We start from the raw sequence: 72,089 nt of genomic DNA on the forward strand, positions 1-72,089 counted from the left end.
TGCAGCACAGTGCAGCACCCAGGATCCACTTTGACAGTGGGGGGGGGGATTTAACAACCGGTTCACCAGAACTGGTGCGAACTGGCTGAATCCCACTACTGGTTGATTGGGGTGTTGATGGTTGACTATTAAGTCATTGAGTGTTGTTTCTTATGCTGCCAAGTCCTTGGCTCCTAAGTATCTAAGTCATGTCTCTGGAAATCTTCATGGTCTAAAATGGTATTTGAAATGCCGGAATTTATTATATGTTGTTGCTTGGCTATTGTGATAGGTGCCTTTGAGGGGGAATATTTTATTTTATTTTATTTATTAGACTTGTTCGCCACTCATCTCACCAAGAGGTGAATTGAGAATTATTTTCTAATACGTTAATGAATTGGTTATTTAAAAACATTATTATTGGGAGTTGCCTTAGAAACAGACTGGATTTTTTTTTGCATCATTTCCAACATTATTCCAATTATTTCACCTGATTCCCTCCTTATACACATGTTCCAAAGATTGTTTTTCCTAATAACCAGCAATGGCAGATATTCATTTTTCGATACCATTGATGAAATCACATTCTAAGAGTTCTTTTCTGCTGTGTACTCACGGCAAACTTATAAATTTTGCTGGCTAAAACTATGGATTCAATAGAAAACCTTGTACCAAAGTATGGGGGAATATTTAAGAAGCTTTGATCTTAAAGTCACCATATTTCAACCAAAGGGCTTCAAAAGAAAGTTCTAGAGTAACACCTGAGAGGAACAGTCAAAGCAGCCTATTTTTAGCCTGTATGGGTTTCATTCATCAATCCATTGTTCACATGGGTTGCTAGCTAAAATTTAAATTTAAGTATTTAAAATTGAACTTATTTCCTTATTTATTTACGTTTTTGAGATTAACATTCTCTTAACATTCTTAATATAAAACCTGAAGCATCAGTCTGCACATTGCCTGCAACCCAAGAGGTTGATCAAGTCTGCTGGCTAAACAAATCCCTGATTATCCCTAAATGCTGATTTAATAATGTATTTGATTGCATCTATCAAATTCAAGCTAAAAGTAAGAATGAGGACATTTTCCATACTAGAGGAATTGTTCATTTCTGCTATTAGCATACAAGTTAGATAGCATTGACTAAGGTTTCTTTTTGTATACATATAGAAATGAGATAGCCCTTGCATTTTTAGTGCCTTTAATCCATATTTTTTTTTAATTTTTTATTGTGTATGCAGCAGTTTATAAACATTTCCTTCCTTTGCATATAGTAGAATGCTATAAATAAACTGGGAATAACCCTTCATGCATCTAATAAAGTACAAGGCTCAGTCTTCCTAGGATGACAGTTATCAGCAGACTAATACGGGAAACCTTCTGAAAAGTGTCAGGTAAAATTATAATAAAAATGCATATATTTTAATATCTTACTAGCCTATTTAAAGATTCATGTTTTGTAATAATATACTAGGTAAATGTATAAGACACAAATATCTGTGTCTTAGATTAAAGGTTGATTTAGGCGGGAAGATAGAGAGAAGGTTATTCTGAAGTAAAAAAAAAAATACATGGCACATGCATCTAATGTGCCATAATCCTTTCACCTAGGCAAAATGATTTCTGCTTTATTCTTATATTTTGGATCAGTTTCCGGAATATTCCGCTGAACATACTATAACACAGCATTATTCTTCTCAAACCAGATGTGCATTCTAGGGCTAATTAGCCTCGGTTTCACATGTCATGATTTTCTAAAGCCTTTGTCAGCTAATCATTTTCCTTTCTAGTTTTCCTTAGTCGTAAACTTTTGCTTGAATTGCCTGTGTGTGCGTCTTTGCATTTCTATCATTTCCCTCTGAGAGCTGTGACTAAGAATGCATTATGACTGTTGAGCAATATTATTTCCAAGAAATATCTAGTTGTATTTTTTAGTCTTCTGCTCCCATTATTTCTTTAAAAGAAATGTGCTTTGGACTTTTTAATCTGTGTTTTCTGTGTTCATTTAATTTGTACAAGACAATTGACTGTAGCAAAATACCTAATACTAATAATAATCATTGACAACAATAAATGAACATTAGTAAGAGATAAAAGTTCAGAGTTAATAATCTCCTACTTTGCAACCAATATCAACAAATGTTGTTGCCTTCAACCACTTCTTGGCCTTCAAAATAGGGTGGTGCCTAGAAGCATTCTGGGAAAATTCAAAGGGCAGGTCCTAATACTTTGCTGTACAGGTCCTTGAACTGGTCTCATAAAAAATTATGAAGAGCTGTGAAGAATGAAAGGAGAAGGTGTAAGTGAAATAAGTGTAGTTTTTTCTGGATGGAATTCATAACAAGGAAAGAAGTGGCATGTGGAGGAATCTTAAGGAGGTGGCCAAGAGATTGAAAGCACCTAATCCAGGATCTCCAGAGATCTGGTCCTAGTATTTTTGAGAAGAGCGTCCTATTTATTTATTTTATTTTGTTTATTTTATTTTAAATTTATATACCGCCCTTCTCCCTGAGGACTCAGGGCGGTGTACAGCCAAAATTAAAAAACATAAAATACAAATATTAAAAAACAGTTAAAATATATATAAATTTGGCCCAAAATTAAAAATACAAACCAATTAAAACATTTAAAATTTCTTCTTAAGCCAGCCCGGCTTGCTGGAAAAAGTGGGTTTTAAGGGCACGGCGGAAGGCACTAAGGTCTTGGATTCTCCTTATCTCTGGGGGCAACTGATTCCAGAGGGTAGGTGCCCCCACAGAGAAGGCCCTCCCCCTGGGGGTCACCAGCCTACATTGATTGCTGATGGCACCCTGAGGAGGCCCTCTCTGTGGGAGCGCACGGGACGATGGGAGGTCGTCAGTAGCAGCAGGCGGTCTCAAAGATAGCTAGGCCCGATGCCATGGAGCGCTTTAAAGGTGATAACCAGCACCTTGAAGCGCACCCGGAAGACCACTGGGAGCCAGTGCAGCTCGCGCAGGAGCGGTGTTACATGGGAGCGCCATGCTGCTCCCATCACTACCTGCGCTGCTGCATTCTGGACCAGTTGGAGCCTCCGGGTGCTCTTCAAGGGGAGCCCCATGTAGAGAGCGTTGCAGTAGTCAAGGCGAGAGGTGACGAGGGCATGAGTGACTGTGCACAGGGAATCCCGATCAAGAAAGGGCCGCAACTGGCGAATCAGGCGAACCTGACAAAAGGTCCCCCTGGTTACAGCTGTCAGATGTTCCTCCAAGGACAGCTGCCTATCCAGGAGGACTCCCAGATTGCGAGCCCTTTCTGTGGGGGCCAAAGACTCACCCCCAATAGTCAGTGATGGAGTCAACTGACTATATCGGGATGCCGGGAGCCACAGCCACTCAGTCTTGGAAGGGTTGAGCTTGAGCCTGTTCCTCCCCATCCAGATCCGCACAGCCTCCAGGCACTGGGACATCACTTCAAGGGCATCATTGGGGTGGCCTGGGGTGGAGATGTACAGCTGGGTGTCATCAGCGTACTGGTGGTATCTCACCCCGAAGCCACGGATGATCTCGCCCAGCGGCTTTACATAAATGTTGAACAGAAGGGGCGAGAGGACCAATCCCTGCAGCACTCCACAGATGAGAGGCCTCGAGGTCGACCTCTGCCCCCCTGCCAACACAAACTGTGACCGGTCGGAGAGAAAGGAGGAGAACCACCGCAACACGGCGCCTCCCACCCCCAACTCTTCCAGCCGGTGCAGCATGATACCATGGTTGATGGTATCAAAAGCCGCTGAGAGATCTAACAGGACCAGAACAGAGGAGCAACCCCTGTCCCGAGCCCTCCAGAGATCATCAACCAACATGACCAATGCCGTTTCCGTGCTGTGCCCAGACCTGAAACCCAACTGGAACGGATCTAGATAAGATGTTTCCTCCAGGAATTGTGGGAACTGTCGCGCGACCACACTCTCAACAACCTTCGCCATGAAGCGAAGGTTGGAGACAGGACGATAGTTGGCCAATATTGCCGGATCCAGGGACGGCTTCTTGAGGAGAGGCCTCACCACCGCCTCTTTCAAGGCAGCGGGGAAGTGGCCCTCACTCAGCAAAGCGTTGATAACACCCTGGAGCCAGCCTCATGTAACCTCCCGGGAAGCCAGTACCAACCAGGAGGGATACGGGTCCAGTAAACATGTGGCCGCACTAAGTCTCCCCAAAATCCTGTCCACATCATCGGGAGTCACAGCGTCAAACTCCTCCCAGATAACATTCTCAGACTATTTATCTGTTTGGGTCATTGCTTTGGAAAACAAGAGGAGTTTCCAAACCTGATAATAATAATACTACAGATAGTTCACAACTTACAACTGTGATAGAACCTACCAATTATGGTCATAAGTCATGACAGGTATAAAGCGGGTCAACACAACTTGGGTTTTATGACCTGTTTACAGTGGTTGTTAAGCAAATGCTGTGGTTGTTAACAGAATGCTGTGATCATTAAAAAAAACATTGCAGTTATTAAATGAATCCATTGTTTTATTTGCCAAAAAATAAAATGAATGCCAGTTTTAGGCAAAAAACATAAGTCACGTGACTACAGGACACTACAAATAATGTACTGTACAAATAAATGCAGGCCAGTTGCTAACTGCCAAAATACAGTCCTGTGACTACAAGTGAGGAGGAGTGGAGGCGCCATTGGAAAGTTGGAACTGAGTCTCGTCATAACTCAAGGACTACCTGTATGTTCTGACCCAGCCTTAGCAGAAACAAGAAACAGACTCCTTGTCACGAAAAAACCCTCTTTATTTTCCTCTTGTGAATTAATTGCATTCACCCACTGAAAAGTCCATGCATTAGTCCTTCAAGGAGTTAACTGCAATACAGATCTTATCAGTTCCTTGCAATAGTTTCAAGGCCATGAGCTCCCAGATGAAAGGCTGCAAAGTAAGTTCTGGCAAGTAGTCTTCGTGACACAAAATGCAATGAGCTAAAATCTTCAGAACTACGAACTGTTGTCACCTACGACCACCACTCCCCTTTCCTTCTATTTATTCTCCAGCCAGGGAGGGGCCATTCAGCGTCCATGTGTGCCTTGCTTCCCGAATCAACTCCTTGTCCTCAGTTGTTCTAATCTCCTAACAGCTCTGCACATACACGCACATACACGAAACAGGCCCCAGCTGTTCTTCCTTCCCACTTATCTCAGCCTCTAAAGGCAGTGGCTGGGAAATGTCAGACAGCCCTGGCTCTATCTCTGCATCCGACGCAGAGCATCCATCAGAGTCTTCCCCAGACTCCAGAGCTGGCCCAAGTTCCTCTCCAACCTCCTCATTGTCCGAGTCTGCCACCAGCTCCACTGACAGCTGGCGGCCACAACACTGTATTACCTGTACTGTATCTCACCACTAACAGATGTCAAAATACGATAGGTACATTGGGTTCAGAATTAATATTAATATAAATAATGAAAAAACTATGGATGCTTTGGCTGACTATCAAGGATGACAATAGCAACTTCTGCATGTGTGAGACCAACACATTTTGATCATCAAAATAAATGCTGCATTTTCAGTCCACTTGCACAGGAGACAAAGTGAGAAAGGCAAAACGAGAAGGAAGAAGGACACCCAGAGCTTGTGGAACATACATGAATGTGCCAGGTTATTAAAATGTATAAATAAGCCATTTTTACAGCAGCTTGCTGATAGGAAACCAAAATGTATTCGTTTAACAGATCTTTGCTGAATAAAAAAATTCAAAATCAATTAAATTTATTTTAAATTTCAAAATATTTTAAATTTTAAAATTAAAATTTAGGAAGACTAAACACACATCATTTTAATCTTGCAACACCATCCAACTACTACCCTTAGTTTCTGTATGTGTAAATTTAACTGGATGCCAGTTTGTTTACACACACTGGAATTATATTTGAAATTTCCCTTCCAATCCAGCTGCTGGAAATTGGATTGCAGGCACACGGGCCTGTTTTAAAAAATAAGAATGACAGTGCTTGAGGGCTTGGAAGAAGGAAGGAACTCAAGGGCCCACTCCTGCCTCCCTGACAAACAATTGTTGTTTCTGATTTCAGGCAGGACGAAGAGCCCAGCAACTTCTCAGAGATAGCCACAGGGCAAGGGAAAGTCAAAGATGAAAGCAGTTTTGCCCTGATACAATGCAAGCTCCACCCCTTTTCTACATGCATCATGACATTTCACACATATGAAAAAGAGGTATATTAGAATGGTACAACACTTCTTTTGCCATTTTAACAAAAGAGCTGGATCGTAAGGGCACCTCAGCTGCTACTAATGCACAGAATTGGTAGTAACTTGGGGATGGGATAGGATAGGATAGGATAGGATAGGATAGGATAGGATAGGATAGGATAGGATAGGATAGGATAGGATAGGATAGGATAGGATAAGATTGGAATGGAATGGAATGGAATGGAATGGAATGGAATGGAATAGAATAGAATAGAATAGAATAGAATAGAATAGAATAGAATAGAATAGAATAGAATAGAATAGAATAGAATAGAATAGAATAGAATAGAATATGGCATCATCACTACTCTGGCTGTTAAGAGATGCCATTAATGCCTTAAACTAGTATCTGGAGGCTGTTAAGACTGAATAGAATGAAACAGTTGCGTCCCAGCAAGATCAAGTTGCTGTTTGTACATAACAGTACTCTCGTGTTTCTGGTATTGTCTTTTGATGAGATGGCATTATCCCTGAAGAAAAAGATCTGCAATTTGAAAGTTTTTCTGACTATTGATATCTGAGTAGACGGAGGGTCAGTTGCTGTCCTACCAGGAATGAGAGGATGTTACAATAGTAATTCTTATTTTCAGTACTACATACTTGGATTGCTGCTATACAGTCACCAAGTGATTGACTCTGAAGACCAGCTGAAAGGTTCAGTTAGTCCAGAATGCAGTGGCTGAATTGCTAGCAGATGCTTATCAACACAAGCACTTTACATTAGTGGTTGTTTTAAGCCCTGAAGATCTATATGGCTGAAACTTCCAAGACCTTCTTCTCCAGTCAAAATCAAGTCACCCCAATCTGTTAGTGCCAGGAGAAATTACTTAGGGAACTTTACTATTGCAAAGTGAGGAGGAGTGAGCCATAGAATCACTACTTTTCAGTGGCTGTCTAGGCCTCTGTTTCCAACCCTGGCAAATTCAAGATGTGTGGATTTCAATTCCCAAAATTCCCAAGACAGCATGCCTGAAGAATTCTGACAGTTGAAGTCCAGGCATCTTAAATTTGCCAACTTGAGAAACACTGCCTAGGCTGTAGATCTGAGTCTTCCTTTTACACTTCCTACTTCTGACCTTCTGAAAAACCAAACTGTCCCAGAGATCCTCTGGTGAGTGAGATTACTGCTCTGGAGAAGTTATTGATTTATGCATTTTTCTATTTAATTTAAAATTATTTTCCCTGTTTTCCATTATAGATGTTTCACTGAATGTTATTATATATGTAGAAGTAAACCTCTGAGATTCCAGTTGATTGAGGCATAGAATAAGTTAAACACATATTAATAGTCAACATTTACATTTATTTTTGTTACTGAATTTCTGTTTAATCAATCATTAAGGTCCTCAAAGCTGCTTATGACAAAAAAAGGCAAAGCATAAGATTAAAGATATGAATACAACTCAAATCAAAATCATCAACTGAAATAATTAACACTGAAAAGGTTGCTGAAAGAGACAAACAGCATTCTTTTTTCTATTTTCCCAAATACTGGGAGATTGGAAGTTACGCACACTTCCTTAACCCCTTTCCTAAGTACCCAACAGTCAAGCTTCTGGCAAATGGACATCTTCTTCAGAAGATACTTTCCTGCCAATATAAATAACTGGACCTGTTAAGAGTGGGAGAGGTAGTTGTGCAGATAATCAGGTCCTACCAGTTTTAAAAATGAACACAAGGTACCTTCAGTCATGCCCAGGGGGCAACCATTAGTCTTTGCTGATCCTTCAGTTCAGGCATCATGAACTTTGCCCCAGGCAGCCTCTGCTACAGTTTTGTACAATTTGGAATTTGAGGGGACCTTGGTGCTCTCTGAGCTTGGTTCTTATCTTGCAGACTTTTCATTACCCAAACTAGGTAACATCCTCAGTGCTAGTAATTTGGAATGTCCAGTTATTTTTCAATGTAGTCCACATAAAGCACACCATAGTAGCTGAGATGAACTAAAAATAAGACTGTTGTTAAGCTGAGCAGCCTAGGAAGTGTTGCAATTAATGCCTTATCTGTAATTCTATAAATAATCTCCTAGTTATACCTGCCACCTACAAAGACTGTGAGAACTGGGGTCAAGAAGATTGCCGAACTGCAAATTGGCTCTTTCTGGGATAGTGGAACCAAATCCAGAACAAGCTTCAGCTCAGTCCCAGAATCCTTTTGTTTCATTGTTAACAGTCTTTCTGCCTTATCTGGATTTAATTTCAGTGTATTCTTCCTTATCTAATCAATTATTAATAATAGACACATTTAGGGATACTAACCATGGATTTAGAGTTAGAAGAAAGGGGGCATTAGGATTTCAATAGTTTCTCCAACCTACAAGATATATCCCTATACTGTCCCAACCCTCCATAATCAGCAGAAGACCTTCAAAATTGTCAGACTGTTGAATGGAGCTTCCAGTTAGTAAGATTAATTCTTATAAATAAATATCAAGTCCCTCTCTTCATTATTAGGCTACTGCATCACAGGAATTCTGGTGGACAGAGCATGGAAGGGCAGAATGCATGCTCCCTCTGAGCAAGGTGTTTGCAATATATGCCAAGTCAATATTTTCCACAAGGATAAATTCAAGGTAATAAATGTTTTATGAGCATCTGACCTGGCTTTAAAAACCAGGTCCTTTAAGTTGGAAGATGAACCACTAGGGGCTTTTTAGACTTCTATCAAGCGCAGGAAATCAAGAATCAAAATGGTTCAAATGAATACAAGTTTATTGCATGCTAGCACTCGCTGTAAGAATCTGAACCACTAATAGTCAAAGCAAATTGGCAGTAGTTAAGAGTCAACAGAATTCAATTCAGGGCTGGGCTTAGATGTCTTGTGGGCACAAAGAGATTTGAGTTGGATGACACACTTGACCCTTCCCTTGGGCTCAAGCTGGCCATGTCCTACAACTTCATTGGTTAGACTGTAACCTGAAAACCCACCAAACTGCCCTCCTTTCCTAAGAAGGGCCAACTCTCTTACCCTTAGCACTACTTTATTATTTGCCCCCAAGGCAAACTCTATTCCATACTCTCTGGAAAGGGAGATTTATTTATTTATTTATTTAATCTATTGGAGGATTGGTACTTCTCAATACAAGTTCCAGAATAACATGAACCAGAAGATACTATTGTGCTCACCTTTACTTCTGAGTTCCCTATTATTAGGTGGCCAACAACTCCATCCTTGCTCCAACAAGGATCATGATATATTCTATAGCTTAGAGACTAGAGTGCATATTTTTTGTGCGAATGTCTCAAATTTAGTTCTTAGCATTATCAAGTAATCTAGGCTTCGAAAAGACTCTTACAAGATGTGTCTAGTTCTGTTTCCAAGGACTGAACTAGATAAATGATGGAATGAAGTGATTTTCCCATAGCTTCATAAAGAGGTAAAGGTAATGAAAGTGGGATAAATCAAGAATAGAAATGAGTATGTTCTTTCAGGGGGGGCAGGGAGGGAGAGAGGAGCAGCTGTGGAGGTCATTTTGTGTCCTTTGAAGACTATGGGCATAATTTTTAATGCTAAAATCAAAAGGGTTATGAACCCCACTGGGAAATGACCTCTTTCAAAAGGAGATTTCTTTAAGCATGGCTTGCTGAACATTACAGAGATCTTGGAAATGGCCAGAAACCTCTTTTTATATATATTTTACCTCCTTGTCCTCTCTTCTTTTCCTGTAATTGTCTTTTTTGAACTCTGTAAGTCTACTATTACTTTTTGTTTATTTCCTTTATAATACTTCCCTGAGCATATGCTATAATTTTCCTCTCTTTTCTTTATCTCCTTGTTCATACAAGCTGCCTTGAATAAAGAAGTCATTATCAGCAAGCCCACAATGAGACCAGACATCCACTTTCAAGATGTTGTATAGATGATATATTGATCGGTCCTCAATGAGTAATCATGTTCTAATGAAAAGAGTTTACAAGAGTTAATGTATCTGCTCATGCAAACCACAAACGAAGCTTTCACTGGTACAAAAGATCTGGATGTGTGAATTATAATTACTCTATATAACAGTAAAAGTCAGGAATGGTTTTATTTATTTACTGCAGCCAGTGCTGGTTGATGGCCTTTGTGCTGATTTTTTTTTAAAAAAACAACAACCTAGTTTTCAAATTGTTTCCTTGCTTTTGGTTTTTCCATGCTGAGAATTAACTTTGAAACCGCCATCACTCCCAGCAGGACATTGGAATTACAAACAATGAGGAGCAGTTGTCATTCTACACACTCATAGTCTCCTTCACAATGTCAATTCAGCAGAAGGTCTGATGTGATGTCATCCTGTTGTGTGCCGCCTCATTTTTACCAGATCTCAGTGATGCGTAAATGTAAGATAAATCACAGTGCAGCATCAACCAGGGCATTAACCCAAATCTTGTGAGAAACAACTGGGAGGAAAGCACAGAAAAAATGATAACTGCATGACTCGTTCTATGACATTGCTAATTAACCTTTCCTATGCTAATTTTTCTATATGCGATCATTGTTTATGTCCAACCGAAAATGAAACTAAACATGTCATTTTCCACTGCAAAATTTTACAGAAATCATGAAACTAACTTCTGCTTAGTTTATCAATGCTTACATTTGAGAAGAGATACATAGGAGTAGGTTTATCGTCTTGGCTCTGGAAATGTACACTCCAAGCCAACTTGCTTAACTCCTCCAATAAGAATACCAATATCTGGGCTGCAATAACTCTGACAACTGGTAAAGGACAGGAAAAAGTTAAAACAGTTAACTGTGGCTCTTTGCTGACCTCTAGTAGCCACCTGGAATTCTGCAGCCTAGATCTCCCAGAGTTATCAGATAAATAGGATGGGGCTACACAAATATCATAAACTATTTTCAATTTACAACCAATATACAGTATCTTTGCATACTTTGGGGTAGAGGCTTTCTGATTCTCTTTCAGTCAGCAATGAACAAGCAAGGAAGCATATCTTTCACTGATAACATGAAAGTTTATCAATCTGGGAATCAACTATTACATGTATTTATTATTAGATTTTTGTCTCACCTACTTGTCTATATAAACTATTCATGTTTCAAATGCATATTTTCCCATGTTTTGATAATATTTCTTTGTTGCTTTTGGATATGCATTGGTTTTGTATCTGTGGGTTGCATGCATTTATCAGACTTCTCCAATCTGGCCCCAAGTTATAGTTTTGAGAACATTTTCCAAACTTTCTCTGCAGCATAAATAGATGATAACGACTGTAACAGTCAGACATAAGAAGCAGGCTAACTAATTATCTTAAGAAAAGAAATTTAAGTTTTGGGGGGGATGCACTTCAGGTTACAAGAAAAGAGCCAAGTGTTGTAGTAGGTAGGACCAAATCATTGTAGGCATTAGGGCTAGAGTTAGGACTAGGATTAGGGTTAGAATCTTGTCAACCAGACAATAATAACATGGATGACCCATTCAAAACAGGAAAGTCTAAACATCTACATACCTAAAATTCTCCTAAAGACTCATGATTTTATGGTCCATTGGAAACCCAATAGGGTGGAACAATGCAGAGGACCAGGGACTAGCAGTTTCAGAGAAAAGGAGGCATCAGACATTGGTAGAAAGACTCAACCATAGGGTCCCTGAAAGTGGCATTTCATTGGAAAAGGGAGGTGTAACATGCCCTCTGTTCTATACTGTCAAATGAGCATATTCAATCAGTAGAAAGTGGCCTTATAGGAAACTTTTTCTTGACTTTAATGCTAAATTTGATAAAAAGGGTTTTTTTTAATTTATTTATTGTTTAACAATATATTTGCCCTAATCCTTATCAGACTTTGAACTGCAAACAAAAGACAAAAAAATTATAAAAGCAAAATTTAAGACCACTAAAAGCAACTATCAAAAATTTCCTTTTGAGCACCTACACTCAAAAAGATCACAGGTAAATTGGAATAGTATAGATACTACTTGTTTGCAAAATGCAAGAAGGGCTGGGAGCACACATATCTCCCAAGGATGTCAGCCCTATAAGGTAGACCAGACTAAGAAATAAATGCCACGTAGGTCTAAAAGTACTTTTATTGTAACAGCTAGAGTAACAGAATCTTGTAAGTCTGAATGTGCTTCCTCCCTCCCCCATCTCTTCTTTATTTTGTGTGAATTAGGGAGGGATCTGTCTAATGCATTTACTCAAATTAGTTTTCTGGAATGGGCATAACCTGCACTGATTTGATGATTGTCTTTGTAATGGCTTTTCTCCCTGTCTTTCAAGGCCGTTCCCTTGACATCTATAGGGGAAGGCTCTTCCAGAGACTGGAGGTTACTATACAGGAGCCTTCACACTAACTCACAATTCATGTACCTTCCCAAAACAGTGGGATTCTCAACAGGCTTTTTTAGATAGATGAACAAGATAGATATCTGGCAATCTGGATATCTTGATTTCTGGCAAGATGTTACCTTTTAGATCAGGGGTCACCAACCTTTCGGACCTCATGGACCATTAAATTCATAATTTTAAATCCCATTAATATGATCTGCCTAATGACCGGCTGGGTGGGTGTGCCTAGGTGGTCATGTGACTGGGTGGGTGTGACCAACTCAATGTCACTCACATCAAGGAGCATCTCGCCAGCTTCTACTCACCCCTCCCCTCCCAGCCATTCCTCGCCTGTCTGCCTGGGCTCCTTAGGGCCCCAATAGGAAGAGGCTGTTGGAGCTAAGCAGCCACCACAAGAAAGAGTTGGCAAAACAGCTGGCTCAGTTCAAATTGGATCTGACCGAAAAGGAGGCTCAGCAGAAGCACCTCACTGAGGACTATGAGCATAGGCTTTTCAAGCAGAGGGAAGACCTGCAGGAGTGCAAGGCCAAGTATAGGCACCTGGAGGCACAGCGGGCTGAGATGGTCATCCAGTTCCAGGCCATGATGCAGTCCCACTGGAACAAGGCCCTTCGGCTCTTTGCCACCAGCAGCACTTCCCTCCAGCCTTTGCCCAAAGCCCCACACCAGGAGGCTGAAGCAGACCCCAAGTCAGAATTTCCTCCCCCTCCGACCCACACAAAAAGACCCCTAAGGGGGAGACTCTGCAGCAACAGAAACGTTCATTGCACGTATCTGTCCTAGGGGCCGTAGTTTGAGAACCCCTGATTTAGTGCAATATAAAAAATGCAAATAATTTTTCTGTGGGCCACCAAAATTTTCTCACAGATCACTAGTGGTCCACGGACCACCAGTTGGTGACCGCTGTTTTAGATCACTCTTATTCAGCAAGTAACACTCTTTTCTTCATTGTTCTCATTGTTGTTATTCATTTGTTGTTGATTTAAATGCTGTAAATTAAGGTATACATGATAACTGTGTCCTAGTCACTGAGGTGAGCAATGCTTTTCATAGGAGGCAACAAAAACAAATTAAAAGGGAAGGTATTAAAAATATATTTTGGATATTACGGATATCAGATAAGGGAAGTGTTTTTGTCAAATCATCTCCTCATGAGATTTCAAAGACTAGACCTTTTTTTCTAAATTAATTTTTAATAATGTGTAATAATCTGAGTGGCACAAGTCTGAGCAGATTAGAATTCTTTTTTGATGGAAAAAGAAATATTTGTGCAGAGTTTTTATGAGCAAAGTTGACCTGAGGCTTCACAAAGCTGATTGAGAAAATACAGTCAATGCAGCTCTTTAACCCCTTCCTTGCTTTATTTTCTCCACATTTCAGAATTCTAGTCATATGTGTACACTAGCTGTTTAAGAAGATAGACACACAGACAATAATTAATTATTTTGTATATGATTATAAGAAATGAATCTATCACTAGTAATTCTGCATGAATAGGAAAGCAATTCACCCACATTTGTTCCTGCTAATTTTTGTGGGTAGTGTTTCAAAGAGTATAAAATAACAGAGTTGGAAGGGACCTTGGAGGTCTTCTAGTCCAACCCCCTGCTTAGGCAGGAAACTCTACACCACTTCAGACAAATGGTTATCTAATCTCTTCTTAAAAACTTCCAGTGTTGGAGCACTCACAACTTCTGGAGGCAAGTCGTTCCACTGATTAATTGTTCTAACTGTCAAGAAATTTCCCCTTAGTTCTAAGTTGCTTCTCTCCTTGATTAGTTTCCACCCATTGCTTCTTGTTCTACCCTCAGGTGCTTTGGAGAATAATTTGACTCCCTCTTCTTTGTAGCAACCCCTGAGATATTGGAACACTGCTATTATGTTACTCCTAGTCCTTCTTTTCATAAGACTAGACATATCCAGTTCCAGCAACCATTCTTTATCCTTGAGTCCCCTAATCATCTTTGTTGCTTTTCTCTGCATTCTTTTAGAGTCTCAACATCTTTTTTACATCGTGGAGACCAAAACTGGATGCAGTATTCCAAGTGTGGCCTTACCAAGCAGGGGGGAAATCCAAAATTTTTCCCTACCGGTTCTGTGGGCGTGGCTTGGTGGGTGTGGCAGGGGAAGGATATTGCAAAATCTCCATTCTCACCCCACTCCAGGGGAAGGATATTGCAAAATCTCCATTTCCTCCCCTCCTAGGGGAAGGATATTGCAAAATCTCCATTCCCACCCAACTCTGGGGCCAGCCAGAGATGGTATTTGCCGGTTCTCTGAACTACTCAAAATTTCCACTACCGGTTCTCCAGAACCTGTTAGAACCTGCTGGATTTCACACCTGTTACCAAGGCATTATAAAGTAGTATTAACACTTCACACGATCTTGATTCTATCCCTCTGTTTATGCAGCCTAGAACTGTGTTGGCTTTTTTGGCAGCTGCAGCACACTGCTGGCTCATATGTAAGTGATCGTCCACTAGGACTCCAAGATCCCTCTCAGTCACTACTATTGAACAAGATACCACATATACAGTACCTGTACATTTTGTTTTTCTTGCCTAAATGTAGAACCTTACTTTTTTCACTATTGAATTTCATTTTGTTAAATAGCCCCAATGTTCAAGTCTGTCAAGATCCTTCTGTATCTTAAGCCTATCTTCCAGAGTGTTGGCTACTCCTGGCTAGCTTGGTGTTGTCCGCAAATTTGAGAAGTTCCTCATCTATCCCCTCATCCAAATCATTGATGAATATGTGGAAGAGTACTAGGCCTAAAACAGAGCCCTTGGGTACCCCACTGCATACCTTCCTCCATCTAGATGCAGTTCCATTGAGGACTATATGTTGAGTGTGGTTGGTCAGCCAGTTACGAATCCATCTGGTGGTGATGCTGTCTAACCCACATTTTTCTATATTATCAAGTAATAGGTTACGGTCTACTTTATCAAATGCCTTACTGAAGTCCAAGTAAATTATATCGACAGCATTCCTCTGGTCCACTAGTTTTGCACTTTGTCAAAGAATGCAATAAGATTAGTCTGGCATGATCTGTTTTTGACAAATCCATGTTGGCTTTTGGTTATTACTTTGTTTACTTCTAGGTGTTCACTGATTCGTTGCTTGATTATCTTTTCCAGAATCTTCCCTGGTATTGAGGTCAGGCTGATGGGTCTGAGTTTCCTGGATCTATTTTTTTTTTCCTTTTTTGAAGATGGGAACAATATCAGCTCTTTTCCAGACCTCTGGCAGTTCCCCGGTGCTCCAGGATATTTGAAAGATATAGTTCAGTGATTCTGAGATCACATCTGCCAGTTCCTTCAGAACCTTGGGGTGTAATCCATTTGGTTCTGGTGATTTGAACTCGTCTAGGGTAGACAGGGGCTCACTTAAACATTTTTCCCTATTTTAACTTGTGTTCCTAATCTGTTTTTTGTGGTGCTGTTTTTGATTGGTTGGACTGTTTTTTTTTCCATTTGTGTAAAGACAGATGCAAAAAATGAGTTAAGTAGTTCTGGTTTCTTCCTGTTGCTTGTCACCTTCTTGCCACTTTCTCTCAGCAATGGACCAATTGTTTCCTTGACTTTTTTCTTGTTTTTAACATATTGGAAGAAGCTTTTTTTTTTAACTTTTGTCGCAAGCCTTTGTTTGTTGTGAGCTTTAGCTTTCCTCACTTCATCTTTGCAGGGTTGAGCTATTTGCTGATATTCTGCCTTAATTATGTGGCCCTCTTTCCACTTTTTATACTTGTCCTTTTTGTCTTTCAATTTGTCAGAGAGTTCTTTATGCAGCCATGCTGGTTTCTTTTGAGATCTGTTATTTTTCTTCTTCATTGGTATTGTGCTAGACTGGGCTTTTATAATCTCACTTTTCAAAATTTCTCAAACTTCTTGAGTTGTTTTTCCCTTGAGGATTCTCATCCATGGAATCCTTCCCAAGCTCTCTCTAAGTTTATTGAAATTAGCTATCTTAAAGTCCAAGACTCTAGTTTGACTTTGTTCTATTGCTTGTGCTTGCATAATGTTAAATTCCAATATTGCATGATCACTCCCCTCAAAGGTTCCTATAGCATCAACACCTTCTATCATTTCATCTCTGTTAGTGAGAATTAAGTCCAGTATGGCTGATCCCCTTCTCTACTTTTTGGGAAACAAAGTTGTCTGCTAGGTTTGTCAGGAACCTGTTTGATCTTCCACTTGGTGCAGAGTTTGTCTCCCAGTTGATGTCAGGTTAGTTAAAATCCCCCATTACTATTGTGGCGTGCTTCTTACATATTTTAATTAACCGACTAGCAAAAAGTTCATCTATTTCCTCTGTTTGATTGGGTGGCCTATAGTATACACCTATGGCAATGTCATTTTTTCCCCTTTAACATTGACCCAAATGCATTCAAGATAATTTTCATCATTGTTGTGCTCTATTTCTGTAGAGATGTAGTTATTTCTTATATATAGTGCAACTCCACCTCCTCTTTTATTTGGTCTATTTCTTTTAAATAATTTAAACCCCTCTAGCTGTACGTTCCATTTGTGTGTTTCATCCCACCAAGTTTCCATAATGGCAACAATATCTGCCCTCATTTACTTGAATTTCTAATTCAAATTCACCCTGTTTATTTCTCATACTCTGTGCATTGGTTATAGACATTTGAATCCATTTTGACTGACCTTGTGTTTACTTTCTACATTACCTGTGTTGTTCCCTACTGCCTTACCACCTGTTTGATTAGTGCACATGGTATGGGACTCGGTATTAAATGCATGTTTTTGCTTGACAGCAAGGTTGATTTCTTACCTGCCTTAACATCGATGTTACATGCACTGATAACCCTATTAATTTTAGATTGCTAGGGACAGAAATGTTCTGTATTAATTAATTCTCTGTCCTAGCTGTTCAGTTTAAATGGACTCTTGCCACCGGGCCACTCCTAGAAAAATAAGTTTTTGTAAAAATAATCTATAAATGGGATGGATTGGTTTTTTCCTGTGTTATTGCTATGATATCTTCTTCCTAATTCTAAAAGAAATTAGCATTTCCTTTTTAAAAAATTAAATGAATGCAAAAGGAGACATTAATTAACAGAATGTATAATTCATCACATCATTAACAATCATTTTAAGAACTAGCAACTCAACTGATCTATGCAAGGGCATCTGATTGTTAGGCAGATTGAGAAGCTATCATGACTATGAGGAACATGAAGCTACTCCTGTTTAAAAGTTGTGGCCCACAGTCTCTGTTGTATAGTTTTAGGGACATGTAGTCTTATATTAGGGATATTTCATTGCTTAGAATGGATGATGATTGTCTGATTAGTGCTGAATAAAATGCATTTGCCTCAGATTTAGGCAAGGAACAAAAGCTCATGAGCTGTTCTGAACTCTTTGTGGTTTAGAGCCCTCCTCACATACAGCTAAGATCAGAGGTATTTAATTTCAGCCTCTTTAATTATCAAATAGAGTGACATCTCTGCATTGTCTCTGACTGCACAATATCAGAGTCAAAATAAGAAAACACAGTTCCACAAGTCCCACAAAAAAATTCATTCTCCTTGCTAAGGCAATTCGTGTAGCTACTGGAGAATGGATATACTGGAAAGGATGGCAACATGTTGGCAAAACGTGAAAGGCAGAATGTAACAAAATGGAACCTTTCTCTGAGCTATATATGCAATTTAATGACCATTAGAACATAAAGTCAGACTTTGCTAAGTCTTTTACTGGTTCTTGTTGCATATTTCCATTAACCTGCAACAACCCATCAGCCTGCAATCTCAGCAGATATTCACTTTGCAAGTGTTTCTCATCTGGTCAATATCTTGGACAAGGACAGGAATTGGCCTCAAAACTTTCCCTAGTTTTCTGCTGTTAATGCTGCTGTTAATGATTTAATTGTTTGCAGTTACTTAAGGAGGATTGTACAAAGACTGTGCTGCATAAAAAGTAAAATGACCAAGGGGACTGAACCTGAGCAGGTAATACTATTAAATCCCAAAGAAAAGTTCAGGCAGGAAAGTTGTAACATTAGCAGCATTGACTTCCTGAAACAGCACTTCTGAAGTTAGACCTAATATCAACATCCTCAATATATTTTAATTAAAATAATTAAATATCTAGAATAATTAAAGACTAAATAACTAAAGAAGCTATTTCCCAAAGAAAATAAAAGTTATGCAAACTCTAACATTATTAGTAATGGATGCTTATTTGCAGTTTGTAGAGTTCTGCAAATCAACTTTATACTGACAGTTACTCAATTGTCCTTTAAATGCCCTTATACTAGCCTGCATAATGTTCACTAATTTTATTTTGTATATCTGTATTAATGGGAAATCACAGGTCGTTTCTGAAAGGTTCAGTTGAGAACATACCAAGAATTAATAAGGTATAGAGCAGAAACTTCAGTTTAAACATTAGCATTCTGATCTGACTGGTGATGATGATGCTATTCATTCAATTTGTATTTGATTTTTGGTGATTCTGTGAACCAGCTCTCCACATTTTCTGATCTTCTGCAATGTATTTCAGTTGTTTTATGCTCCAGCTGATGTTGGTTTGATGCTCTCTAGCCACCATGAATTTTGGCGGCCTTGTTTCCTTTTACAGCTTTTCTCACTAAAGGTGTTTTCAAGTTTGACAGGAAGTCATGTCCAAGTCCATTTTAAAGGCCATAGGCAATCAGCAACAGTTAGCAAAAAGACTAAACAAGCACATAGATCAATAGGAAGCAAGAATGTTGGGGTGTATGAAAGTATGATTGCCAACTCTTACCCCTAACTATCCTTGAGTCATTTCATTAGGGGGGAAAAAGCAATTCAAATAACTCAACCACAGATTGGGATAAGGAATACATCACCACACGTCTCCCACAATACACTTTCATGGAGGGAGGAGGAAGAGGAAGAGGGAGGAGGAGGAGGAGGAGGAGGAGGAGGAGGAGGAGGAGGAGGAGGATTGAAGCTAGTGTACCATGAAGTGCTAGAGAAACCAAAAGGGACATGGCAAGGAAAAGTATTACATGGCCGGTATATTTTAAAAAATAGCAGGCAAACTAGATAACAAGACCTGACAGTGGCTAAAAGCAGGAAAATTAAAGAAACAAACAGAGTCTCAAATTCTGCTACACAAGAGCAAGCCAAATACTGAAAGACGACTGGATAGCTACATTCTTGGCTGATCCTCTCTCACAGCATTAAAAAAAAGTGGGGGGGGGAATTGGCAGAAATCTAGGGACCCAGGAAAGAAAGATGAGATGGTGGGGAATATTGCCACTCTAGTTATAAGCAGAATAATAAGTAAATCTATCTTAACATACAGCCAATGCCTTCCCCCATTTTATGCTAGTCTCAGAAAAAATCTGCAGCAGAGCTAACACTTAGACCTTTGCTTAGGACTTCAAAGGCAAACGACTTGTAATACTCATACCCATCCTCAGGAAAGTCACTATTGCCAAAATATAACACTGATTCGAGAAAAATCTTATAAGAATAAAGAACTTTAAAAGAAACGAAAAAATAAAAGTCCAGCTTCTCTTTTTTGTGTCATTGTTCTGTGCATGATTTCTGATTGGTTGGATTATGTATTTATTTAGGTAGGTTTATATACTGCTCCAGTCATGACTGACTCTAAGTGGCTTACCGAGCTCCAAATAATAATAGGATTAAAAGCAATATTCAGCAACAAAAAAATAAAGTACCCAGATGCTGAGGAATAGCCATAAAACATATAAACATTCACCCTCTAGGACATTTGGATAAAGGTAATTCCCTCTCCCCCTCTCTCTCCCTCTCCCTCTCCCTCTCCCTCTCTCTCTCTCTCTCTCTCTCTCTCTCTCTCTCTCTCTCTCTCTCTCTTTTGTTGTTGTTAGCAATGTTGTAAATTAGTTAACTTATTTTTCCTCTCTCTTTCCTCAAAAGATGTTAAAAAGGTTGCCTAAATAATTCAATTTCATCAAAAACTATATACTCAAGTGGAGAAGTAACAGGCAACTTTCTCTGAGACAAAATAGTTCCTTTTCTTCACTGCATTGGAAATAATTAGAATAACTCACTGACTCTCCCTAAGTCCAGATTTTTCTGTGGATAAAATGGGAAAAGAGAAAAATAAGATAGATATATAATATAAACAATACAAACCAATATAAACCTTGTAAACCAAGACTTGGTATGGCTAAGACACTAAACCAACATATTATTCTACATTTCATCTCTTTCTTCTTTGATTATAGATTTTGCCAAAATATGAAGACAAAGAGGAATCCCTATGATGACAACAATAAAAATCAGGAAATGTTTGTGCACAACAACTAAAAACATGAATGTCCTCTATATATGTTATTCTTTTACTGTTCATTAAATGCACAAAACAGTATTGTTTCAGGTTGAATGTAATACAGATTCCTATTTAATCTTCAGTCCAGTTTCATACCATTTCCAATAAAAAAAACCCTTCTGCTAGAAATTATTTACATGTTTTTGCTCAATTCATTAAGAATTGAGAATTCAGGTAATGTGTATATACTGCATGCATGTGAGAATTTGACCTAGTTCTTCTAAAGAAATTCCAGTGTTTACTGTATGATTGGAATTAATAGCACTGCTTATTAAAAGAGAGAGAGAAATAAAGGAAATAAATTTAAATTTATGTAGAAGGCTATGTTATTTTAAAATTCAGAATATTATTTTGTTTAACTTGTTCTTAAATAATAAAAGTGTAGCCAAGGAGGAAAAAAAGAGGCATGAAAGCCCCATGAATAGGAGTGTAGGATTATACTTGGTTTCAGAACCATTTAAATCATACAGCAGGTTGACAAAAATCTAGATTTTATCTTGTCAGGCACAGCCCATCAGCCTTTTTCATGGCCTGCTAGGTGATTAAGAGTACTCTTGGTCCCTTGGTGCACTAGTTTCAGCTTGATAGGTCTGCTGAATGGTGACGCTACCTCAGACCTTGTTGCATAGGCCTGAGGTATCATCACCATTTTGAAAACAAAAAGTAAAGCTCTTCAGCTTTCATTTACAAACAAGTGGTGTGCTGCTGAATCTGTTTCTACTTCTAAAATAGAATGGTTGGGGAAGCATTTTCCCCAAAGACTTACATCTAATTTCTACCTGTACAATGGGAAATAGGTATATTTCACAAGCCCTCTTCCCACTCTGGACCTTCTTCAGTTCCTTTAAAAGCAGGACTGGCTGAGGTTCACCTCCTTAAATGTGTATTATAGCCATGAGCGATGTCAGTCTTTGGGGGTTAAGTTAGGGCAGGAGGAGCCAGATCAGGTCTAATTGTTGGAATATATGCTTAGTTCAAGTTAAACAGTGGCTCCCAGGAGGAGAAGGGAATCAGCAAGAGAGATGCTGACTAGTGAAAAGAGTGTTGTTTGGGGCACAGTTTTCTGAATAGACTTGTTAAAGACCATGGCTGATGTATGCTAAGCAGGCTCAGTTGGGGAGAGAAAGGCCAAATGAGTCGGCACATCACTCTCTGAGCTAAGGCATCCACTTTGATGACTCCTTTGGAGGTAGGACAGAAAGCCAAACCTCCACTCCTTACTTTTCCTCCTCCTCCTCCTCCTCCTCCTCCTCCTCCTCCTCCTCCTCCTCCTCCTCCTCCTCCTTCTCTCTCTCTCTCTCTCTCTCTCTCTCCCTCCCTCCCTCCCTCTCCCTCTCTCTCTCTCTTATTTCTGCCATGTAAAGATAATCAGGTTTATGTAAAGTATGTGTGCTCTTTTGACAGTCTGCGCTATCTCATTAATTCAATCACACCAAACCCCATTGTTCTCCAAGTGTTTGAAATGCGGATAGGGATGGAGGCTTTTTCAATTGTGTCAATCAATGTTAACATTTTTCTCGCAGTTGCCATGGTCGGGGCCAGAGTTCATGAAAACACAGAAGAAGAGCCAACAAAACAAGAATAAAGACTTATTTGAGATACTCTTTTTAAAGGACATCTACCATGCACAAAACATGAGAAGTAAATGTAGACAAGTTTGGAGACTATGGCACACTGTGAGGAAAAAGGGGAGGAAAAAGAATTTGAAAATCAAATAGGCCTATAAAAACTTGACCCAAGAGTTTCTGGGAAAAACCCAATGAATTGCTCCCTGGTTGAACAATGTTCTTTCTTTCGTGCGTTCTTCAAGAGGACAATGCTCGATATATTATAACACATGCCACCAATGTCTTTACACTGTTGTAAGCCAGCTCAAGCCAACTGAATGCTGATTGAGGACAACAAGAGATTGTGAAGGAGTAATTCTCTCTTTCTCTGGTTGGGCTACAAACAAGCACTGGGAAAATTATTCATGCATATAAGGCCAACAAACAGAGATTGGAGATTTGTGATGTCGTGCAGGGAGATCATGTGAATATGGTTTCCTGAAAGAAAAAGACAAAAAAAGTACACCATTCACTGATAGAAACCCTGCAACATTGTCAATTCATTTTTATGTACAGCGTCAAACTTATAATCACTAAAGGATTTTTTTTTGATACTGCATAAATAAATGAATGTACATGATTATAGCAAAGAGACTTGGTGAATTATGAATTTTCTGCAGGCTTTCCATGAAAATATTTTATTGAAAACACCTCCAGACTGTATTCAAAATTAAGATATGTTTTTAAATGAGGCATGAAAGATTTATGAAAGAAAGAAAGAAAGAAAGAAAGAAAGAAAGAAAGAAAGAAAGAAAGAAAGAAAGAAAGAAAGAAAAAGAAAAGACAAGAAAAGAAAAAAGTTTCTGTCTGGATGTACAATATAGAGGAGTTACTATTTATTAACAGATTTATTTTACTGAATTTTATTTTATTTTGCTTTGCCAATTTAAATGTATACTACTTTTAATTATCCATCTTACAACCTTCATTGATAATGTCATTGAATGCTCAATAATTTGTTATATTTTGCTTCCAACTAAAGTTCACTAATTGTAATGAGTGTTGTAATAACATGCCAAACTTATGGTTGTTGAAACTGAACTTCATGGGAACACTATGTCACTGGTTTGCATTGGTTTTGGGAATTCAGAATTATTAAACTTTTATCTATATTATTGTCTTTCGCATGAAGTTAGAAAGTACAACTGAATTCCTGACTTAAGAGGCAAAATTATTTATATGTATAATCTTTGGCCTTCATAAAGCTAGTTTATAGCAGTGGTGCCTATAGTTTAAGACAATGTTTCTCAAACTTGACAACTTTAAGATGTGTAGACTTCAACTGCCAGAATTCCCCAGCCAGTCTTGCTTTTAATCAGTTTCAAGGTGACCTGTAGTGCAGATTTGAGTGTCACCTATCATACTCCTGGTCAGCTCTCCATAGAAAATAATGTAATAGTAGAACATCTGGAGGAGGCACAAAGTTGTATTAGTGTTCTATGCCCTAATCCCTAATTTTATATGCAGAAATATCCTGATCAGTTCATTGACACCACCAGCTTTTGAAAATAGTCACGTACCCATTGAAAGGTGGAACTTATTTTGCCAAACTAATAGCACAATGCCAATTTCAATGTTTGTCTTTGTGTGGCAATACAAATTCATGAATGAAAATTATATGCAGCATTTTGCTTGAAAGATAATCAACCTATTAAACAGCCCAAGTTTTTCCTCCATATCCATTATAGAACCATGGATCCTTTGAGAAAAAGAGCAGCTGCCAGCAAGTTTTTTGGGCTCCTTATTAAGTCCTAGTGCTCTTCAGTAACAACTGTGTATTAGCTACACCTATGACTAGAGAAAAGACAGAAGGAAAGGAAGAGTTTTTCAGCCCTCACCAGTAGTCTCTCTCCCATAGCATCCATTGGCATACTGCTGCTTAAAGAAGTGATAATTTTCTTCATGATCATTTGTAGACATCAGCATTGGAGTGCAAAATAATTCTGTCAGAAAGACAAGTAGTGGTCAAACTGACAAACAGGCCTTTTGAAACTGATAGAGATTAGGCTAGAGAGGCCAGATTCAACACAAGCAAAAGTAGGATTTCATAGCAACCGGATGACTCTGCAGGGTCTATGACAACTTGCCACAGCCAACTCCCTGTGGTCAACTCGCCATGGGATAATTCACCATGGCCAACTCACCAACTTGCCGTGGGACAAGAGTTACACTAATATTGAAGAAATAGTGGAATAGAGTCACTAAAGAAATAATGCCAAAGGAGAGACAAAATGAAATGTGAATGACAAAAATTAAAATAATTTTTAACTACCTTAAATAATTAAATTAAATTGTTGAATTGCCTCGTAGTGAGTTGTCCTGTGGCAAACTAGCCCTGGCAAGTTAGCTGTGGTGAGTTGGCCATGGCAAGTTGTCCTATTCTGGATTTTGCAGTGGAAGAAAAGTCTAGATAGCTCCCCAAAGAACTGTGTTTCACTGCAGAAGTTTAGAAGTTATGGTAAATCAGAATGAAAGAACAGGCTGCAACAAGAAAAAAGGTTAGAAGGCAATGGTTTATGATTAGCCTTGTCTCAGGAATGACAGGTTCAATAATGGGAATAATATGAAACCAATTGCTAATCTGGAAAAATTCTGGTTCACTCCGAATACAGCTATCCAGCCAGTTTTTGAAGCTTTGCTTTATCCTTGTGCTATAAAAAAAGGCCCTAAATGTTATTGATAGCAAATGTAAATAAGAAGGTTCTTTTCAACTGAACCAAAAGGATTCCTTTCCTTCTTGACCTCCTGAGATTTGCTGTTTACAGAATTTATTTCCTATTAATGCCTTTGAATTTATTTATTTTTTTTACTGCTTAAGATACAGGGGGAGTGCATGGAACTCAGAGGCGCAAATTCTAAAAATAGCTCAATCTGTCCCAGATAGAGGTATTCCTAGAGCAGGAACAGTACTGAGTTATTGATTTGCATGGATGTGCAGAGCGAAAGTGGAGATAAATTTGGATTAGCAAGCAAAACTGAGCCCTGTTGTTAACTGGCACTTGATTCCATTAGACTGTGTCGGATTGTTAAAAATGCTAACATTATGTGTGACTATTCATTTTCATCACCTGCTCTTGATTAATCCAGCCCTAAATGGCATCTGCAGACCCTGCAATCTCATACTACTTAATTAAATTAGCAACACATTTGTCTCCCCCGTTTTCCTATCAAAGAGTTGCGCTCAGGAGAAATAAAACCTTTGTTCACTGCAATGCCGTATAATTTACACTCTCCCTCCCCCCCTCCTTCTTCCAGCTCCTGGCTCAGATGCTAAATTGTAACTGGTAATAGGAAGCTATTAGCTCTAGTGAAGCGTGTCAAAGGAGTTAGGAGTCAGAGGAATCCAGGTCTGAAAAAAGGGAGGCCCTGGCGCTTATGGAACAACAGGGTCAGAATTCGAGATTTGGGATTACATTGTACTGAGATGCATTCATTTGTTGAATAAAACCAAGATGACCTTTATGCGGTTGGAGGTGGGGTGAGACGTAAAAAGAGAGATGGCTCAGGAGGTGCAAGGAAGAAAAACAGAGAATATTGACTGGGATGGGGTAGGGTAGGGTAGAGGAGAATACCTCTCCTCCCAAAAAGAAAGAGCAGATTGAATCATCGGATCAATTTCCTTGCAATGAAAGGTACATGGAGATGGAAGGAAAGGGGGGAAAATTTAAGGAGAGATATAAACTGAGTTTATAAAAATGATAAATGTTGTAGAGAACCATTCCTTTCCCCCTTCATTCGTAATACAAGAATTTGAACTCCCGATAAAATTGATTAGAAGCAAGGTTGAGGGACAAAGTTAATATTTTACAGAATGTAATTAAGTGATAGAATATATTGGTAAAATGTGTAATGACAAAATATCAGTCACTCTTTGAGTTGACTTTTATTAAAACAACAACAACAACAACAACAACAACAACAACAACAACAACAACAAGGAGCAAGATGAAGCATGGCTCTACCAAGAGCTAGCTAGCCAGGTTTGATAACACATGAGTACCAGTCATCATTTTGGCATCTACAGCAGCCTTCCAGTGCCAATGTCAACTGTCCAGATGCCTCTAGGAAGATGCTGGGGCATCCCTCATTGTTATCAGGTTTGCTACACAGATTTGTCATATTCATGATACTGAAGTGCCATCACCCAGAAGTGCTTCATCTGCTCAGAATTAAAAGATGAAGCTGTACGTGCATTGCCAATAACGAGGAGGCCAGGAGGCCAAAATCAAATGCATAGAAATTCTCAAGTATTCATCTCCCAAGAGGAGGGGTACCTATAGTTCTCTTCAAGTTGCTGAGTTACAGGTCAAGACATCAGTTACTAACCTCCCCTTATAAGAAGATGGAAATATTTTGGTGGAAAAATAAACATATTAGGATAGAGACATTCAACCAGTTCTAGACAGAATCCACAGAATGCAGCACTCTGGATGCTGGTGGGGTAGAAAATGAACCCTTATTTCTTTTACGTTTCAGTTAATAAAGTACTATTGGTTTTTTTCTTGCAGATACTAAATAAAGGGGCACAAAATTATTTGAAGAGCTGCCTGATTTCGTCAAAAACTGATGGAATAAAATTGCTACTGGAGATCTCTACTTCTTGAGAAACCCTTCCTCCCATCTTTTTTTTCTTTTTTTCTTTCTTTTTTAATCATTTATCTGACTGACCTAGGCATATACTTGAAAGCTGTAAATGTTTGCAGCTATTATAGCTGCTGTTTAGGTTTCAGTATTGCGTTTTCATTTTTGCTTTCTTTCAATATCAGTAGAAAATAGATCTTGAATTAGGGGTCATGCTAGGACAAAGTAAAGATGGTGAGGCCCCATATGTGTAATACCCAAAACATCTTCATTTTCCAACAAGAATATTGATCATGATTGATGATGCTACTGCTGATGTGCCTTGTGCTACAATGCATCTACTTATTTTACCACTGTACCACCAAATAAAGTTTTGTAGCCACATTGACTCATCCAGGACCATCAACCTAGTGGTGAAATCCAAACCAGTTTGCTACTGGTTTGCTGGCCGCGCATGCTCACTGCATGCCAAATGCACGCTGTGTGTGCATGCACAGTGTACACCAAATGTGCGTTCTGCACACACATGCGCATTCGCAGCACGCACCAAAAAGGAGGCTTGGCAAGGTAAGTAGAAGTGAGGGGGGGATCAGCTGTGGTGCACGATTTAGCTTCACTAGAAAGCAGAATTTCCTGCTTTCTAGCAAAGCTAAACTGCGTTGCACAGTGGATCCCCCAGCTCCCCCGCTGTTCTACTTACCTTCACAAGCCTCTTTTCAGCATGTGCTTCACGCGCGCATGCACAGTACATGCCAAAAGGAGGCTTCAGAAGGTAAGTAAAACAGCAGGGGATCAGCTGTGCAGTGCAGTTTAGCTTTGTTAGAAAGCCAAGCTAAACCCTGCTGCACAGCTGATCATCGGAAATACCAGTTCGGAGAAACCGATAGCTTTTTTTAACTACGGGTTCAATCGAACAGGTAGGGTTTTCTTACTACCAGTTCGCCCAAACCAGTAGTTTTTATCACTACCGGTTTGTCCGAACCGGAGCAAACTGGTAGCATTTCACCCCTGCATCAACCACTATGTGCATCCTAGTGGATGGAACATTATTGGTGAATAATAAATTAATACCATCCATGAAATACATGTGAAGTCATATGATTGCCATTTGTGACCTCCTGGTGATTTCCCGTTGCCTTTGCTTGCTGAAAGCTGGCAGTGAAGGTTGCAAGTGGTGACACCTAACAATTGCATGAGCTTCACTTAATGGTAGCCACTGGAACTGTTGCAACTGCCGGGATAAAATGGCACAGTCATGTGACATTGCACTTTATGACTATGTCACTTAGCAATAGAGTTGCTGGTTCCAGTTACTGTCATTAAGCAAAGGCTACCTGTAGAATAAACTTTACAATAGTTCTACGAGGAATGCAGAATTGCAAACTAAACAGTGATGTCTGGGGTTGAAACACCATCAACAGGCCAATGCTCAAGATTCTTTCACTTAGCACCCCAAGTGCCCACCACCACCTGCCCACAACCCTTCCTCCTTTTCCATTCCCGAAGCAAAAAGATTACTTCTTCATAGAACAGGAAGACATTTAAAGAAGTGGCCTCTTCAAGTGGCACTTTTGCTTTGCAGAAAGCCAGGCTGATGCAGGGAGAAGGCTGTGGTTTCATTTAAATGTCTTCATATCAAGGATGACATGCACAATCAATCTTCCTTGTGACACCTGGAGGACAGAAAATTATTGATGCTTAGTAGCCACAGAATCATAAACAAGGAAATTGAAGGTGATACTTAATTGACAATGCCTTGTCTGTTACAATATGAAACCTCTTCCCCTTCTCTGATGGAAAAGGGGGAAGGAGCCTGAAGTTCATGCACACTGGCACAGAGAAATATTGAATAACTAATCAATCTAAACATCAGATGGGATTTTCATGCAGCTCATCATTTCTGCAAGGGTTCCAATATAGCCATTCTCCATTGCTCATAGAAGGGTTTTTTTTTTCTCTTCCTGTGAAATGTATTCTCTGAAGATGGGCAATATATAGAGAAGCTCTAAAGGCCATAATTAATCCTGACATCTATTCCTCCAACCTTATGTCTGAAATTTATTTAACCCTAGTATATATTTTAAGGGCCATTTTTAAGGGACAATTCAGACAAAGGTATTATTATGCAATGTCTATTGAAGAGAATGAGTATAAATTACACAATCCAATATGCGTGGACTGCTTTGTGAAAATCTTCCTTAGGGTTAAAGGAAAACTCTAACCTACTGTTTTTCTTCTTCAATGTTTGCAGATAGTTTTGAAAGTATGAAAAAGTATTAATCTAATTGTTTTTTGTGTCTTGTGATCCTCTGACTGGCTAGTATTAATCATGGACTGGCATTGAAAATACTTCTTACAATTTGAGGCTTTTTCTTCATGGCTGAGTTAAAGTACGTGAGTCTTTGACCAATAGAAAACTATGCCAGCATAAAACTTGCTGACTGTACTGGCAATCTCTATCCTACTATTGGTTCAGCACTTAATGTGCCCTGTATACTTATTTACAGGGTTCCTGTTTCTCTTGCCTCCCATCAAACTTAATCACCCACATCCTTAAAGGGAGTCTGAACTGATCTAGGGAGCACATGAGTTTCCATAAAAGGCTAGAGTGGTAGATTTAGTCTCCTATCAAAACTTACACGTGTTGGGTAGAAATGTTTCATTTGGGTCTGTTGAAAGACCCAACCTGGGTATTATCTCCCATTTGTCATGGGTTTAGGACTGTTCCAGGAAACTATATTAGAAGAACACTAAACCAGTGGTGAAATGCTCCAAAGTCTGCTATTGGTTCACTGCATGCACACATGTGCAGTGCATGCCAAACACGCATTTCACACACATGTGTAGTGCATGCCAAACACGCGTTTCACACACATGCGCACTGCAGGCTCTACCGTGCAGTGCTAAAAAAGGAGGCTTAAGAAGCCTTTTCTAAGGTAAGTAGAGCAGCGGGGAGGGGGACAGCTGTGCTGCGCAATTTAGATTCTCTAAAAAGCAGGATTTCCTGCTTTCTAGCGAAGATAAATCACACGACACAGCTGTTTTTTTCACTACCGGTTCACCCAAACTGGTAGCTTTTATTACTGGTTCACCCAAACCAGTAGCAAATCGGTCCGAACCAGTAGTATTTCACCCCTGCACTAAACCCATCTTCCAAAGGCGCCTCTGATACAGTTACAAGCTCAAGAAAGGTTGTGCCATGGACCAGCAGAAAAAGAATGAGATTGTTTCCCAGGCCCTCCCTTCCAGCCACTATTGTTGGTTACCTGCTGTTTAGATGAATCTGTGTCTTTGAATCAAGGATCAGCTTGAAGAAGCAGTGCCCAAGATCAGAGGGGGAAAGGCAATGCTATACCAGCCTAAAGAAACCAAAAGGGGTATGCATTACTGACTGTACTATGGATCCATCTCTCTTCCCAAAACAAGCTAGTTCTGAAAGGATGGGAAATGATATATGAATGCCTTTACTTCTTGCTTCTAAAACTAGGAAAGCTATAATGTTTCAGAAACATCCTTCCAGTTTTGGAAGGTCAAAATTCCTAGTATTGTTTCAAAAGGTGAATAGGAAAGAATGAAAGTCTGGATTAAGTTTTTTTCTTTTTACATTGAGCATAGAGTATGCCTGTATTGTAATTTCAGACAGTCACTGAAAGAGTGGTCATTAACTGAGGACCACTTGTATACAAATCCATATCTACACCTGAATTATCACAAATTAGACTTTCAAATTTGGATGTTAAGACACCCTATTATTATTTTTGCTGATCTACAGAAATCACTAAGTGATATGCAATTTAATTTTGATGCACCTTTTTCCTATTCTCAAATTACGCCATTCATTGCCTGAATATAAAATAACTACTGCATCAGAAATGATCTGTGGTTGTTGGGGCTGGATTTCCTTAGCTTTCAACATACCAAGTATGACATGTTTCATCTTGGATAGCCCTGTAAATTCTGTTTATAATTAATATGTTTATAAATCTGTGTCTCACATTACCAGCTGATGATAGAGTATGCACCAGAATATGAAATTTTATGAGTTTGAGAATAACCTTCGTTACAAGGATTTTCATAGGCTCATAAACCATCAGGATGCTGTATCATGCCGATCTTATCTGTTGTATAATAAATCAAAAGGCTTCCCATCAATTGGGATGTCCTGTGTGGGCGCTTTCAGTGATGTTTCATTTCTTCTATCATTGGATTCATTAGCGAATTAAGAGACAGTGATTGATTCCTAACTGGAATCCATCAACCAGGGTTATATTTTTTATAATATTCTCATCAATTAAAATATATTGTTATCTCTTGACTTTCTGTATGGAGTTTATAGGAAGGAACTCTATGCACTGAAACGAACACAAACAGTGAAAGAAAAGCTAAGCTAAACAATTAAGATTTCCAAAACTGTTGTAAAAAGTGACCCAATGAAGGTAAATTTTAAAAAGTATATAGTAGACATATTAGAATATAAAAAAAACAGCCTTCAAAAATCTACATGACAGGCATTACATTTTGGAAAATATGCTTCCTGGAATATTATCTCACAGAAGGTTGCTCCAATCAAAGATCTTTCAGCGCAATAGAAAGCAAAATCAACAATCTCCAGAATCCACCTCACTTATTGGTAACTCCTATCTACACAAAACATGGGCTTTTCTTTGCGGAACACTTTTCAGTGTTCATATTAAAGAGAAAAAGAAAGCACAGACAAATATCCTCTAGACATTTGGGTGCAAATGAGTACAAACTAAGTCCCATCCCAACTGACCTGTTAGATTATTATTAGGTTACTTGAAATAAAGACACTTTTTGCATACATGAATTATAGACTGGAAATTAAAATGAGGCCATACTTTTATACCTGCTACTTAGAAAGTTAATTCCAACAAAATCAACAGATACCCTGCAGTGAAGGCATACTCAGAATGGGGATTCTAATAGGAAACAGAATGCTGTTCAGCAATCTCGGGGGGCAGGGGACAAACCTTGACTTCCTCCATAAAATACATTCTCTATGTACATACATTGCCATCATGTATTCCTATTGCTATAGCAATATGTCTAACCATAGACATAATATGACATCTGGCTTCTGAATATCTTTCATTTATTTATTTCACTCAATTATATAAGCACCCAACTGAACCAATGTGACTCTGGGCAACATGAAGTACAGAAATGTAAACATTGACAAAAAGTATAACCATATGTCATTCCAAAAGGCAATATGTAAAATGCTGGACCAAATGGGTTAAATAAAACCCAAAGGGGTCACCACTCAACTGAACCTAGTAATCAGAGTTGGGGTCTGATGTATATTGGGGGCAAGATCATGCTAGGCAACAGAAATGGCCATCAGAAAGGCATTCTCCTAGATCCCATGGAACGGCAACGTTTAAATGAGGAAACCTGAAGCATGCACTCCCTATGGCAATGTATGGGATAAGTAGACCTCCTTGGGAGAAGGTAATCTTGCAAGTAACCTGGCCCAATGCCATGCAGGGCTTTAAAAGGGATAACTAGCAATAGCATTTAGACTTATATACTGCTTTACAGCTTTCTCTAAGCAGTTTGCAGAATCAGCATATTGCCCCAACAATTTCAGTCCTCATTATAGCGACCAGGGCTGTCTTAACACATGGGCCTGATGGGCACTAACCCGTGGGCCCCACAAGCATAGGGGCCCCACAGGGGTGAAATCTACCTACCTTCCCTACCAGTTCAGAAGTGCACATGCGCACATCACATGCGCGCATGGAGCCTCTGCGTATCTGCAAACCCTTCTGTGTCTGCGCAGAAGGTAAAAAATAGGTTACTTCCTGGTTAAAACCAGGAAGTAACAATGACCAGGCAGGTGGGCGGAGCCTCGCACTGCTGTCACTACCAGTTCTCTGAACCACCCGCCGCCATCGCTACTGGGTCAGCCAAATCGGCCTGAACTGGTAGCATTTCATCCCTGGGGCCCCATACTAATCTGTGTATTAGTGCCCTTTGTATCATATAAATACAGCAACTGTATGGCTTACTGTGTATTATTGTGTTTTTCAAGCCTCGTGTATTGTTCAAATGTTTATCACATTGATTAGTTGTTGCTACACAGCATGTTTTTAACGTTTCAACACCGATTTTGTTGGAAGTGCCAATAAAATAAGTATATGTTTAATTTTATCAACATTTACATTTTTATTCCTGTGAGTAGTTGTCATAGGGGCCCCAGTACACTGCTTTGCCCGGAACCAGTGGTAAAATCCAAAAATTTTTACTACCAGTTCTGTGGGCGTGGTTTGGTGGGTGTGGTGTGACTTGGTGGGCATGGCAGGGGAAGGATACTGAAAAATCTCCATTCCCACACCACTCCAGGGGAAGGATACTGCAAAATCTCCATTCCCACCCCACTCTGGGACCAGCCAGAGATGATATTTGCCGGTTCTCTAAACTTCTCAAAATTTTTGCTACCAGTTCTCCAGAACCTGTCAGAACCTGCTGGATTTCACCCCTGCCTGGAGCCCATAATGCTGTTAATATGGCCCTGATACTGACCCTGAGGATGGAAGGCTGAGTCAATCTTGAGCTGGTGAGGATCAAACTCCTGACAGTGAACTGAATTAGCCTGCAATGCTGCATTCTAACCTCTGCACCATCACAGGTCTTTGTATACCACTTTAAAGTGCTATACAAGCACTGCTATACAAAACATTATATAAGCACTGGAAGCTTATTTGGAGCCAATGTACAGTAGCTTACAGAGTAGTGGTATCACATGGTTCTGGAACTGCCAAGGTTATTGAAGGTTTAAATAATATTTTATACAATGAAGCTGCTTCTGAAAAATCCATGACTCAATATCTAAAATAAATAGTTTCCAACCATCCCACTCAACCCCATCTCACCTCCCAAAGTAGTCCACTGTCCCTGTTGAATCAGGCGCAGGAAAAGAAGACTGGACCAGCTCGATACATTAATAACTTTATTAGGTACAAAGTAACGAGTCAAGACTGCTGGCGCGCTGCCGGAGCTCTCCTTATATTCGCTCCCGGCAGACGCACCGCCCCTTGACAGGGATTCAAATTTCCCGCCCGATGGCTGGCAGCCAATCAGGGCGGATGTCCTTATAAGGACATAACACTCCTCCCCCCTTAGTCCGAACTGTCAATCTCGTTCACAAAAGTCACGTAATCGCGCAGGTACGCCGGACGCCTCGGCACCCTAGCTGACCTGCGCAGTCTCACTTCTCCTCCGTCTCCGACCTGGAAGGACGGGGCTCTTTCGTCTCCTGGTTCCCTCTCCGGAACCGGGCTCGGTTCGGCTGTCGAGTGAGCGGGGCCACCCCCAGCGCCTCCGGCCGGACCGCAGACCTTGGATGGCTGGTCCTGGTGGTCTTCCTCCTGGCCTGTGGATCTCTCGCCTCATCTCGGTTGCTCGGTTCCGACCCGGGAAGAGCGTCTGAGTCTTGGTAAGTCCATTTCTTGCTCCTCCCTGGTCTCCCGGGCGCTGTGGTTCGGTCTCGGTCCGGCTTGCTGCCGCTCGGTTGGTGGTTCCGCTTGGTTCGGGTGGTGCTGGCTTGCGTTGTTGTCGTTGTGCCGTCCGACCTCGCAGGGGTGGCATTGGTCCCCTCGGTTGGGCTGACGTTGGTCTACCTCGTCTGGTCGGCGGTGGTCGACCTGGTCGGGGTGTTGTTGCGGCGCTACCTCTGCGGGGCGGTGGAGGTCTCCCCTGCTGGGGTGGTGCAGGTCTCCCTGGCCGGGTTGTTGTCGGCTTCCCCTTCCCCCTAGTCCCTGGTCTACCGTTGGTTGGTGCCTGGGGCCATCCGGGTCGGGGTGTCGTTTCTTGGCTGTCTTCTGTGATGGGCGGGGGTCCCCCACGTCGGTGAGTCGTGTGCCACCCTCGCCCGTGGGTCGTGGGGTGCCCGTCTTGGCTGGGTCCCGGTCTACTCGCCTGGAACTGCAGTCTCCCTGGCTGGGCTGGCATAGGCTGCTGTAACTGGTGGGGTGCGCTGCTCCTCCTCTGGGCAGGTCCCGGTCTACCTGCGGGCTGGGTTGGTGGTCCCTGGCCTTGCCGTGCCCGGTGCCCACCTGGCTGGGTTGGTGTTGCCATCCCCCGTGCGGTTGGCCCCGGTCTACCTCGCTGGGCTGCCGACGTGACAGCATCTGGTAGTGGGCTGGGCCGACCTTGTCGGGGTGGTGCTGCTCTGCCTCGCAGGGGTGTGGTAGGCCTACCTCGTCGGGGTGTCGCAGGCCTACCTCGCCGGGGTGTTGTAGGCCTACCTGGTCTGGGTGTGGTAGGTCTACCTCGTCGGGGTGTTGGAGGCCTACCTCGTCGGGGTGTTGTAGGCCTCCCTCGTCAGGCTGGTTTTCATGTGCTCCCCCCCACCTTTTTCGGAGTTGGTCGATGTGGCGTCTCGTGAACTGTCCATCTTCCAACTCGACGATGTAGGATTTGGGGCCGGTTGTGCTGGCAATTTTCCCCTTCAGCCATTTAGGAGAGCCGCTGAAATTCAGCGTGAAAATTGAATCTCCGTCGCTGAAGGCGCGAAGCGGGCGGCTGGCGGTTGCGGTCACTTCCGGGCTGTATTGGGGGTGCAGCCGGTCCAAGGGTGACCTCAACCTTCTGCCCATCAACAGTTCGGCCGGGCTCTTGTGGGTGGTGGCGTGTGGCGTGATGTGCTGGGTGAGGAGGAAATTGTCTATGCGCTCTTGCCAGTCCCCCGGGCCCATTTTGGTGAGGGCCTCTTTGGTCAATCGGACCATGCGTTCAGCTTGTCCGTTTCCGGCCGGCCTGTAAGGGGTGGACAGGGCGTGGCAGATGCCCAGTCCTGCCAGGAAGGACTCCATGGCCAGGGATGTGAGCTGGGGGCCGTTGTCTGAGACCAGCACATCCGGTAGACCATGTGTGGCAAAGAGGCGGCGCAGGGCTCGGATCGTTGCGTCTGTTGTGGTAGATGCCATGGGCACCACCTCGAGCCATTTGGAGAAGGCATCTACCACGATGAGGAGGTGTCGCCCTTGCATCGGATCCGCGAAGTCGATGTGGATCCTCGACCAGGGGTTGCTGGGGGTCTCCCACTTCGCGACTTCGGATTGCGGCGGCGCTGGGCGAACTTCTTGGCACGGGTCACATCTGGAGACCCATTGTTCAATGTCTCTGTCCATGGAGGGCCACCAGACATAACTCCGTGCCAGGGCCTTCATGCGGACGATGCCCGGATGCCCCTTGTGCAGGGTCTCTAACGTCCGCCGTTGCAGAGTGCTTGGAATCAGCACCCTGTCTCCCCATAGCAGACAGCCTTTTATGGTGGACAGCTCCTCCTGTTTCCTGGCGAACGGGCTGAACCTTTCCTCTGGCTTTTCCGCTGGCCACCCTCTGAGGATCCAGGACTTCACTTGGCAGAGTGTGGGGTCCTTTTGGGTGTGGACGGCCACATCTGCGGATGACACCGGGCAGCTGGCGTCGTCATCAATGTGAAGTAGGTGGAGCGTGGGGGCTGGGTCTTCGACCGGCTTCTTCGACGGGCATCTGCTGAGAGCGTCAGCATTTCCTATGGCTGTGCCTGGCTGGTGCACGAGCCTATAGGAGTAGCCAGCTAGGAAGATGGCCCATCTCGTCATTCTTGGGGACATGAAGGTCGGGGTTGGTTGGTCGCCTGCGAGGAGTCCCAGGAGAGGCTTGTGGTCTGTGACTATGGTGAAGCGTCTTCCGTAGAGGTATTCGTGGAAGCGCTTCACTCCAGCCACGATGGCCAGGGCTTCTTTGTCCAGCTGGCTATAGTTCCGTTCTGCGCCGGACATAGTCTTTGAGAAGTACGCAATTGGGGCTTCCGAGCCATTGGGCAGTTCGTGGCTGAGAACTGCCCCCACCCCGTAAGGCGACGCGTCGCAGGTCAGTCTGATGGGGAACGTCTCGCTGTATTGGATGAGGACGCTTTTGGACGTCAATAGTCCTTTGATGGCCCGGAATGCCGCTTCCTCTTCCTGGCCCCACTTCCAGGAAGCCGATTTCCCCAGCAGGCGGTGGAGTGGCTCAGCAACTGTGGCTTTCTGTTTTAAGAAAATGGCGTAGAAGTTGAGCAACCCAAGGAAAGCCTGAAGCTCCATTTTGTTTTTTGGGCTTGGAGCTTCATGGATTGCTTCCACTTTTGATTTGGTGGGGTGTATGCCTGTGCTATCAATGAGGAAGCCCAGGAACTCGACTTCCTGTACTCCTATGATGCACTTGTCCCGCCTGACCCTCAAACCCTTGGCCTTGAACCGCTGCAGGACAAGCCTGAGCCTTTCAAGGAGTTGGGCTCTTGAATCACCGGAGATGAGCACATCATCGAAGTAAGGCACCACCCCTGGAACGCCTTGGAGAAGGCGTTCCATCATGGATTGGAAGATACCAGGGGCAGCGCTGACTCCAAATTGGAGGCGGTTACATTTAAATGCCCCTCTGTGCGTGACAATTGTTTGAGCCTCCGCCGTTTTGTCATCCACTGGCAGTTGCTGGTAAGCCTGGGCCAGGTCCAGTTTCGCGAAAATTGATCCAGATCCCAGGGAATGCAGCAGATGTTGCACCACTGGGACTGGGTATGCGCTCTGTGCCAACGCCTTGTTGATGGTACAATGGTAGTCAGCACAGATGCGCACAGACCCATCATGCTTCAGTGGGGTCACAATGGGGGTCTCCCATGAAGCATGATCGATCGGTTCCAGGACGCCCTGGGCGATCAGCTTATCCAGCTGTTCATCTACTTTAGGCCGCAGGGCAAATGGAACTCGGCGGGGCTTGAGCCTGATTGGGGTGATTCCCTTGTCCAGATTAAAGGAGATTGGCCTCCCCACAAATTTCCCCAGCTTACCATCGAAGACTTCTTTGAACTCTTCGATGATGGAGTCGAGTTCGTCCCTGCGGATCTCGTGGATGCCCTGAAGTGAAAGTCCTAGCGGCTTGAACCACTCCACACCCAACAGGTTCGGTCGGCTGTGCTGCACGATGGTGATGGGTAGCTTTCCGTCGAAGTCGTTGTACTTCACGTGGATGGTGGCTCTGCCTAGGATTTCAATGGGGTTTCCGTTGAAGTCCACAAGTCTCGCTTTCGGGGTTTTCAGCTGGGTCCTTTTGTATGCCGGTTTCAGCTGTTGTAGGTGCTGCCAGTCCATGATGGAGTAGGCGGATCCGGAGTCTACCTCCATCTTGCACGGAGACCCCTCTGCTAGCAGCGTCACGTGGAACTTGGTGGTCCCCTCGTCGCTTGTGTGAGCAATGGTGGTGGTCTGGTGCACCGTTCTGTTTCGGGGATATTCCTCCTCCCCGCGCCGGGACTGGTTTGAGGACCGTTTGGATGTCCTCTGGTTATCTTTGCGATTTTCCCGGAATCGTGGTCTGGGCGGTTCCGGGGCTGGATCTGTGGCTCTGCAGGCCTCGGCGATGTGCCCCCTCTTCAGGCATCGGCGGCAGGTCGCGTCCCTCCATCTGCAGTTTGCCCTGGGGTGGTCGCCTCTGCAACTGCCGCATTGTTCTCCCCGGTCGCCATGCTGTGGGTTTTCCCGCCTGGGGGGGTGGGAAACCTTGTGGACGGCCCTTTCCTCATCCGACTCGGATTGCGTGGTTGCCTCGTCTGATGAGGTCAGGCCCGACTTGTGGATCTTATGGATCCCTCTTGCTTTTACCATTGCGGCGGCTGCTTGCTCAGATGTTTCAGCCGCTGTTGCTTTGTCGAGGACGTCTTTGAGCGGGATCCTCTTCCGGCTGAGGAACTTTTTCTGCAGCCCCACATCTCTCATGCCAAAAACAACGCGGTCTCGGATGGCGTTGTCCACGTTATTGAACTCGCAGTTGGCAGCGAGTTGGCGAAGTGCTGCCACGAATTCCTTGACGGATTCACCTTCCCGCTGGTTTCTTTGCTGGAAGGTGAACCTGTTCGCGATGGGGGTGCCTGTAGGTGCGTAATGCTCCTGTAGGACTTCCTGCAGGTCGTTCCAGGACATCTCCTCAATGTCCCTGGGTGCCACGAGGTCAATCGCCATCTCTAGGACGTCCGATCCGCAATGACCCAGGAAGAGGGCTCTTTTCCTCTCATCGTCGAGGTTCTGGTATCCATTGCCTCGCAGGAACTGCCGGAATCGGACCATGTATGACCTCCACTTCTCCCGGGCTGGGTTGAATGGGTTCAGCGCGGTCATCGGGGCTTGCGGGGTAGCCATTCTGGAAGTCGCTGTGGTGTAGTGACTTCAGCTAGGTGGGCGATCGTGCCAAGAGTCTTGTTCGGGTTCTTCTCTCAAGTCCTTCGTCGCCAGTGTTGATTCAGGCGCAGGAAAAGAAGACTGGACCAGCTCGATACATTAATAACTTTATTAGGTACAAAGTAACGAGTCAAGACTGCTGGCGCGCTGCCGGAGCTCTCCTTATATTCGCTCCCGGCAGACGCACCGCCCCTTGACAGGGATTCAAATTTCCCGCCCGATGGCTGGCAGCCAATCAGGGCGGATGTCCTTATAAGGACATAACAGTCCCCATGTTAAACAAAATTTCTTTTACTTTCATCCGCAACAAAACTTATGCTGGCTCTTTGGTTTTTTTCCTCCTGCTACTGCCTACCTATTTGAAATATTTTTTTAAAAAAATCCCCAGCTAATCCCCAACCCATTTTTTTTTTAAATTGGGGAAATCACATTTGCACATCTAAGAAAGTCAGCCATTCATCTGAATTTCAAGTGACAAGGCAGACTGTCCACCTTTATTGGATTTGTTACATATATATTGGCTAGAATATGACAAATGGCACCAATCCCTTTAGAGAGTGCTCTGAGTCACTGTTGGTTCAACAGTTATAAGCTACTCAACAAGAATCTTGCAAATCAAGCAGGATTATTCCTGCTATTTTTAATTCAGAGAACAAAGGGATTCAAGACTCAAAGACACTTTTAAATGAATTTAGTAAGCACTGCAGTCATCTCAACAGATCAAACGGTTAAGAGGATGATGGACAAATTGTCTGATGGTATTTTAAAGAGCTCTAGAAATTCACCTGACAGCAACATGGAATTACAAAGGAAGTATTCCTCTCTTATGAAAAAGCATGATATTTATTTGGCATGAAATGTATTTCCCCTGCAGAAACCTGATTGTGTGTTAAACTGATGAAGATAGAAGGGAAGTTGAATATTTCTTGTGGTCCATTTCTCTTCCCAAAAGGTTACTCAAATTATTTATTTCATATCTCTGTACACCTGATTCAACTAGAAAAACAGACATATACAGTAGAAACAAATATCAATGTGTTCATTGCATGATTAGACTACAAATCAACATGCATGGATTAAAAGTGGAAACAGGATGTTACTGCAAACATGATTATTGGGTAGATAATCTAAATTTAACTCCAACTGAGATTACAAGTGTTGTCCAGCAAACTAGTAAACAGAAAATTTAGACCAGAAATTAATGATAATCACAAGTGGATGATCTTAGCTCAGTCTTTTGGACTAAATTACTTGATGTGATTGCTGTAAGGATAAATGTAAATTACTATATGCACAAATTAGAATTGTTAGGAAGAATAGAAAGATCCAGATCCAGATCCAAATACAGATACAGATATGGATACCGACACCAACACCAACATTGATACCGATACCTGTACTGATACCAATACTGATTCAGATATATGGCACTGAGCAAAATGGGAAAACTTACCATGGCCAACTCACCACAGGACAACTCACCACAGCCAACTTGCCGTGCCACAGTTCACCATGGGACAATTCAACAAATACAAAAGTTAAATTAATTTTGACATGGCCAATAATAATAAAATAAAGAAACTGAATCCAGAAATACAAAAGTTGCAGTAATTTTGATGAAAACTTGCTCACCAGTGATAAAAGTAACTGAATGAAATGATTAATATAGTGTTGAATTGTCCCACAACGAGTTGTCTTGCAATCAGTTGGCCATGGTGAGTTATACTAGACCCTCACTGAGTGCTAGTTGACCCCCCTGTGGAGCACCTTTACATGTCATAGAGATGTTCTTGTTCTAATGGTCATTAGATATTTCCCTTCTTGACCATATCAACAGTATTACAGTCCAGCAGATGGCCGTTGCACCAATAACAGAGAAAATGCAGGAAAAATGGCCATGTTTTATTAATAGCACCTCACATGACACATCATCAGAGGAAGAGGAAGAGGAGGGAGGGAGGGAGGGAGGGAGGGAGGGAGGGAGGGAGGGAGGGAGGAAGGAAGGAAGGAAGGAAGGAAGGAAGGAAGGAAGGAAGGAAGGAAGGAAGAGATTTTTTCTTAAGCAATGAAAGTTTACTGGATGTAAATTTAGGCCAATAACTCTGCCTCTCTGTGTCTGTCTGTCTGTCTGTCTGTCTCTCTCTCTCTCTCTCTCTCTCTCTCTCCCTCCCTTCATCCATCCATCCATCCCTCCTCCCCCCTCTCTCCCTAACTTATCTCTTGGAGTTGCTTTACAAAATTAAAATGTTGGGAGGAAAGATGGAATTAAAACTAACAAATGTATATAAACAATATTTAAATGGAATCCACTCTCCTCCTTCATAACTCCTTGCTATAATTCAATGAAAGAATATATGTCTCAAAAGCAGATTGTGCCAGAGTCAATTCCTGGCTTCTTCTATCTAAAATTCTGGAAAATCAGACTGTGCAATGTCATGTTACATGAACCAGTGATCTGATTCAATATAAAGGAGGTTAATTTAAATAGTGCAACCAACCAGATACGTAGTCACTGATACATCAGGGGAGGTATGACACATCTGTATGGTTTCTACGCTCACAAGTACTTACGTTGCTTATAAGTTCTCTCACATGATGATTCACAAGAGAATTGCCACTTTAAATCACTAGGAGCACCTTGAAGTGAAGACTTCAATGAGCTAAAATTCCAGTGAATAAAGAAAGAGGTGAGCAAAGCCCTAAGGATCTGCCATCACCTAGAAGAACATCTCCCCAGGACTCAAGTTTACTACTTTTTTGTCTTTTCCAGCAATTATCTAGTGAAGGAATGGAAGGAAGAGAATGTCCCCAGAGTCCTTAGCATTATAGCTACCATTATAAACAATTCAGACACTCAAGTTTATTTCTGTTTTAGCAACTTACAGTATCAGCATCAGCAAGTAACCATGTTGAAATGATTTGTAACAGATTCTGAACTGCTGTAAACAAGCCCATTTTACTTGTGCCTGTGAAAAGATTAATAATTTCATGCACACTACTTTTACGACCCAGATTTTCCAATTCCATTGATTTCGCAACCCAAGGGAAGCCAGTGCACCATTGTCAATAGACTTCCTTTAAATGAAAACATCGTTTTTCCTTCTATCCATTGCAAGGAAGACTGAAACTGACTCCAATAATTAATCCACAGAGAGAAATCAATATTGCAACTGGTTGGAAATGAAACAACTCATAGCAAAATAAACTTTTGCTCTACCATTGTACTAGTTTTTGTGCCTGCTGTATATCTGAGTTAAAAAAAAAAGAAAAGTAAAATGAAAAGCAACAAGTATTAAGTTATTCTCTCCAAAGAACTGAGTACTGTGAAACAGAAAATACGACACAGTTAAGTAGCTTGGCATGTACAGCTCAATATATTTCTGGAGAGAACTAAATAAAGTGATATCAAAACAGTGGTGAAATCCTGCTGGTTCTGTCAGCTTGTGCGAGCCAGTAGCGGCGGCACGTGGTTTGGCGAACCGGTAGTGGCGGCAGCGCGAGGCTCCACCCACCCGCCTGGATGTCATTACTTCCTGGTTTTTAACCCTCAGACATGACGATGGCATGCACACTTCCAAACCGGTAGGGAAGATAAGTAGATTTCACCCCTGTATCAAAATAACATGCATAAAGACTGATAGCATGGATTATCTTAAATTTAAAAATAAATCATTTTACACAGAGCACTTAACACCACTTCCTAACTTTGTCCTTAGTTGAAAGAGCTGACATTCAGCTCAAAATCCTAAACAATTGACAATTTGTGCCATGCTTTGGAGGGAAATATTGATTTTAACTATAATAAAGATAGTTTAGGGAAACCATGGGCCAAACAGGCTAGAAATATAAATTAGACATTTAGTTCCATACCGAGAAAGTCTACTAACAATTCTCGGACAGTCCAATCCAAATCCGAAAATGTGGGATCATATTAGAAAGCTATTGTACCATCACATGCAAGTTGCAAAACATACTCTACTATACCCAAAGACCAAGAATCACTGAGATTTCCTTTTTAGTTGTACTTTCAGAAGTGTCTCACCATTACCACTTGTTTTTCAATAGCAAGCTAATTTGTCATAGCCTCATTGAGTATTGTTAAACACACTTGAATTTTTTTACTTTACTTCTTCAGATTTAATAAAGTATTTCTTTGATCAGTAAGACAAAGTGTGAGATGGTTCTTGATGATCTTATCCAATAATTAGTCAAAGGAAATTACATCTGCTTAATACAATGTGTACTTTTTTCAGATTTCAGAATTCTAATGGGACTTCTGAATAGTGTGCACTTGTGTATGAATAAGAAAGCATTTGATTGAGAGAGAACAGCTGTGAATGTCTAACATATTTTTCATTGTTCTTCCTAATTTTTGCATAGTACATTTTAAAAGTTTGTTTTATACTTCTTAAACATGATTTTGGTGATTTCCTTCAATTCACTAAATGAGACAACTATGAGATAGATGTAAAATAATATCTTTTTGTATAATTGAAACTATATTACAGAAGGCATTGTTTTATATTAGACTGTCATCCTATACCCATCAACATAAAGCCTCACAAACACACTAAAAAAACCTCAGATTTATATTTCATTAAACATGAACAGGATTGTGCCATTTAGCTCCAATCCAATAAACGTTTACCAAGGAGTAAGCTTCATTAAACTCAATGTGAAAATAGATTTTTAAGCTGTGGCTATATTTTTAGCATCCTATAAATTAAAAATTGAGCTTGCATGTCTCAACAGCAGAATAAATATTCTGGCACTTCCAAGAATATCTGCACATAATTTATTCTAATTGTTTGTTGAGAGGTGCACCTGTGGATCTTGTTTACCAGGGCTGTCAAACTGGTGGCCCATGGGCCAGATGCTTCAGGTGCAGGCCATGCCCACTTCGGCTCCGCAAAGGCAAAAATCATTGCAACACATCACATGACATCACATGATACGATCGAGTTTGACACCCACGCTGTATACAGTTTAAAACAACTTTTCTCCCCATGCTTCACTGTCAATGGACTATTATTATTCTATTTCTTCAACAGATCTAAATGCAGGAGAAGAACGTGTCTGAAGATGTCATATATTAAGGTATCTGCTTAATATATTTTGTGTCTTCAGTATAACTCTTGTCTGAGAACCAAATAAAGTATTTCAGAAAAGTTTGTTTGGAGTTCTATTTGAATGTATATCTAAATCAACATGAAACATGATATTACTGATAAAAGTAGAGCTACAAAAATCATCTGTAATACATGTATTATAGATGATGTACAAAGAAGAGTAATGGACCCTCCTGTTTTGTAGTCCTGATGAAATTATTTACTGGCCTGTAACAGAATCTAGTATTCTCTACCAGGGAGGAAACGATTAGTACTAGTCAAAAGATGAGTAAACAAAATAGACATAAAATATCTATAACACATGATATGTAGTTTAGCTCCAAGTTTCAATTTATTATATTACTGACATATTCATGATTTTACTAATGAGCTCCTTTTGGAGAAAATGCATGGATCTGATGGATTTGCAAAAAAAAAAAAATCTGAAAATTTTGGGTTCAAATACACACAGTGATACTGTAGCTGCCACAAGGAATCTGTGAAAATTGTAAGTTTTGTCTTTCTGCCTAGAGAGAGTTCTAAAGCAACAGCCTTTGAAAAAAAGGAACAAGACAAGAAAGAGAAGAGGGATGATGTTAAAGTTTTACTTCTGCATCCACAATGTGGGCTTTATATAAGGAAGTTGAACACTATAAACTGAGGCCCTAGGACACAATATCTCTTCCTCACTTTCCAAAATGTGAGCTGAGCACATAGATTGCATCTACTAATTGCTTTCAAACTATAATTTATTATATATATTTTAATATAATTATGAACAAGGGAAAATGTATATTTAAATTAAATTAAATTGAGCTTTATCCTGGTTCCCTCTTCAGTCCTGCATGAGGTCATTGTGGAAAATATGGATACTGGAAAGTTATGAAAAGTCAAATATGGGCTTTGGGCCAGAAAAGTTGGATATCCATGTTATGTCTGCTAGGGGGCACTGTGTATTTGTAATATCTTTGGCCCATTGCAATTGATATAACTCGAAAAACCTGTATTTGTTACATGAAGCTTTTTTTTTTGGTATTCTGTGCATTTCATTCATAAAAGTTAAATGCATTTGACCCATGGGTATGGCTACACTCAAACAATTCAACAAATTTAAATCCAGGAACAAGTGTTGCAATTTTAAGGGAAGTATGAATAATTTTAATAGGGGGGAAATTGGTTAACTATCAAAATCCCATCAGCCCCATTTAACCAGAGATGATCTAGATACTCACGTTCTACAGGCAGCATCTTCACTGGTCAGAAGGCATTAAGCTTGTCTTCGGCCCAAATGATGTGTTTTTAATCTTCCCTTTTGTCCTTCCCAGAATAAATTCCAATTTGAAATCAGGTTTATTTTAAGCCCAGGGCTACAACATTTTATGAAAGAAAGATTTTATGTCATCCAGAGAGCATTAATGTATACAGATACTGTAATTCATTGCTTCTGCTGCACCTCTTTTCTCCTAGCAAAGTTCCTGGAAAAGATATTATCAAAATCTTCTGTTAGCATGGGGCAAGGAGAAGAGAGGGGGAAATACTTCTGCAAAAGATATTACCAAACAGCGAAACAAAAAGATTCATTTTGTATAACAGAGTTCCAGAAAATAAGTCCACCATTTTTTAATATTCACATACACCGTTCTTCTCCAATGAACTGAATCCAAATTGAAAGCCCCTTGGAATTTGCCTCCAGAGAGAAAGCTGTTTTCCCCTCTCTTAGCAGAAGTTACCCTGCTTCCCCCAAAATAAGACATCCCCTGATAATAAGCCCAATTGGGCTTTTGAGCCAATGGCAATAAGGCCAGGCGCTTATTTCAGGGTTCAAAAAAATATAAGAGGGTCTTATTTTCAGGGAAACATGGTAGTTTTCTTCAATCAAGTGCCCTTGCTCGATTCCTTCCATGGCTAGTTATCTCAGTCATAGTTGTTATCTTTAAAGGAAATAACACCAGCACTATAAATTATTAAAATCACAGAATGCTTTTTTTTTCAAAGACTCCCATTAAAGGAGGTATTGTTGCTTTCAAAGCCCATATATGAAAAGTTAATTCTGCAACCTGAAGCAAAGCATAACAACTGTACTATAACCAAGTTCATATTTATTAATATCAAACCACAAAGAACTCAGAAGAAGATCAAGACCAGAATTCTCATGTATCTTCACAGTTAGGCTAACTTACAATAAAACAGCTAAAATTACAAGGGATAAATATAAAGAAAAAGTGAAGCTCTTTCTCTGAAAACTGTAGGACATTCAATTTTCTTTTTTCTCAGAACACTGAGTAGATCTGAATTACAAGTTTCTTTTGAAAGAAATACTGCAGGGATGGTATAGTCTATCCTTGTATAGTCATGAGATGCCAGCTCTCAGAGGTACTGTTGTCCAGATGAGAAATGCTAACCATGAGGAGTACAAACCATGAGAAGTAATACTAGCTTTACTGTAAGGTTACAAGAACAACATTTTGCAAGTCTGAAATTACCTCTCTCCTCGCTAAATTAAAGATGCTCAGTCATCCAGGTCATGGTTATTCCAAAGGTGCTTTTTCAAGAGGCAACTGGATTTTGTCTTTCTTTGAAGATGTTTTGCTTCGCATCCAAGAAGCTTCTTCAGCTCTGACTAGATGGTGGGGAATGGAAGGCTTTATATTCCTTGCAGACAGCTGGTCATTTGCATTCTTTTAGAGATTTATTGAGGCCACTTAGGGGTTTGTCTATGTCCTCAGGGTCACCTGAGTTAGCGCAAATGGGTATGGAGCTTTCTTGGAACTGCTGAAAGGGCTGTTTCAAAATTCTAAGAAGGCTCCATATCCATTTGTACTACTCAGGTGATCCTGAGGATATAGACAACCCCCCCCAAGTGGCCTCAATGACTATCTGAAAGAATGCAAATGACCAGCTGTGTGCAAGGAATATAAAGCCTTCCATTCCCCACCATCTAGTCAGAGCTAAAGAAGCTTCTTGGATGAGAAGCAAAACATCTTCAAAGAAAAGCAAGGACATCCAGTTGCCTCTTGAAAAAGCACATTTGGGATATCTCTCACTTCCTTTACTTTTACCCTTCTGAAAATTAGAGACGGTCCCTTCTGAGATTCTTTCTCACCCTCATCCCTCCTGGGGGTTCAGATTTCATTTATTAGACCACTGTCTGTGCTGAAGCTCTTCCTCCTGTCTCCCATTTCCTACATACTATTACACAAGATGGGAGCAGTAGGTCTGATTTCTAGGACATGTGAATCAGGTTGCCCAGATGTCACCCAGTAACATTTAAGGCGGAAGTGGTATAAATGGGGTACTGGTAGGTAGAGTAATGCTGCAACCAGGAAGGCCAATTCTGCCATTTTTTTCCCATAAATCAGTACTACTGCCTGAATTTGTCAGCTGGTCTAGACTAAAAGCCAGATGTTCCTAACAAAAGTAAAATGTATTATTGGGAAATTTGGAACCACTGCATCTTGATATGAAGCAGTTTTCCCACTGTGAAGAAATAGTGAAATTTGGTGCCAATGTTTTCCTGTGCCGTGTAAACTGCCTGGTTATCGACATTTTCTTTTTTCCTGATTCAACCTTCCTCTAAATTAGTGCTCTGGCTGGGAATTCTGGATATTGAGATCTATGCATTTAAAGTTGCTAAATTTGAAAGCATGGCCCTAAATGTTCCTAGATGAATCATAGACTTTTGCCTGAGCAATTGCTAGATTTGACCTTTGATAGAGCCAAGATATAAAATCTGTCATCTCATAATGATGATCACCCATATTAACAAAGAAGGAAGACTACAGTATATACACACAGGACAGACCCTATGACTCAAGTAAAAGCTGTTATTCTCTTACAAGTGGTCGTCATGTTTGAGTGGCCCGATTTGTGAAGCTTTGGGCCTGCCTTGTCCACTTAAAAGATCATTAATCACCGCCCCCGTTTATAAATCAAGAAAGCCAACTTGCTGAGAGCGATTAAGAGCTTGAAGCTCCGCTGAAGTACTTAGCCAATTCCCAGACCTAGATTTAGCATCTCCTCTCTCCACCTCCAAGAGGTGACCAATTCATCATCCCTCTCCCATTGAGGCAAAATGAATTTGACAGAAGAGCGCAGGAAAGCCAAACAATATCACAAAGCTAATAGTTAAAAGGTAGACATAGCTCTTTTTATTTCTCCCCCGCCCTAGTTTTTTTTTTTAAAAGATGCTTATACTTTGGAATAAATGACCACTTATTCCCATAAGTGTTCATTTACTCCATAAAGTGTCATCGACCATTTATTTGGTGGCTTTCTGCTTTAGACTGTATTTATTTTAGAATAATTAGATTAGAGAGCAAACATTTAGAGAATAAATGTTATGAATTAGAACAGATTTAGCTAGGATTTAGATCAGGTAGACAGAAGCAAACACTTGACATTATGGAGCTGTGGTTTTAGAGTATGGATTATTCTGCTCCATTGCCAGAATATAGTAGAAATTTGTTTCGTTCCTTTTCCTTCCAGATGGCAACACTTGCTGTTACTAAATAAACATCCATATATCTATCCGCAAAGTGAAAGTCAGGTTAAAATAATGTTAAGCTGAATATACCATAATCATAAATGAGGCATCAAATTAAAGCATGAAATAAATGTAAATTTGCTGGAAAGCAGTGCATTGCCAAGAAACTAGTGTTTTTGTTAGTAAACTCAACAAGAAGTGGCATTCTAATAATGAGAAAAACACAGAACCAGACTGCAGCACCTCTACCCCCATAAGCTTTAAGATTTCTAGCTTCAGTGTACTCAAGAGCTTTTAGTCATTGGCTCAGCAACTTTAAAAGAAATAGAAGGTTTTATATGTTTTTCACAAGACAGAAGATTTTTTTTAAAAGACTGTAGCAACCGGTATATTCACATCAGCCTCTGTGTAACTGAGAAAAAGGTACCAATAGAGGCAGTGGTGGGATTCAACCAGTGTAACAACTGGTTCACTGAGCTCACGCATGCCACACGCGCACTCCGCACACACACGGTGCATTTGAAAACTTGCTTTCTACTGCAGCCCTGGTGAGTAAAACAGCTGAGGTGTGGCAATCCGCTCTGCTGCGCCAATCAGCTGGGCTTCAAACAAAGGAAATAAAGGTCAGTATAGTGCAGGGGCAGGTGGGCAGGCCCACCAAATCGTCAGAGCGAACCGGTTCGCTCTCAGCTGATCATCGGAGCTACTGGTTTGCCCAAATCAGTCCAAATAGACTGAATCCCACCACTGAATAGAGGATAATAACTGTAGCTCAGGATTGAAATGAAGGGTCCTTGGTGTTCTTTGAGCTTGGTTGTTTTCATTACCTTAATGAACCTACTTAATGAAACCTCTTAAAGAAAGCAACCAAGCAACCAAGGATTCCTGAGAAAAAGGTTTCAGCAGAACAAAGAATAATCCACTAGTCAAGTACATAAATTGTGTCCAACTAGAATGTAGAGATATTTGCTCACTACAACTACGCCATACACGTTGTTGAATACACCTTGGGTGAAATGTCCTTATCTCAGTGAGACCAGTTCTGAACTTAGATACTGGAATGCTATTGTTATTGTGTATGACAATGAAAAATATGTTAACAGAATAAGTATGAAAATGAATGTCAAAGAAGAACAACACAAAAATCCAGCTGTAGATTTTAAAAGATGTTAAAATGCAAAACATGAAATGTAATGAAGCTATTCTGATCAAATCTAAGAATTCAGGTTACTTTTCATGGGCATTCTTTTCTTTCTTTCTTTCTTTCTTTCTTTCTTTCTTTTTCTTTCTTTCTTTCCCTCTCACACTTTCTTCAACAATGCTGTTTTGCACTTCTAAAAGATACACTTTCTGAATTGCAGAAAAGATAGGAGTATAAATGTATCACTGTGGAGAAAAAAGTCTGAGTGACTGACAAATGTAAATAGAATGGACAGTTTCTATTACCCCCTCACATTTTCTGGAGAATAATTTGAGAAGGCTGGGTAAATTGTGTTTTACGAAGTGTAATGATGTGTAATAATTTCCTGTCAGTGTGAAAGTTACAAGTGGAGTGAATTGGATCATTTTCTGAGGCAAGATCGCAATAGTTGAAGAAAAGGGAGGACAAAAAGAAAAAATAGAGAAAGGCCCTTTAAGGTTTCTCCCTTTAAAAATGAATAAAAACATAACCAGAGGAGCAAAAGTTAAACTCTAAATACAGTAGTTGGCAGTGACAACAAATATTACTGATCCTCAGTAAGATTTAGCTACTGGCTCACTGTTGGGTAAACTGTAGCCTAGGTTATCACAGGTCATATGCACCAGGATCCCATGTCAATCAACTGAGACAAGACCTGGAAATTGATTGACTCTGGAGTTCAAACAACATAGATGGAATAACCACAAGGCTGCAAGGCAAGGGTTAAATTGTATTCCCCATTTAGGACCTGGGGAAGGGGCAGAAAACCTACATTTGAAAGATTGCTATTAAGTACCAAAGATCCTCTAGTAATTGGGATAGAGAACAATTGAAAGTATGTACCACTATCACAAGTCTGTTTAGTGTAGCCTGATAGTTAGAATTTTTCCTGCAAGGCTTGTCTGCATCATTTCTGTTTACATCTGTTCTCTTCTAAGCATATCATATTAAGCAAAGAGATTTTACTTTATAAGCTTCAGATGATGTAACTTTTCTGTTACAGCTTGCTAGATGCTGATTCTATTTCAATAAAAGATATTAGACATCATCAATTAGGTTACAGCTTATCAAACCTCACAGTCTTTTTGCTAACATTAGGTGTTCCACAAAAAAAACTCAGTAGGCCTATAGCAAAGAAAGTATAAAGTTTTGCCCCAGTCATGCTAATGATCTTAAGCAAAAGCCCAACAAGACAAGTTCAAGGCAGAGAATATTCTCTTTAGAGGGAGATGGGTGGTTTAGAAAGATGTAGAAATACACACACACACACACACACTGTGTGTATATATATATATATATAATTTAGTCAGCATACTCTGTGTGAGATCATGTATATCTTGCTCCTTATTAGGTCCAGCAGATTTTGCCTCAAAAATTAGGCCCTGTGCAATGGACTGGCTTCTCAGTCCTCATTATTTATTTTAATGTTTAACTTTTGGTGAATTTATGAGGCTCAAGAAGTTTTTAAATCCCCACTGCTAAACAAGTTGATGAGAAAACAGTCTCCCCCCCCCCCCATTCATGTTAGAGTGAGGCCCTTCAGGTGTAAGAGGGCTGTGATAGGAAGTGACTATTCATAACTGCCTACAAAAGGACAAAAGTTCAGAAGGGAAGATTTTAAAATTTGCTGTATTGTAAAAGATCATCAATGGTCTACCTCTTCTCTTGTTTTGTGAACAAGGAAGATCTATTAAAAACAGTACAGTATCCATCTAACTCAATGTTTCTCAACCTTGGAAGCTTGAAGATGGGTAGACTTCAACTCCCGGAATCCCCCAGCCAGCACTGCTGGCTGGGGGATTCTGGGAGTTGAAGTCCACCCATCTTCAAGCTACCAAAGTTGAGAAACACTGATCTAACTGAACTCATTGATGTTGGCTAAAAGCCAAGCACTGTTCCAGAATCTGTCCTATTAAGTGAGTGTCTCCACTGTTAAGGAGCAAATAAATATAATACAACATACCAAAATCTTCGCAAATTCTGAGCAGTGTTGCATCATTCCCTTGTCTCCTATCTAATTCATCCCATGTATGACTTATTCTCCAGAGTTTTCACAAGGAGCAGGATAGTTCAATCAACTTGTGAGCTAGAGGCACAGTGGCCAAGTAACGAGTGAGAGAAATGATTGCTAAAAACAGCTAAAATTATTAATGTTCAATTATTCATGCTGACACTATCTTTTTCTTCTCCCCTCCTCTTAGCTGACAAACGTAACTATAATATTGTACTTAGAGTCAGAGCGAGGCCTACAGCTTACAATTAATAATTGAACATCAGTTCGTAATAATTACATGATAACTTTATTGACCAAGCTCAGGGCAGAATACATGACACAGTATATTCTATTTGAATTATTGGATAGCAGTGTCCTAGGCAATACAATGTATTTAAGCATAATAAATTATTATTCATATTAATTATTATTTTTCAGCCTAAAAATACCCCTATATTCTTAAACTATTGATGCAAAAAGTTTAATATGAATATATTTTTATTTAAATGACAATAAAATTTTTCTACTAGCTATTGTCATTTGCTCTTTGAGAAAATATTCAGAACTACCATATGCCAAATAAAACATAAGTGTGTGCTTAACTCAAGGTTCCTTGATGCTTGAATTAAGAGCTGGATTGATGCAAATGGAAAGCATGGTCTGACTGAGGAGGCCCTGAGAAAGAATTTTAAGCTTGTAGTACCTTTTTTATGCAGCCTGTTAGTTACAGCACCCCAGTTACTATGCCCATTTATGAATCTTTTGAAGCTTAACTACTCTATGCACAATTTAGGCTCTTTAGCTAATATAGGCTTCCTTATTTAAGCTCTGGAGATGAGAGCTGGATTTAAGTAAAGTAAAAAGACTGTTCTATTTAAGATAAGAGCAGGGATATTTTATACAGTAAATACTGTATAAATGCTGAAGCTATAGCCTGAGTTAATCTTTTTCACCACAAATAGGCCTGTATGTTTCAGTTCATTTTGGAAGAGCTCAAACATATGGTACCTTACATTGATAGAATAGTTACAGTTAGGTGATGAAAAAAAATAGTTATAATAAATGTTTTAAAATATTCAAAATATTTTTTTTTAACTCTTCTAAGAACTTTTTGCTTTCTAGCAGTTTTCCATACTGGAAGACAACAGGATCAGCCATCTAGCTTGCAACTGTAATGAAACTTTTTAAAGGGCAATAACCTCACTTTCTAATTACTTTCAGAAATTGCCTATTAACCATCTTAAAGCTATGAGAGACCTTCCAAAGGACACGTTTGAAAAGTCTTCATCAGGTGAATTTATATTCAAATCTGAACAAAAGAAAAATTAATTACCAGCTTAAGAAGTTAAAGAATTTAAAAATGGCAAAAAGCTAAATAAGATTTTGATCTAAGAAAGTTATAAATGACCAAGCATATTTGGAATATTGATGTTATTATTTTAAAAAAATTAACTAACTGTAAGAAAATAAACAAACATACTTATTTTGACTACCTTGCAAGTCATAATAAAAGACGGGGGATGAAATTTTGGAAACTGGACACTAGAGAGGACCAAACTTTTTAAGCAAAAGAAAAAAAATACAAGTTTTTCAATTAATATTGAGATTTACTAAATAGCAGAAAACATTATAACATTATAACATCAGAAATATTAAATGAGATTTTTGAACAATATAGACATGTAGACATGTACAAATTATATCAACCCCGTCAGTGCTGATGTCTCCTTCTGTGGACAGACAGTGTGTAAAAGATGGTACTAAAGGAATGAAAGATGTGGCACAAATTTTATCTGACGAGGCAAAGAAAGTAGCAAAAGTGCAACTACAAATCACAGGCTAAGAAAATGATTTGGAAAATGACAGTTTACTAGATTTACAAAAGAAAATGGCTGAAGCTTTAAAAATTAAAAGAGAAATACCTGGAAGCAGAATGACCTGGAAAATGTTTTCTTATTGGATCTACAAAAGATACTTGTGTGTGATGGGATAAAGAATAATTGAAGAAAAATTAAATCCTACAACATTACTTAAATTAAAGATTAAAGGTTGTTAGAAATAAAAAGGAATATGAATTTGGTTTATTTGATCAAACTTAAACTAAGACTTGTTTTTTTCAATGTTCCAGCAACCTTTTATGGACATTTTGCTGACACTAGATTGAAAAGTTGATGTTTTGTGGATTTGCTTATAGATAAAGGATGGCAGATATGATGAAGAAATATCTTTTCTGTCTTATGGACCAAAGAGTTATTACATTTGTTTATACTTGTGAAAAGATTACAAGTCACTTCTTTATATATCTCTTTTCTTTTTATTATATCTTTCTTTTGTTCTTTCTCTGTTTTATTCTTTCTTTCCATTCTCTTCTCTTTCTCTAAATTTAGTTTGTATAACCTTTTACTATTTTCATTCAAATTCTTAATATAATTAATTTTTTAAAAAGGGAACTAGAGATGTCTTTTCCATGGTGGCTTCAAAACTGAATCAGAAAAGAAATCCAACTTCCCAGTCATTCAAAAGCTACACTAATGCTACAGAGGGGACAGAGTGAGAGATGGAAGCTTCATCTGTTTGTCTCCCAGCAGTAAATGCTGGTCCAACCAGCAGGGAAAAGTACCTGCATAGTTTGGAAGATGAAGAGCAGATGACTTCTTTCCAGATTTAAGATGAGTGATGAAAATAGCTCAGCTTATTTTCTGAGTCAATGCAATAGAACTCCCCAGGAAAATACTATTCTTTATAGTATGTATAAACAACCACTTGGGTTAAGTTAATAAAAAGATATACAGGTAGTCCTCGACGTACAACAGTTCATTTAGTGACCATTCAAAGTTACATCATCACTGAAAAAAGTGACTTATGACCATTTTTCACAATGTAGATCTGTAAGAATTTTTATGGAGAAGACCTTGGATAGACTAGTTTTAAGTCTTTAAAAACATGAGAATAACTTAAGGGCAAAAGTAACTTACAGTGTCATGCAGAAATAAAACTCAAATGGAAATCAAGCTACTTTTGCTTGTCTAGGTCATTCAGTGACTGATTAATTATCCATATTCAATAAAACTATCCTATTTCATGTCAGCCCACATGTAAATAGAGTGTGGATTTTCTACAGTGTGTAGGAATTTCACAGTGGACCTATTAGAGTGTTCTGGATATAAATTGGTATGGAAAACATCCTGACTTTCAGCTTAAAAATGGGGGGGGGGGACACTGACCCAAATCCTGGGGGTAGTATATCATTAATAAAGCATTTTGCTTGGTTGGTTCCTTTTGTGTTTCCAGTTACATAATATGGCAATTGTATAATTGTAAAGCACAGATCATGAAATATTCTGAATAGATTTCAAAGACATCCCCATCCTAGAGTAATGCTGAAGTCCCTCAATGGCTAATCTTTAGCCTTGCCATAAGGAAAACATAATATTGTAGTGAAAATATGAATACAATGAGCCATCCTCCTGAAACCATAATGGTGTGAATACAGATTTACAGTAATGGTATAGATAAAGCATAGAATCAAGAATCCAAATAAAATGTTTATCAAAGCCATATATTAAGCCATCTAGTTTGTTATAAAGTAATAACAGAAAAGCATTCATTGAAGTGTTTGCAGTTGTTAAATAAGATTCTTTGTGACTTGCAGAAACTGGAACACAATGAGGAATTATCAGTGCATTCTCCATTGAAGTCATCTACATGTGTTTATTTAATAAACAGAAGATGGCTTTATTATACACATTTGATTTCCATATGCAATCAGTGCCTCATCTGTCACTTGTATCTAAGCAGGGTGCTTTGTACAAATCTGGAAATGAAAAATTCAGAGCAGGGTGCAGGAAACTCATTTAATGTCGAGTGCAGTCAAAATCAAGATTTCTTTATTTGTAGTAACAACGCTGTTAAATCAGAAAATTACTCTCCCTTTCTGCATGTCCTTCTTTCTTTACAATTCAGTTGTTTGATCATAAATTGTCGAGTGCAATGGCTTGTCTCCTCCACTTTCCACAGTGGTCGAGACAGATTAAAAACTCCGGCACACCACCAACCACTTTCAGCATACCATTAGCATATATATGAGATTTGAGACATTTTCTAATATTCTCCAGCAGAACTCATCTGTCAGCCAGGTGATGAATTATAAAAACTCTTAGCTTGTTTAGAAAAGAGAGGGGGGTGAAAAAAGAGGAGGAAAAGAAGAGGAAAATATATTGATCCTTCCTTTTTATTTCATCTTATCCAGCCACCTTTATATTTGTTTTCATAAGCAGGGATAACCAACATTTGTCTTCTTGGGAGCTACCGTTTCTCCACTTATTAATCTGGAATCCTGGACAATCTAATTCTCCACACCAACAGTGTAGTATAATGGAGTCAGGTAGTTCTTACAGAAACTTCACTGGTATGAGGTCATCATTGGGAAATAAATATGATTCTTAGAAAATCCTTATAACTGACATTTTTGTTTTGTAAACAGAATATATAAAATTTTATAAACAGATTATATAAAATTTCCATGCCTTGGTTAATAGATGTAGATGAGGCCAGATCAAGTTCTTGAGCCACCAGCTGGCCATTTTTGGTGGCAGATCCTAAGTTGCCTCTAGCAACTAACAACTATACAAAGATCAACAATATTTCCAACAAAGATCAATAATTTAATTCTGAATTATCCTTTCAAGTAATAATAATTAATCGACTAATTACCCTTTTAAAACTATGTGCATATTACATTTTCCCAACAAATGCATTCTTATAAATAATCATTAGTTTGAATTCTATATACCCTCACAAAGAAAAAGAGTACAAATTATTATGGTTTCTATGAGAAGGAGTTGTGATCGGATGTATTCTGATGTGACATCATCACCTAGAAATAGATAGTTTATTGATTGATTAGTCTTACAACCATATTAAAACAAATAAAGTAAAAAGTAAAAGTAAAAGTAAAAAATACAAACATGCCAAATAAAATGAATAAATATTCTGAAAAGTATATTGCCTATACACAATACCCCAATGTGTTCAATATATTCAATAATACTTTTTTAATACATTTATAATATAAATCCCATGTGTGAAATACAGGCTTACACATGAAGATGCAATAATAACATTTCTAATATAAACATTCAAAGTCTTTATACTCAATTTAGGAAAAATATTGAAAACAATCCTTGAATTGAAATAAATTGGATTGTATACTAATTAACTTTGACTAGTTCATAGTCAAGGCTATACTTCAGAAAGTAAAATCCCAGAATATGATTGGTTAGGAATCTACAGTAAAATTGTATTACTCATAGCATTTATTATTCACATCATAGTCATAATGTGCCATGGATTGTCTATAGAGCATGTGTAAGCTAAGGAAAAATCCATTAAATAAAGTGAAAAGGACAACCTGTCTGTTAGCTAAGATTAACCCAAGCTTTTAAAAAAATTAATAAAATAGATGGTAAGTAGGATCATCTCAAAATCTGTGGTTCAAAAATTTCTGCTGGGCAGCTCTGGAGAGCTCACTGTAAGAATAAGAAATCAAGAAAGTCACTAATTATTCACTAATATCTGTATGGGAAAAAATAAAACCTAAAATATATTTCAAAATCCCAGAATGGCTCAGTGATGAAGCTTTTACATACCCAAATTTGGTGAAATTTGAAAAAATAGTCACTTATAAAGACATTTTAGACAATGAAGGAAAATTAAAATTGAAGCAAGAGCTGGAAAACCAGGCATTATATTATCAGGGTGGCCGCAATTGCAGATACCATCTAGATATTATTCAGATACGAAAAAATATGGCTTTTATAAAGGACAAACACCTTTTGATCAAACACTATTGAACTCTGATGAAAAACTAATTAACAAGTATATAACTTCTTACTGAATTTGAAAATGGAAAACAAACAAACAAAAGATACAATGGTACAATGGGGAAAAGTTTTGGCTATAACAGAACTAGAAAAATGGCAAAATCTATGGGAAAGAAACTATAAATTAACAATGGCAACCTCTTATAAAGAAAACTTGTATAAAATGTTTTATAGATGGCACTTATCACCTGCTAGGTTAGCTAAAATGTGTAAAAATATGTCTAGCAAATGTTGGAAATGTAACTAAAAAATAGGCACATTTTATCATAGGTGGTGGACTTGTGTCAAAGCAAACAAATTTTAGGCAAAGATACACAGGTGGCTAGAAAAAATGATAGGGAAACATGTAGATTTTAAACCTGAATTGTTTTTATTAGGTATAATATCAGAAAAAATTGATAAGAAAAGTATGTATTAAATATTACATGTCTTAACAGCAGCGAGCATTATATTCGCACAATACTGGAAAAATGAATATACACCATGAGATGAAGAGATAGTCCAGAAGATACTAGATTGTACAGAAATTGATAGATTGGCATTGAAAATTAAACAGAAAGAAGATGCAGAATACTATCAAATGAAGAAAGCAAGAAAGTCAAGTTACAAATTCCCAGGCAACTGGGAGCAAGATGGAACTATGAGCTGCGGGCTGAAAACATCTTGGTGACATTTCCATGGCTTTGGAGCTTTCTGTGTCACTTTGCTGTCACCATTTAATGGTGATCTAGATTGTAGAGTGTAGAAGTATTTATGGCTTAAAGATATCTATATATCTATGGGTAAGATCCAAAATAGAGTACTTCTGTTTATGCTAGAAAAAGGAAAAGAAGTCAATCATACTTTTCTCCCTTCTTTTTGCTTTCCTTATTCCACTTGAAAGCCACTATACACTGTAGTTTGTTTGTTTGTTTGTTTGTTTGTTTGTTTGTTTGTTTGTTTATTTATTTATTTATCAAATTTATTATTAGTTGTTCTGGTTTTGCCTTGTGGGGAATTTTGGTTAATAATGGTCTTAAAGTCCTTGGGATTTCTGGCTTTGCCCCTTCCAAACATAGCTACATTTTTAAGGATTATGTTAGAAAAGAGAAATCAGTTCAGATTTATTCTCCAGATGAGATCTTGGACTCCTGAAGGAAAAGTGGAATATAAGTCTAATAAATAAATTAATTTAATTTTTGATCATTTTGGAGGTATTTTTTATCTTCATATAGCAGTACAAATACAGCAACTCTATTCACAAATTTATTGAACTATGAAGAAAGAGTCTCCAAATTAGCTTTCTGCCATTGATACACAAGCTTTATGGAAAGCTATTCTTTCTCTTTTTTTCTCCATGAATAATAATAATAATAATAATAATAATAATAATAATAATAATAATAATAATAACAACAACAACAACAACAACAACAACTTTATTGTCATTGTACGTGTATACACAGTACACCCATAAAACAAAATTCACTTAACACCCAAAGACCAGGTCCAAAACACTCCCACCCACCATAAATTCCCCACCCCTAAACCACCCAAACATCTACACAACAGACCAAGTAATGGTAATATGGGTAAAAGACTATTAAGTTATGTCAGAGGGTGATTGCAAGGAACATTGGAATAATATTTTAATATTCAAAAGCGTTTGTAAATGGGAAATATGGTTTGCAAAGGTAACTAGAACAAGTCACAGATCAGAAGTCTGTATGACTTTATATGTTCATGAAAAGTTCTTGTGCATAAAAGAGGCCCAGTAAGAGTCAGTCTGTAAGTATATAGTTCATACAACAGATCTCTTAAATGAAATGCATAGGACACATTTCCAATGAAGATGGTCCTGAAAAGCTCTCTTTTTGCAATAAATTGCTGAACTGGGAATTAACACAGAGGAGGAGCAGGAAGTAGAAGGAAGGAGGAAGAGGAAGTGGTATCACAGTAGATTATTCAAGCGATCTCAAGATTTAAATAGTTGCTTATTGTTTCCTCTGAATTCACATAGCTTACTCTCCTGTTAAGAACATGAGATTTCTCAATGACTTTGTGGTGGACATTTTTCAAAGTCCGTTATAACAATGACCTCCTTCATGATAACTGAAAAGGTTGTTAATTGGTCTAGTGGAACCAAATCTGATTAGTCATCAGCTCAAGTAACCTATCACAGTGAACCAGATAGAAAGATTATTTTAGTAAATTCAAGGACTCAAAGCAAAGTTGTTTCTTTTCTCCAGCTTTTAAAATATCTCATGGGGATTACTTTATCAACATGTTAACATCACAATGCCATGTACTCAATCAGCACTATTTGTACCAAAATACCATGAACCCAATTCAGAATATTAAGAAACATTGTATTTTTTTCTGAATGAGTGTTAAGAAGGAAGTTGTGCTGTGAATATGTATTTCTATTCCTGTGTGCCAGCCACACTTGAAAATATCACTATAAGATGAATACATTTGTCGCAAAGCAGAAATGTTCCAAAATATAATCTCTTTTACCTCAGCCTTAATGCAACCAAAGATTTCAGAAGACATACGTTGTTTCTTTAGTGGTACATAAAAGGAACTGCAGGGTTGATGGTTGATACGGGTTGCTGCCAGCATCCTTGGTATCGACCAATACTATTATTATTATCTCTTTTATTCATTAAACATGAAACTCAGTCAACTGATCATTTAAAAATATGTCAGTTGACTGGTGCTAATGGTTGATATGGGTTGCTGCCAATATCCTAGGTACAGCCAAGTACCTTCTTAAGGTGTACAATGTTCCAAGTAGGGCAGTTTTTTGCAGTTCCGCTGGTGTTATTGTAGAAAGCTACAATTTCTTGATGTATTTTATAAAATTCTTGGACATGGTACCAATGACAATGGGTATCAAGTGCTCCAATGACAATGGGTATCACTGTTACATGTTTTATCCATAATCGCGTAGTTTTGATGGCCATGTCGTGATATTTCATGATTTTTTCCAGTTCTTTTTCTTCGACTCTGGCATCTCCTGGTACTGTGATATCAATAACTTGTATGCTTCAGTTTTTGACAACTGTGATATCTGGTGTGTTGTGTTCCAAATGACAATCTATCTGTATTCAAAAGTCCCACAAGATCTTCACCTTCTCATTTTCAACAACTTTTTCCACTTTATGTTCCCACAACTTTTTGGATACAGGTAAGTTGTATTTTTTTACATAATGAGCAGTGGATTAATTTAGCAACTTGGTCATGTCTAGCTTTCTAATCAGTTTGTGCGATTTTGCTGCACTCGCATATTAAATGTGAAGCAGTTTCAACTTTGTCATTGCAAAGTCGGCAGTTTGGATTGTCAGTAGATTTTTGTATCTTCGCTTTCATGGCATTAGTTTGTAGTGCTTGTTCTTGAACAGCAAGTATTAAACCTTTCATTTCTTTCTTGATAGTTCCCATCTTAAGCCATGCCCATGTCCAGTTGTTATCACCTTTTCCTTCAATGTTTTTCAAGTGCTGTCCATGCAAAGTTTTGGTTTTCCATCCATTTAATCTTTCATCCACCTGTTTTTCCTTCCATTCTGCCTTTGTTTTTGTTGTTTTTATAATGTTCTCCATTTTCACAGTCTGCAGCAATTTTTCTGTACTTTGGTTCACATAGTCATTCAAACTTCGTTTTTCTTCTTCTACAGTTTGATGGACTTGCAATAGCCCTCTGCCCCCTATTCTTTTTGGCATGTACAACCTGTCGATGCCACTTCGTGGATGTAAAATATGGTACATATTCAAAAGTTTGCACATTTTCTGGTCCAGGTTTTCCAGTTCAGTCAAAGTCCAGTTGATTATTCCAGCTGGGTAGCGTATCACTGGAATTGCCTATGTAATTATGTTTCCAGCATTCAGCTTTGATTTTAATCTTTTGCGGACCCTCCTGATGTATTCCTTTTGTGTTGACTCTTTGACTTTCCCATTCAATATGTTATCTGCTTCCAATATGCCTAGGTAGTAGTAGTAGTAGTAGTAGTAGTAGTAGTAGTAGTAGTAGCAGCAGTACCGTGTTTCCCCAAAAATAAGACCCTGTCTTATATTTTTTTTGAACCCTGAAATAAGTGCTTGGCCTTATTGCTATGCGCTCAAAAGCCCGATTGGGCTTATTATCAGGGGATGTCTTATTTGGGGGGAAACAGGGTAGTGTCACAACAATGTGAAATCATAGTTACCACTTTTTTAGCTGCCTTTGGCCTTCATAGACATTGAGCTCTTCACAAGAACCTAAGATGTCATAATGTATCAGCATACTATATGCACAGATCCAAGTAGTGTAACCTTTTATAATTGAAAGATGGACATTTTGTCAATATACAGATTTTCTATGTGCCATCCAAGACTTTTTGGTATGGTACCCAGTAAATCGATAACCACTGGGATTACCATGGCCAGTTTACGTCATAATCTTTCAACTTTGATTTTCAGATGTTGATACTTTGTAATCTTCTCCAATTCTCTAACTTCTGTTTTACTATCCCGTGGTATTGCCACATCAATTATCCACACATTCTCCTTTTTGACCATAATTAAATCAGGTGTGTTATGAGCCAATACTTTGTCGGTTTGTATTTGAAAATCCCATAATATTTTAATCTTATTTTTAACCACTTTTTCAACTATAAATTGCCACCAATTTTTCATTACTGGCACGTGATCATTTTTACAGATGTTCCAGTGAATTATTTTGGCAACTGTGTTATGTTATTGTTTATAATCGGCTTGTGTAATTTTCTTCTGCAAGCTGAGTACATGATCTATTGTTTCTTTTGTGTTTTTTCACAATTTGCATTTTCACAATTTTTCAGTTCTGACTTTTGATTGGTTTGCTCTTGAGCAATCAAAATCAAGCCTTCAGTTTCTTTTTTTAATGTTCCAATTGTAAGCCATTTCACATAGATCTTTCCAAAACTGGATTGTTTTCTTTTTGTTTGGTTTTCCATTTTCCAAATTTCTAGTGTCATTTATACTTTGGTAGAATCACCTCTTGTCTGATTGAAATAGCTTATTGGATGATTTGTAGCTCATAGTGTTCACTTTATCCAGCTGTTGCTGTGATTTGTTGCTTTACAATTTCTAAAGCTTCTTCAGCCATTTCAAGTGCTAAACCAATATTTATTTTATTAGACTTGTCTTGATCTTTACATTTTTCAATTTTTGTTCTTTCATGTTCTTTAAATACTGTATTTTTCGGACTATAAAATACTCCAGACTATAAGATGCACATTAGCTTTAGAGGAGGAAAACAAGGGGAAAAAGTCTGCCTCTGCCTCTGTGGCCCATTCACTGCCACCGTGGCACATTTGCTGTGGCCTGTTCACTGCCACCGACGCCCGTTCACCAATGCTGCCCGTTCACTGATGCTGTCCATTCACTGATGCCGCCCATTTGCCACCGCCTATTCGCCACTGCAGCCCATTCGCCACTGCAGCCCATTCGCCATGGCCCATTCACCACCAATTGCTGCAAACGGGCAGTGGTAGCAGTGATCCATGCCGCCTAGAACAGCTGATCAGCACCGCACCAACCAACCTCCTCCTCCCCCATCACAATATTCGCTGTATAAGACGCACAGACATTTCTACCCACTTTTTGTGAGGGAAGTACATCTTATAGTCTGAAAAATACAGTAACTTACATTTGATCTTAACTTCTTCAACTTAGCCTCCAGTCTGATCTTCCACTTTGGAATCAAATATGATTTTGTTTTTTAGTTTCCTAATATTTATACCCAGTTTTTCTGTAACCACTATTGCTGTACCGATACTCTAGGCAATCTATCTGTTTGATGGATGTTATTTTAATCCTTGTTAGCACCCTATTCACATCCTTTATTATAGATATTATATCTTTTGTGGCCACTACTTTCAACACTAGCTATCTTTGACTCTCTACTGGTAATCCTGTGTATGCCATAATTTTATCTTTTAATTCTTCATGTTGAAACTAGTAGAAACCCAGTTAATAGGGTGTATCAATTCTGGTCTGTACTTTTTCTGTTGTTATTACTTCTTCTAAATGATCATTTCTGTAGTTTATATCAGCTATTTCCTCTATATTTCCAATTTTTAATGAGTTTCTTTTACTATTCTACTATTGTTTTTGAATCTTCCATGTTCACATTTTTCTAAATTGCTTTTGGTTTTGCATCTCTGAATATTTTATTTCTGGTAATGAATCTCCTTTGATCTGCTAATCGTTGTTCAGTGGTATTTGAGTCTGGATAAATTGTTTTCCACAGTTCAAACATTCACTTTAAGTAATCCCATTTTGTCAGTTCTGATTTATAATAGAATGCCATAATGGTGTAATTTTTGAACACAGTATACTTTTATCTTCTCTGTGGTTGTTGTTGTTCTTCTAGTAATGCTAGTTAGCTCCAGTTGCACAGACATAGCTCCTGAGTCCCATTGCCCATTTTTCAACAGATGCCCAGGAACTCTAACATCTGACATCTGTTAACCAGGGCAATGATTGAACTGGTATAGAATTCTTTTTCTGTTTTCTCAGCTTGTTAAATGGGATGAAGGCTAAATGGGATGATGGACACTTGGTTTAGTTCTTCTATTGACACTTATCTGGCATGGGTGATTCTTCTGGTAGAGTACACTATCAGAAGGATAGGTCCACATCAGAACATTATAAGCCCCTCTCCCATAACAAGAAGGTAACCATGGAGGAGGTTATTATTATGGTTCATTACCCAGTCCTTCAGATGTTTGCCTGGATTTGACTACCTGTTGAGTCCTTCCCAAGAGCCTGGAATAGGCAGATGTTGCTTAATAGTGTTAAAAGTATCATTATAGGTTGTAAACTATTCCAAGTAAAGTGGCAACTGAATATTATTTTGTCAAATGCTAATGATATTCAAATGGTGCTCCTATCTTTACTTTGTTTTGCCCCAATCATTCTATTTCTCTTTACAAATTGTTATATTGCTCCAGTTCTTTATCTTCTGTTCAGTTGTCTCCAGATGCTGCCATGTCCACTGTCTACGTTTTTGCCTTTCTTACTGACAACTGCTAGGACTGAGGTATTATGTGGCTGGCACTTGTCTGTTTGCATTCTTAAGTCCCAGTGCACTTTAGTGTCTTCATTTTCTTTTTCTTTTTTATCTATTTTGTGGTCCCACCAGTTCTTGCTTCTAAGGAAATGGGTTTTTTTGCAGATATTCCAGTACACCATTGTTACCACTTTGTCATGCTGTTACTTGTAGTCAATCTGTGTGATCTTCATGCAACAGCCAAGTAAGTGGTCCAGAGTTTCTTTATAGAGGAAGTACTTGCTCTCTGTTGTTCTCTTCTCAATTCTGCCTTTATATGCATTTGCTCTTAAGGCTTGGTCTTGTGAAGCCAGAATTAGCCCCTCTATCTCTTTCTTTAAGTTTTCTGCTCTTAACTATTTCCAGGTCTTGTTATCTGCTTTAAAATATTCTCCTTTAAAACGTGACTGCTTGTGTCTGTTTTCTGTTTTGTGACTGTTTGCTACTATTTTATTATGTACTATGTACTACTTATCATTAGTTTTCTCTGTTCCTACTAATCCCGTGATGGCGAACCTATGGCACGTGTGCCAGAGGTGGCACACAGAGCCCTCCCTGTGGGCATGTGTGCTATCGCCAGCTGCTCTTCTGGTTTCCGGCATGCACATGCACACTGGCCAGCTGATTTTCGCGCGTGCCAGAGCCCTGGAAACCCGAAGACCACCTGGTCTTTGGATTTCCAGTGCTTTGGCATGTGCAAAGACCAGCTGGCCAGTGTGCATGCATGCGCTGGAAACCCAAAGACCAGGTGGCTGGGACATGCATGCGCTCCGGCCAACTGGTTTTCGGGTTTCCAGGGCTCCGGTGCGTGTGAAACGTGCGTGCCGGAAACCAGAAGACCAGGTGGCCGGCACGCACATGCACATTAACCAGCTGGTCTCTGACTTTCCAGGGCTCCAGCACACACGTGCACGCGTGCGTGCACGCACACGTGCACATTCTAGTTTGGGCACTTAGTGCCGAAAAGGTTCGCCATCACTGTACTAATCGATTCGACATTTATCCCTTCTTTTCATTCTCTTCATTTGATCTTAATCAAAGATAATGTATTGGGATATTGCAAAGTCATTTAGCAATCTGACAGAATTAACTGTTAATTCTTAATATGTACATCATTCTTAGAAAAGTAAATGGTTACTTTATATATGTCACTATCAGAAAAGTAATCTATCAAGAATCCTCCCAAAAATACATCTGCTGTCCTTTCATAATAATTCTTGAATAATTTAGTGGAATAGAGGGAGCATCTGTTAACTTTATTGATATTATTAAATATGTTTTTATTTGTTTTCTTTCAAAGAAAAATGTATTAAACACCTTGATAGAAAAGGGATAAAAGAAAGGAAGACAAATTACTTGAGTTGGTTTGTCCTCAAATCAAAATGATTCTTGTAACTTATGGATCATTTGCTTACAGAAGTCTTTATTGATATTGTCATTTAAAATTTCACTGTATATGAGAAGCCCTTATATCAGTATGTATGAGTGTGTCTATGTGTGTACACACACACACACATACTTTTTGATGTTGCATTAATCTTTTCAATGGGTGATCAAATCACTGATTACTAGGGGGAAGCAGAGCTAGTTCCCACTCAAACTGGCATCCCAAATTTTCCACAAAAAAAAAACTGACATCCCAAATATTAATAAAACTTTGGCAAAACTAAAAAGAAAAAAAGGTATGAGACTCCTATGATGAGTAGTGCAAGACTGCTGTGATTTCTATAAACATGAGGAAAGTTAAAACACCTGGATTGCAAAAATTCATATGATCACTAATCCCATAGTCCTAGATTTCCTCATAATATAACTGCTCTAAGCATCTGGTTTTACAGCTATTGACTTTCAGCAGAACTTATATCAGAGATAACCTTCTAATAAGAACTCTGTCCTACTAATTCCAGTCAAACGAAACAACTCTCAGAATGAAGGAGAAAGTACCCAGTGAATGCTTTTACAAGAAGCAAAAGATCTGACAGATGGAAAGTTAAATTGAGCCCTAAAACAAACAAGTGGAGGGGGTGGAATTTTTGTTTGAGACCACACGTTGCACTTGCCATTGAATGAGATCTGACTGAATCTTCTGCCATATGCAATAGGCATCCCAAACCTGAATCATTGTGAATAGTACGAAATCCAATTCAGACTCGACATTTTTATTGGTCTTGGCCCTGAAGTCTGGTCACTTATCTTTCTTCATCCACCTTGGAAGGGCAGGGAGGATCACATTATTTATTACTCTCTAATAAGCCTATGAAGACCATCATGAAATTCTGCTTAATTACTGGTTTGTACTGTTTAAGCTAAAATGATTTGATGCTGTCTTTTATTTGTGGCTTTTAAAAAGAATTTTATATTTCTTTCAAGTTGTATAATAACTTTTCTTTCTCAAAGAGATCTTCAGGAAATTTCTTTCCTTGTTGATAAGCAGATTCAAGCACATAAGACTTTCATGAATGAAGGCAAATATATGTGGAAGAATAAAAATCTGATCCCAGTGACCGACCCAAATTCAATTTCACATAAGATTTTTGTCAGTAGATGATCCTAGCTCACTGTAGCAATTTGAGAAGTCATAAAGGGTGAATCCAAATCATATTAAAAAAAACTTTTTAAGATGCTCAAAGGTCAAATGCTAAAGGGCTTAGCACAAATGCATCATTCTAAGCAAGTACAACTGTATTGTATTTCAATCATAACTTCCAACCAGCAATTGACTGATTTTAAAGTTTAAGAATCAGATATTAATATAAATAACCCTTCCCCCCAAGAAAAATTGTAAATATAATTAGACAAGAAATCTTTGCTAAATCTGAGTCCAGCCACCTCAGATGGAATTATTACATTAACTCCTCCTCACCCATAGATTCATGACTGACAATTGCCAACTTCAAGGAGAGGATGTTTGGGTGGAAGTAAGTCACAGAAAGTAGAATTTGTTTGAAATCATAAATACATTATGATGTGTGCAGCTTTCGTTTGATATACTGGAGTTTCTTCATCACAACAAAATTCCCCATTTTTTCAATTCCATTTATTACATATATATCTGCTCTACCATTTCCTATCACAAGTGAAAATATGTGCAGTGTGAAAGAGGTTATGTGTTTTATTCCAATTTTATACCACACACATAGTAAATAGATTATTCTTAGAGGTCTCCAGGATATCTTAGCAAATTTGTTTAAAAAAAAAAACCCATACTGTCAGGGGATTTTACTTAAAAGTGGGGATTCAAGGCATTACTCTGAAAAATTAGTTGCTCATTATGTTTTCCCAGCTATTATGATATGAATATGATATGAATATTATGATATTCCTGCACATTGTGATGCTTTTCTTATTTCAAATGCCAAAGATGAAATGAAGATTTTTGTGAAAGGGCCTTTTCAAGCTAAGGTGACTATTTTGAAATCTTGGTATGGTGAGGATTTAGACTGAAGATGAACAATCATCTGATTTCAAAGTTTTCTCTGTTCTAAACCACACCTGAAGCAGATTAAAATAAAGACAATATATATCAGCTAATGATCCATGAAACATCTCATGTTAAAATATACAATAATATAGGTAAAGTATACATTTCCACACATAATAAAGTGGATAGTTTAACAAAGACATTGCAAAGTTCTCTTTTGGACATGTGTCTTTTGGACAAGATAACCACAAACTCATGGTGATGCATTTTCACTAGCCCCTTTGCCTATCACAACACTGCTTCACAGTTTGTATGCTAGAAAAGTACAATTTGACACCACTGTAGCAAGTAATAAATGGAATGAAAAGAGTGTGCTTTTTCAAATTTGATGATGCAGTTCTCGGCTCAAAGAGTTCTACAAAAATGAATATATTAGAGCCAAGTGTAGATTAGAAAAATGTTGAATAGAAAAAAAATGTATACATTAGAGAAACTTGTGTACAAAATATGTTTGTGAAGAAAAATACTATAACATATAGTGCCATGTTTAAGTATTTTTTCAAGATGAAAACGGGATTGAACAGCATGGAAAAGATATGAGCTGAAAATTGGGTAGATTTGTACCATTTCATTCAGCCAGTTCTGCAGGTTGAAAATACTATTCAGTTTGTAAACAATGCATTTAAACAATCAGCAGTTTAACCTGATTGGCAGTTCAACCTGATTGACAACTGAAAAGCAGTCCAATGAGTCCATTGCAACCCAATGAGATGAGAATGAATTCACTGGATGTTGAAAAACACAATGACCTCATTTCACTGTATGGGACAAAACGAGAGGACTACTTTAGAAGACTGCTCTACAAATACCAGCAACATCTTCCTGAGGTGGGGCCCTATGGAAAAGATAGGATGTCTTCTTTTCAGCAGAGATCAGGGGAAGTGTACCTTGTTGAGGAGACTGAGCCTCAGGACCTGTCTGAAAGCACCAACCTGAGTTAATTATTTGTTCATTTATTGCCATCCAGCCCCTAGTGACAGTTTACAATTTACAATATACCATTAAATACTGTTAGGCAATAAAAAAGAACTTAAAAACTGTTTAAAAAGTGTTAGGAATATAATAATAATACAACCCACGACTACCTACACAATTCCAGCTTTGCAATATATATGACATGACCTACACAGCTTGTCTGAATGTCCCAATTGTCCCATCCACTGTAGTCTTGCTAAGTGTCAGCCCTCTGGGTAAACCAGACCGGAAACACAATTAAATGAGCCAATTCTGCTTTATTGTAAGGCTACATTAATGAAATCTTGCAAATCTGAAACTACATGCTGCCAATTTTACCTGCTTGATCCATTAGGGTGGATCCTTCCTAAGTTTCTTTCTCAGCCCTTTAAGCCACTGAGGAATGCTCTCTTGTCTAATTGTTTCCTAGGTAGTATCTCTTCCCCTGGTTCTCCAAGTTTATCCACCTGTTCCATTACATCAAGTGAGGCCTGCTCTACATCAGCAAACACTTGCTACACCTTTCTTTACTGAGTAGGCTTTAGTGTAGAAACTCAGCTTGCTCAGAGCTAGTGGAAAGTCTGTTTATTGGATACAACAGAACAAAATCCATCAGCTTTAATTCTGTTTTGTTTCCAAAAGAGTAGTGCAACCATGTGCTTGAATCTCCAGTTGAAAAAAAAAGTTTTCAAAAGAACAAGATTTTCAATGAATGAATTTTATTCCTTTCCAAATATTATTTAATCATCCTTTTCCAGACTGAAAACAAAAGGTAGCATAATGACTGTATTATTTAATGTATCAACGAACTGTAATAGCCATTTATATCTCTGGAAGCCAAATCATTCCAAATTAAACTGCGAACGTACTAAATAACACTATGTATCTAGTGTTTAAAAGTGTCTGAAAAACATTTGACTTAATCTGTCTCTTGGCATTTATCCCTATTAAGTAGTCATATCATTTATAACAGTGCCAATAAAATTGATTTGATTGTATTTTCCCCCTGGAGAATTTTGTTCCACTAAAAGAAACCCATCAGCCAATCATTCTGCTCAATTTAGCTCCAGAAAAGATAATTACCTCTTCTGATTTCACTTTCTGTCAGGTCCATATGGAATAAAAACGCTAGGCTACAGTCCTGGGCATGCTTACCAGAATACACATCTCATTCACAGCAGTTTTCAAATGACTATGGCTAGGATTACACACTATGTGAATAATCTATACAACCCAACACGGGTTATTACGATATAATACCCAATATCTAGAAGTTCATACATGAAAAAAAGAATAATGTCATCTGCAGTTAAAATCTCATTCTATCACTCAGACCAACAAGTGGGAATTCTCACCTATTAGTGGGTTCTTCTCCAACTATGTACTGTACTGGATTGCATTTAGTTCAGAAACCCATATCAGCACTTCCTTACAAATTAGAACTTAATAGCAAAATAATCATAGCAATTATTTCTTCTCATTCCCTTTCCTTTTTATTCTTATAAAATAACTTCCCTGCAAATAAATTCAGTAATATTTAATGTCTGGATAAGTAATTCTGGGATATAACCTTGATTTTACTTGACAGCCAAAAGTGTGATGCAGAAAAAAATATGTGTCTCACTCTCAGGAGTCCTTACCAGATGTTCACAATAAACATTATCTGGTAATGTATTATATACTGCTTTGCTACCAAGATATGAACATTTATTTGCATTTGAACCAGAGCTAAAAGTATGTTTGTAAAATATTTTTACAGTTGCTTCTGCCATTTGTCCATGAGAAATAACTTATTAATTACAATTTGTTTGGGAGGTAAATAGTGACTACTAGAGAGAATATAGTGACCATTATTAATAATAATATTTTTAAAGCACCTAACATGAACTGAGTGTTCTCCCAAGTAATGTGGCATCACTGCAAATTTATGGATTAAGTCCTAACCAGTTAGTTTTCATTTTAAAAATAAGATTCTGGATTATGTGACAGAGTTTATTATGTGTGATTAAGTCAGTTTGAAGACTTTTTTACCCTGAAAATAATCAGTGTATTTAAGAATAGAAACTGAAATCATATAAGCACACAGTTAAAATGTCACATTTTAATCCAAAATTTAAAGCAAAATTGTATATTGCAATCCTGAACAATTTCCCCGCCCCCAAAATAACCCCAAAATACAGGGTGTCATTAGTTTAAAGAACACTTACACTTCCTGTGCAATGTTGTTTAGATCACAACAGCCACTCAGAAAGTGAAACCATGGATGCAGAGATCTATATTTTTTAATTGATGCAATTTTACTATAGCAGAATATGAATGTGTTGCTGTATGAAGGTCTTATTCAATAGTATCATTACAGTGGCAACAAACACCACTGATAAGAAGATTTCAGGAACTATTAAATCTATTGCTTCTGTATTATAATAATAAAGGGATAGCCCTCAAAACATATTCCCAGATTTAATCTATTTAATCCAAAAAATTGAGGATTCCTAGGCTACACAAATAAACATTCCACTTAAAATGCATAACATGATCCTACAATCTTAATTGTCATTACTCTAGTCATAATAGCTTATCCAATATTTGGGCGGGTGTTAGCATCTGAGACAAAGAGAAGCCATTTCTGGTGTTATTATTATTATTATTTACAATGACTTTCTTTGACATTTCTGTCTCCATCTTTGTAATTGTTTTGGCTGTTTTATTGCTATGTT

General features: G+C 39.1%; 2 long non-coding RNA genes across 2 annotated transcripts; one reads left to right on the top strand and one right to left on the bottom strand.

Annotated features, from left to right (window-relative positions):
* Window positions 1–6,973: 6,973 nt before the first annotated feature.
* LOC117662402 (uncharacterized) lies at window positions 6,974–20,223 on the top strand. The gene is made up of 3 exons (XR_004590378.3): window positions 6,974–7,322; window positions 8,665–8,783; window positions 20,089–20,223. It is a non-coding gene; the product is annotated as an uncharacterized LOC117662402 (long non-coding RNA).
* Window positions 20,224–27,197: 6,974 nt separating this feature from the next.
* Window positions 27,198–30,377, bottom strand: LOC148114823 (uncharacterized). Its single transcript, XR_015733233.1, has 2 exons — window positions 30,283–30,377; window positions 27,198–28,689 (listed from the first exon to the last, which is right to left on the bottom strand). It is a non-coding gene; the product is annotated as an uncharacterized LOC148114823 (long non-coding RNA).
* Between the last annotated feature and the right edge of the window lie 41,712 nt (window positions 30,378–72,089).

This window comes from Pantherophis guttatus, chromosome 3 (assembly GCF_059756535.1).
Source record: "Pantherophis guttatus breed Tessera chromosome 3, ASM5975653v1, whole genome shotgun sequence".
In the NCBI taxonomy this organism is placed as follows: Eukaryota; Metazoa; Chordata; class Lepidosauria; order Squamata; family Colubridae; genus Pantherophis; species Pantherophis guttatus.